The sequence below is a fragment of the Perissodus microlepis genome, chromosome 3 (genome assembly GCF_051167445.1).
Source record: "Perissodus microlepis isolate ML-2025 ecotype Zambia chromosome 3, ASM5116744v1, whole genome shotgun sequence".
Classification (NCBI taxonomy): Eukaryota; Metazoa; Chordata; class Actinopteri; order Cichliformes; family Cichlidae; genus Perissodus; species Perissodus microlepis.
Window position 1 is genome coordinate 15,025,183 of NC_140463.1, and position 72,089 is coordinate 15,097,271.

The 72,089-nt window shown below is 37.7% G+C and overlaps 1 protein-coding gene, 1 long non-coding RNA gene and 1 pseudogene across 4 annotated transcripts; 1 reads left to right on the top strand and 2 right to left on the bottom strand.

The window, feature by feature from the left end:
- Positions 1–2,545: 2,545 nt before the first annotated feature.
- On the bottom strand, positions 2,546–9,250 carry LOC146390110 (high affinity immunoglobulin gamma Fc receptor I-like). Its single transcript, XM_084920532.1, has 5 exons — positions 9,220–9,250; positions 9,016–9,060; positions 8,572–8,832; positions 8,243–8,488; positions 2,546–2,730 (listed from the first exon to the last, which is right to left on the bottom strand). Exons 1-5 carry the CDS (start codon positions 9,248–9,250, stop codon positions 2,546–2,548), a joined length of 768 nt encoding a protein of 255 aa, XP_084776658.1.
- A 3,029-nt stretch (positions 9,251–12,279) lies between these two features.
- LOC146390111 (high affinity immunoglobulin gamma Fc receptor I-like) lies at positions 12,280–56,807 on the bottom strand (annotated as a pseudogene). Its single transcript, XR_014799379.1, has 5 exons — positions 56,720–56,807; positions 56,495–56,539; positions 56,102–56,361; positions 55,778–56,023; positions 12,280–12,557 (listed from the first exon to the last, which is right to left on the bottom strand). The product of XR_014799379.1 is annotated as a high affinity immunoglobulin gamma Fc receptor I-like (transcript).
- On the top strand, positions 28,290–34,912 carry LOC146390112 (uncharacterized). 2 transcript variants are annotated; one of them, XR_014799794.1, is made up of 4 exons: positions 28,290–28,390; positions 28,606–30,887; positions 31,400–31,474; positions 31,644–34,912. It is a non-coding gene; the product is annotated as an uncharacterized LOC146390112 (long non-coding RNA). The 2 variants fall into 2 exon arrangements; XR_014799793.1 differs by having other exon boundaries at positions 28,606–31,474.
- Positions 56,808–72,089: the final 15,282 nt, after the last annotated feature.

A 72,089-nucleotide genomic window follows, 5' to 3' on the forward strand; every position in this document is an offset into this window, starting at 1 on the left:
TGTATTTCTTCCAAAACTGAAATTTTGAAAAGTTTTGGAATATGTTTCTTTTGAGTCTCTCAGGTTTTTAAAGAGCTTAATTATTTTAATTAGTTTCATTCAAATATTAGAGTGAATGTTTCATTCTAAATAATGTGTACATATTTAAGAAAGATGTAGGAAAAACAAGACAAAAAAGGAGACTGTTTCGTTATTTGTTTTCATTTGTTTAAAATGTTTTAATTTATTTATCAATAAATGTATAAATTATAAATGTATTTATTAATCTGGTATTATTACTAAAAAGATTAAAAAAAAAAGATGCCTGGTTAAATATCTTTCCTCTTTCTGTTGTAATATACATTGTTTTTCTTTTTCAAAATAAAACGAGTTTATTACAGAGAAATGGCTCTTTCCAAAATAAAAGCTATACTATACGCTTCTTCTGGGCTATATTCTCAGCAGCATATTAAACATATCAGGTCCCCATAAGGAGAATCATGTGCTAACGGCTGTCTAAATGACTCGGGTAAAGTTTGTAGCATGCCTGCTTGTTGTTTTTGTCTGCTTCCACTTGTCTTTGCACTAGGATGATGTCCGCGTAAATGTGCAGTCATATTCGTTGTGTTCCCACTAGTGCTGTCAGCGTAAATCTCGTTGAAATGACGTTAACGCCACAACACGGCAAGTTAACGAGCTACCGCGGATCGCCCCGTGCATGGGGCTGGACGGCCAACACGTTAACGAGCTAACTGCGCTAACACACTAGCTCCCACCCATGTAATTGAGCATTGCGTGGCACATCCAACATACTGTTTTACTTTAGTCCATGACGCGCTTACCTTCAGGGTCATACATCACATGAAAACCAAAATAATTCGAAACGCCAGATCTGAATGAGGGTGGGGGAGGTTCAATTTGCCATGTTGCAAGGAGAGCTTAACTTCTGTCTCGCTAGCTTGCCCTGCACTCAGTGAATCTGCGTTCGACTACTCCGCCTAGGCTGCACTGTCGAGCGCAGATCCACTGAGTGCTCAACACAGACAGCATCGTCAGAAGGAAAGTTGATAAAATAAATTAAAAAATTTTGTATTGTTCGATACATATGCGTACCGAACCCAAAGCACTGTATTGAACGGTTCAATATCGATACGAGTATCGTTGCACCCCTAATATTTATGTATATAAATGTATATATATAAATACCACCTCCAACTTCTTGAAGGCTTACTGTGCTATTTACATTCACGGACATTTACACTGTATTTATAAACTGTATTTATTATACTATACTATGTATGTATGTACAGATGTGTATGTATAACTTGTATATATCTTTTTGTTAAACACCTGTGTTACTATGTAGGTACTGACATTATTGTGTATTACACACATTCCCTGAGTAGGTACCCTTAAACATATGTCTATGTTTAAGGGTACATACATCTGTCTATTTTAGCTTCTTCTCCTATCCTTAAACAATTTGAATGTAATTCTACATTTATATTTATATTTAAATGAAACTACATTTTTTATTTATGTTTTATTTGTTCATGATTTCACCTTTGGTTGAGTCTTTAACCTTTTAATAACAACTTTAAAAAAAAAACTAACAACGTTTATGCTTTTTAAGTGCTCAATCATTTTTATTAGATTTATTCAAAAATAAGAGTAATATTATTATTAGTGTATTTAATTAAATATTTATGTTAAAATAAAAACGCATATCAGAAGTTGTACTTCATGACATGTAACATTCTAAGCCGTGTGAGGAAATTCACAACCCTCACTGTCACTGTAGATGCAGTATATCTGTATCTGTATATCTGTCTAAAAGAGGTGCTTCAGACTTACACCCTATGTGCTTTTCATTTGCTGCGTAAGTTCACTAAGCTCAAATTATCACTAGCATCTGCACATTTATAAATAACACATACAAACTGATTAAACATTCAGACAGTGCACTTTTTTCTCCTTGTGACTTAATACTGTATAAATAATATTGTGCTAATGTTGTTGAAAAATGCTTAGTAACATACTTTTTTCCTTACAGCAGTACATGTTGCTCTACCTGGATTCACTCTGCTGGCCTCTATGGACATGGAAAAAACACTTTGGTTTCAAAACTTGGACTACTCTAATCAGACATCTCGTGGGCAGAGAATCATCTGCTGGATATTATCATCATAATTATTATTTCAGCTGCTGTAATAAAATAATTTCTTAAATATCGGGCAGACAAAGTATTCGTCATAAACATTACAAATGAACAATAAAAATGAGCAGAAATATTATGACTATATCTCTGTTCTGACCTGTTCGATCCTCAGCGGTGCCCTACCCATCTACCTTTGTTAACTGAGAGAACAAGGCACAAGAAAAATGAACAAGATTGCAAACATTACATGTCAAATGCAATTAATTTGCACATTTTTCCATGTCACAATATTTAAGGTGCAGTGACTCCCGTACTTTGAAAACATGGTAGCTTAACAGCACATGAGTGTGCAGCACAGCAAAACAAAAACTGGGAATCCAAAGTTATGCATGTCACTACACTTTTAAGTCACTCGTCTAGCTTTGAAAATCTGCAGATGTTCATGTTTGTTTTGGGGCTTAGCTTGATGAGATGTCCATCTTTATAGAAATCAGCTGTGAAGGTAAAGAAAGCAATTTTGTTTCTGCAGCTCAGAGTCACAGCTTCTTCCCCTAACACAGGAACAGCAGGACTCTCCAGGATCACAGAACCATCTGAAACAACAAAAATTTGATTTTTTTTATATCAATTTTAATCAAAATGAATCATTAATTCTGTGTGATGCTTTTCATGTCAATATGGAACAAAATCTTTGTGCAATGTTTGTTTGAATTGATAAAGAGGCCAGTAAGTGTTTATGTGTTCAGTATTTTAGCATCTTTTACAGTAATCATTGCATGTCTTCATTGCAGTCAAACTCTGCCATCTGCAGTGCATCATAAGACATTACATGTCTTTAAGGGTTTATGTACCCTTAAACATAAACATATGTCTGTTTAAGGGTACATACATCTGTCTATTTTAGCTTCTTCTCCTATCCTTAAACAATTTGAATGTAAATCTACATGCTGCCAATGGAGAGATGCCAAACTCTGTTTGACAATAAAGATCTGTTCTATTTTATCCAGAAAAAACAATGACTTTTTTGTAAAAAAAAGAAAAAGAAAAAAAGGTTAGTTTGTTGTACTGTGTTTGATTTAATGTAAATCAAACACAGTACAACAAACTAACCTGTTTATCCTGAAGTAAAATGTGCGGAGTAAAAGTAAAAAGCTGGCAGAAAAATATTGCGGAAATCCAAAGATTCTACTGTGGTGAGAAATTTCTTTTCTTATGTATTGATCACTTTAGTAATAGTAATATCACATTCTCACTTAGTTATATACATGTAGAATAGCACCACAAATGGACCTTATGCTCTATCACACATACACACACACACACACACACACACACACACACACACACACACTGGGGCCATTGTAAATTGTAAATTCATGGGAGACATTAAACAGATAGTGAGGCTCCTTCTGCTTATCAGGGAGGGGAAAGAAGGGAGGCAACAGTAAAGTAGAAAACATGGTCGTAATTCTCTCTCTCTCTCGTAATGGAAAGTATAAAGGTTCAGGCTGAGCTTAAGGTATAGACTCATGTAATTTGTTGAGGAATTTTCTTTGTCTGTGAGTTTGGTCAAGGTATAAAAAGATCAGGGCGGCGGCCCATCTTTAGCGACTGCTCAGCTGTTTGAGCAGAGCTTTTCTCCATATTGCAATATGTTATTAAACCCACTTCAAAATGACGCTCACCAGGTGTTTATAGTTTATTTAAAGTATTCTATGACACTACTTCATTACGCTAACAAAGCATTTGTACTTCAATACTTCCCACCTCTGCACTGACTACATGTGCCTGATACTACCACTACTGGCCAGAGGGGCCGATGGCACGATATGGCAGCCTCGCTTCTGTCAGTCTGTCCCAGGGCAGCTGTGGCTACAACTGTGGTTTGCCTCCACCAGCGTGTGAATGTGAGAGTGAATGAATAGTGGAATTGTAAAGTGCTTTGGGTGCCTAGAAAAGCACTATATAAATGCAATTCATTATTATTATTATTATTATTATTATTATTATTATTATTATTATTATTATTACCATTACAACCATTAAAAGACAAATTGATTGTTTGATTGATTCACATATGATTAAAATTATAAAATGATAACCAGTAACATAGAAATAGAGGTTAGTAACATTAGCTTTGAGATGGTGGGCAAGACTTCTTCGAAAACGTCAGAGCACTTTTACAAATATGTGATGTCTTGATAAACCGAGCAGATATTTGAAGTTTACACAGATACATTCACACCTGAAAATATCTTAAAAGTTTATATTGTGACCCAGAAAGAGTAATATTAAAACTAAGTAGCTGCCGCCATTGTTAGAAACAAATTGGCTGGGCTGCGCTATGAATTCTGGGATACATTGGGTCACGAAGGATACACTGACTCGGCCTTCAAATGCAACCTGAGAAGGATGCAGTCGGGATCTCAAAATCTGCAAAATCTCGCAAAAGTTTTGCAAGATTTTGCAAAAGTTCTGTAGTAATAAGAGGCTCTGGGGGGGGGGGCCTCTTAATACTCCTTGTAATTTTGCAAGGCGTGCTGTAATGTCTGCCCTTTGCAATATGGGTTTGTGCATCACTTGTACTCTACCTTTCTCACTGTGTCACGGAAGCATGAAACCTTCACACATTAACATTACATTTCAAAATCATTGTTCATTACATTACATTCAATACATTTTTAAAATTTTAGCTCTTAAAACTTTTACTTGTTTTATTGGGGAACGTAACCTCACATATTCTGATGCAGAGTTCTGAATTCAAAATTATTGCAGAATTGAAAACTGTGTGGCTCATTTATGCTGCTGAAACAACACTTAGTATTTAAAATAGTTTTAATGTTCAGTTTTTTTATCAAAGGGGACAAAGACAAACTTATGCTGCTCTAAATAAATCTTGTAATCATTTAGTATTCATCATTTTCACTATCACTGTGATTTATTAACATACACATAAAAAACATATCATCACGAAGCCCAGAGTAAAGATTTGACTCGTGCAGCAGTCACTACTATTAACAGGTTCAGTAAAAAAAATCAGGTGAGATTAAAGCTAAAAAAAAAAAGAAAAAAGAAAAAAAAACACTATCCAGCAATCTACATAGTGTGTGGATTTTTGTAATATATTTGTAATTAATTGTGAATTTAATTCATTTTTAATTGTGGTATTTATATCTCTAAAAAATAGACACATAATATCTGCACACACTTTTTTACAATATTTACTTCCACATTTCTTATATCGCTATGTAACTTTATTTAAAACAGAGTCATGGCATGAGGAGAGGAAATTTTGCTAAAGCAATTAATGTTAAAAAAAACCTTATTTAGCCTCTCAAAATATAAACTACTGTAACCTACTGAAGCCGAGCCCACAGGAGTTGAGAGCTGCGGTCCTCACTCAGCAACTGACTTCTACTTTTGTTTGCTCAGATGGTGTAAAAGCAGAATTTCAGATCAGGTAGCAGCATGAAACCAGACACCTCATGTCTGGGTACTAGATAACACTTAAACTCAGTTAAAGTCATGCTCAGTATCAAACTTGGCAGTTATATTTTATTTGCTCACCACAAACTCGGTGCGTCTGTTTTGGAAAAAAGTAATGTGACACTTTGACGTTAGCGGTTGACCACAGTGGGGGTCTTTGAAAGCTGCAGCAGCTCTTTTACTGTAATAGCATTCATACATGTGTAAAAATGGAAAGAAGATCGAACAAGGTGATTAAACTTATTTAGAAGTTGATTCAAACTGTATATATACTTGTAACCATGCGGAATGGTAAGCAGCTATTTCTGAACAAACAAAACCATTAACAAGTTACAGACATTGCTGTCTGGGTTTGACGTTGTACATCAAACCCAGACAGCAATGTACAACTTGATTAATAAAAACAAAACAATATGTAATAACATTTGGTCACTTCTTTGTTTTTACTCTCACTCAGATGTGATTATGTTTTCAGTCATCTCTCTCTGCAACCTGTAACACACAAAAAAAAGGTGCAGAAGAAAAAATTAAAAAACAGGTTTGGAAAAAAAATTATTTAATGGTGCATATTATGCACCAATGATGACTTTATAGAATAGTTTCCAAAAAAAAAGAACATTATGTGTAAAACATTAGTTTCCCTGTGTTGTAAAATCAGATTTTTTACATACACAAATCTAGGAGTGAGTGAATGAGTGGTATGTATAAAAAGTATAAATCTTCCATATACTTATAGATCTCTATAATCCATCACAGATTGTGTGAATGCAGCACATAAGGCATCCCTGTCCCCAGTCTTACTTACTTATTGTACTGTAGAATAGAAGGGATCCTCTGCTATGGGTTGGCAGGCACCTGCTGAGGACATCTCTGTGCTTGTTCCTGATTCTGCTTTGACAACCGATGGAATTAAATCAGTTGGCATCCAAAATACTTTACATAATAAAACATTTATTTGTTGAAGATCATTTAAAATTATTTGCTGATGTTTCTGATGTCTCAGTGCCATCATGGAAATTCCTTTGAATCACAACTAGTCTTACCTTGTAGTTGAGTGTCACCATGGCCTAAGCTGTAGTAAATAGGTCTTGAGGGTGATGCAGCTTCATCTTGTACTGGAGAGGGACAATGGGAGTGAGGGGAACAATAATCATGATGATCCCTGTCTGTTATTCAATGTATTCATTAAGCTTAATTTTTAGGAAAATCTGACATTCAGGGTTAGAAAAGAAAATCTGTGTCACTCCTACATCATTATGTAAGGGGTGCTAATCGAACACTGAGCTAACAAAAACCTTAACTTTCCAAATGAGTTTCTGCTGTCTGCCTGATAATTCTGATTTGACTACAAGAATATCAGCTTCTCTTAAGAGCTTCTTAGTATTTTTTTACTATTGTACTAAACTAAGATATTATACTTTACAGTTCTGATCTATATGTTTTACATATACTCTAAAATTTTCAGACACTTTTATGAATGTGTTTTATTCATTCATTTTCAAATTTTTTGACTATGCAATGATATATTTCTTTCCTTTATGGGTGGTCAAATGGTAAAATTCTTGATTGTATTCTGCATTTTTTTCTCCTTCATTTAAATACTTTTTGAGACAATTAATGCTAATTCACTGAATATTATTGTTTAAAAGAGAAACAAATTGTGTTAAATGTAAAGTTAATTTTGAAACTGAACGCATGTGTGAACTTGTACGTCATGTAACTATTTCGAGCTGTCTGAGATACATTACGTGTTTAAAAGAGCTGCTGTAAACTTGTGGTTTTCATTTGAGCTGGACGTTTTGAAAAAATTATCACTCGCATCTATACATTTATGAATATTACATACATGTCTAACCAACCTACAGACAACACCACATGAGTAAACAAAGGCAAAACCTTTTTTCACAGTCTTAATTTTGTGATATTGTTGCTCCATAAACTACCTCCTGTCTTCCTGTTTTTTCTTACAAAAGCATATGTTGCTCCTCCTGCATCCACTGTGCCTGCCTCTAAAAAAACAAATAAAGGAAGAAAAACATGTCAAACAGGCACAGATAGTTTCTCAGTTTAAGCCAGTTAGCTTATAGAGTTCAATATTATTTTTTATTTTTTAAAATGCATCTGCCTGACAGACAATAATTTTGCAGATTTTATGCTACTACTAATAATAATAATTTCCATTACCTCTCTTCCAGTAACCTTTTCCAAAGTGATGTAGTCCCACTGCCACCAACAGAGCACTGACTAAAATGGTGGTAATGATCCAAGGTGTGGCAGCAGAGGAGGAATGAGTCATGTCTGGTTTGAAAGCACAGAAATGTTTAAATGAGACAAGAATGGTAAATCATCAAAGGTTAATTTTAGTTTCTTTGTTATGACATTTAAAAATCTTACTAATCAACTTAAAAGCTTCTAAAACGCGATGGAAATGTTGGCACACCTGTTTTAGTTGTTTAAATCTGCAACTTAGGTTTGAACACTAGAAACTTCTCAGTATTTCACAAATGTTAATACAAAGAGATTTAACAGCTTTGCATAAAGAGCATCAGCTGTCATTCAGATCACCTTATTTTAAAACCTTATTTTAAAACCTTATTTTAAAACATCTCAGTGTCTCACCTGTGACTTTCAGCCAGCTTTCTGGTGATTCTCCAGCTCCTGGGATGCTGCACTTGTAAAGTCCTTCATCTGACTTTGAAACTCTCTGGATGGTCATGTTTCCTGTGGAGCTTTGATAGATCAGACGTCCATCTTTGTAGAAATCAGCTGTTAAGTTGGAGGGTGTAATTTTGTTCCTGCAGCTCAGAGTCACAGTTCCTTCCATTAATACAGGAACAGCAGGACTCTCCAGGATCACAGGACCAGCTAAATGAAATGCATTTGATAATTATATATTACATACAATCAGTTTTTTTTCAGAAAATAATGTTGTTTTGATGAAAATATACCAGTGACGGAGAAGATGATACTGTTGCTTTGTGTCCCTCCTTCAGTCTCATACCAGTACTCTCCGCTGTCGTCTGTATAAACAATTTGAATGGTGCAGGATGATCCTGCTGGTGTCCTCTTGTTAGTTTTACTACATGATTTTACCTTCCCTTTGACGTTATGCACAACTTCACAATAATCGACTCCTTCACAGTGAAATGTTATTGATTTGTATTCAAAGAACTGCAATCTGTTTGGAACAATACGAAGAGAAACTGCATCTGAAACACAGAAAAACAAAAGACTCACTTTAGAGTTTTACTATTAAACCAACATACTACACTCAGTGAATAACAAGTAAATAAATAAAACAATAAAAACATCACAAAAAATCTAATTTTTTCCTATAAATTGCTTGCTTTTCCAAAATTTGAATTAAAGTTGATATATATGATAAAACTCACCAACTTTCTCATCCTGTACGTCCAGCAGAATCATGATGCTTATCACTAAAGAAGATAAAAGAGCTACTTAGTTACTAAAACATGTATAATTACTAAAAGTAATAACCTAAAAATACCACATCTGATATGGAGTCCACAAAAATACAATAGCCTACTTTAATAACCTAAATTTATTAATAATGTAGAACTAGAGAAAGTACTCACACAGTCTGATGCAGAGAGCTCTGATCTCCATGTCGTCTTGATGTAGACGGAAAACCTAACAGTCGTGAGCACAGGTGTCTCTTTGCAACTAAAAGCAATTCAATAATCTAGTTTAACAAAAGCTGTTTCCAAAGAAGCTCAGTGTCTTTTGTGTCAAGTCAAGCCTCACTGTTTCAGTTCACTGTCAGTGGGTGGAACAACAAACCAGTTCAGACTAATGCTGTGTTTGATGCAGCTTGTAGACTGGTTCCTGTTTCCTGTGCTCAGTTTGGTGAACTGTGCAGAAACACATCACAAAAATAGTGAACATTTTAAGCCTCTTTGAGGGTTAGCCCAGGCACTCAGAAAATCACCAAAATCATTGAAGCCACTCAGTCACATGGCATTTAATATTGCTATAGATAAATAAATGCTATTCTGGATCTGTGCATGTTCAATACACATCTGTTTAAGATTTGTTGTTCCTATGGCAATGACCATTGAAAACATCACTTTAATGTAGTATAACTTTTGAACAGACATATTAGCTACAGATCCACAATCCCCAAGTTTGTGGGTTGGAAACCTAAAAAACAAACTAGACTGGTCCCTGAATACAGATGAACTACTTTATAATATCTTTATGGAACAAAAACAACAACAAACACATCAGTACTGGAATTCTCCTCTCTTTCTCTAATTTCAAACAGAGAGACACAGAAAATCATTCGGCCCTGCAGCCATCAGGCTTTTTAGTTCTCATACAAATAGCGGATGAGCTGTATCAGACTTTCCTTTGATAAATAAAGTTCTCTTTCTTCTCCTTAATGTTATTATTATTGTGATGTTTATTCGTCTTTGGGATATTACTCTCCTCTTCCACCACATCTGAAAGGTGTTCTATTGGACTGAGATCTGGCGACTACGAAGACCATTTATATACAGTTAATTCATCTTCATATTGAAGAAACCAGCATGAGATGATTTGAGCTCTTGTAAGAAACCATCACAACATGGGTACACTGTGATCGTAAAGTGGTGGACACCAGCAACAACACTCAGGTAGGCCGTGATTTTTTAAATATTCTCAGTTGGTACTAATGGGGGCAAAGTGTGCATAGAAATGCTCCCCTGCACCATTACACTGGATGGTAAGATCTTTTCAGATCTACCAGGTTCTTCAAAAGTTCTTTCTCTGGCAACCTCAAATAAAAAGATGATGACAATTTCATAAATAATTATTAAGAGCTTTCACAGTTAAAGCACTTGACCATAGATTTAAAAGTTCACTGTTACTCTTAGTTTTTTAACTTTAACTTTACATTTCACGTTTATGTTTGAGTGAACAAATAACTGCAGTCGTGACACCTATAAGTAAAAATAATGAGACTTTTATAACTGTTTGCAAGCATGTGAGAAAGAGGAAGCAGCTCTCCAAATGCAAATAAGTTCTTCAGAGCAGAAAGCATTGTGGGCTTTTGTCTTTCAATGGGCATTTTCATGCTTCAGGTTTGTACCTTTGATCACATATGCTGGTGTATGACATTATAACCGAAGATAAATCACTGAAATACAACAATTGCACTCTCCCTCTGAAAACAGCAAGGTTTGCAGTTTGCTAAAATTTATTGTGAAACATTTACAAATTGTAGTTTGTGGATCAAAATCACTCACAACCTCAACTTGATCTCAAGTTAACTGTACCATTAAAATTACTGCATAACAGCCAATTTAAAAGAATTTAAAAAAAAAAACCACCTGAAAAGCATGTTTTAAAGTTATCTACTGTCCAGCCCAACATGCCTTGCATTACAAAAGCAATTATTTAAGTATATGACCAAATCTTTGTTTAATGTATTTATTATTTTTAGCATATAAAATACAATCAGATAAAAGTGAGACACATATTAGTACATAAAAAGTCATACTTCTCACTTGTGTCCACAAAAACAAACACAAATGAAAGTATCTTACTAGACAAGTAGCAATATTGCAGTAATTTTGCAGATGTTTGTCAGAATTATGGTGGTTGTCTTAAAAATGTTTCTACATATATGACTTCTATTTTGTTTTTTATTGTTTTAACTTCTTAAAGATGTCACAGCACTTACATACACCTGCTGCTAAGAGCTTAAAAATACAGCATGCAAAATTCTTCATTGAGTATTCAGATGAATCATGATGTGATATTAACTCTTTAGCTTTGATGTTTCTATTTTTCATCAGTAGCTGAATCATTTTCTCTTGTGTCACAGTGACATTTATAGTTCGGCAACCATTAGTTAGCTGTAGCTCCGCGTTTCCTAAAGTGAAGAAGTCCCACAAAAAGCAGCAGCAGAGCCACCATCATCAGAGTGAAGACATTTCGTAAGATGAGGTAAATATGACAGCTGGGCTCTGAGGAGTGGTCTGTTAATGTCTCTGTGTGATGGGATGCAGAGATGATAGAAATTACTTTGTGAGACAGTGAACTTTCAATGTGTTAAATGCATTTTGTGTAACAGTTTGGAAACAATATTCAATACACTGTTGCTGAATTGACTGACTGATTGAATATGACTGTCTCTGCTCTGGTTAAATATCCCAAAAGGTTGATTGTGTTTTAAATGGGAGAAATGTTTTGTCACTCATCCAAGTGACTTCTTTCTTCTTCTGGCTAATTATGTACTATCCTCATTTATAATATATCATATATGATATATATGACATATGATTATTTAAACAAAAGACTAGTTAAGGTGGCAGAGACAGCCAAAATCCCAGACTTATTGCTTTACAAGAGTCGTCCATTAACCTTATAGTTAAAATCACAGAATCTGAGACCATCTTTAAAATATAGTCCGTGTAAATGTGTACTGTCTGCTTACATTTTTGCACTATAGCAATTGTTAATCAAATGTAATTATGCAGATTTTGTCACATGAATAAAAATGAATGGTTACAAAATACAATTTGACATCAGTGAACCAAGATTTTCACCCCTGTTTAAAGATAAATTGTTGGTAACATGGTTTTTACCATGAGTTTGTCTGACAGCATCTATAGATCTTGAATTTTTACTGTATTGATGGAATTTTTGTGTCATGTGGACATTAAACATTGCTGTTTGTCACCTGTGACACTGAGCCAGCTCTCCGGTGACTGTCCACCTCCTGAGATGTTGCACTTGTAAAGTCCCTCATCTGACTTTGAAACTTTGTGGATTATCATGTCTCCTGTGGAGCTGCTGTGAACATGAGCTCCATCTTTATAAAAATTAGAGGTGAAGTTGGAGGAAGCAGTTTTGTTTCTGCAGCGAAGAGTCACAGCTTCACCCTCCATCACAGGAACAGCAGGACTCCCCAGGATCACAGATCCAGCTGAATGACAAGAATCTGAGATTTAGTTGCTGTGAAATTTATTTAAACTAAGTTTGAAACAAAGTGTTGTCACGGTGCAAACTTACCAGTAACAGTAATGTTGATGCCGTTGCTTCTGTTTGCTCCTTTAGTCTCACACCAGCGCTCTCCACCGTCATCTGGATACACACTTTTTATTATGCACAATGATCCTGCTTTTCCCTGGTTGTTGTGACTGCATGCGTTTATTTTCCCTTTGGAATTATGCACAACTTCCCAATAAACAGCATCCTCACAGTAAAATATCACTGATTCATATTCAAAGAACTGCAATCTGTTTGGAGCGATACAAAGAGAAACTGCATCTGAGAAAAAGAAAAAAAAGAAAGTTTCAGACTTGTAATAAAAGTACTGTTTGTTAAACAATGAAAAAACATCACTTGAGCAAAATTACATGTTCACTAAAAATACTTTTTTTCCTACTATTCATACATTCATACATTGTGTGCTCCGACAAACACAAAACCATGAACAGTGTTCAGATCAATGAGGAAACTTATGACACTCACCAACTTTTTGATCATGTGCACACAGCAGGATCATGAGGTTAATCACTGAAGAGACCAAAGAGCCACAGGTTACAAATATTCTGTTGAGTCCTACAGCTGCTGATAAATGTATTTTAACATCTTATAAGTTGTACAACAAATTTGTAAAGACAAATTAATTAATAAATCTTTGGCATTTAATAATTGCTATTATTGAATTGTGACTATAATGATTAATAAATAAGCTGAAGCTTATTTTTCATGTGGAAATAGACACTTACACAGTCTGATGCACGGAGCTGTGACATCCATGATGCTGTGCTGCTGACTGTGTAGACAACTGACAGTGAGCATGGGGGGTTCTACTGTGTGGTTTCTTTCTGCAGCTAAAGCGATGCTAAACAAAAATAGTTTTCAAAGAAGCTGCATTGCATTCAAGTTACCCACAGATCAGGAGAAAAATACAGACTGATGCTTTCAGTGCAACTTGCAGTCATGTATAATTTCTCATGGTCACCTTCATACTTTGATGTACTAGCATGTTAACATACATTTAATAACATTAAACTCTTTATCAAAACTGAAAAAAGAAAAAAATGTAATATTGAATTGCTGATGGCTTCATTATTTACTGCAGATCATTTAAAAATATTATTATTAATGTTTACCGATAATTTAATTAAAGATCGGAGAGCTGCCTTTTCAACATTTAATTCTAAGCTGTTATCACGACTGCCTCACCTGCTATCACAGTTTTTCAAATATAGATTGTTAATATTTTGTAGGGAAAAAAACAGCATTGTAACAAGTAGTATTTATCCATCAGAAGGTTGTTCACCTGTTTCTTTGCTTGTAAAATTATTTGACCCAGTGAAACTCTTGACATTTTACCTGCATCTTAGCAGTCTTTCAGTCTGTTGATCCTTCTGTGGTCACCATAATCAAGATTTCATTGATGTGATGTGTAAGAAAGAGGAGGAATGCAGGCACTTACTGAGACATGAGGGAGGTTTATTGTAAATAACAGAAAACAAGGCAGGGATGGCAAAAACATAACTAAAGATAACCTGAACTGGGAAAAACTAAAACTAAACAGCAAACCTGGAGTAAATATCACTAAAGATCTCTCTAAAATATATCATGTAAATTTTAAACCTTTGTGTTATAAAATAAATGAGGATATTAAAAGATGGAACTTAATACCAATTTTTAAATTTCAAAATGAATATTTTGCCTAGGATGATTTATCTGTTCCTAACACTCCCAGTTGAAATAACTGATAAACAATTTCAGGAGTGGGATAAAATAATCTCTAGGTTCATATGGCAGGGGAAAAGACCACGGTTGGCTTATTTGACTATTTTGTTTCGCTTAATGTGCCTTATAATCCAGTGTGCCTTATGGTCCAAAAAATATGGTATTATATCCCAGTTGGACAATTGTAACCCGTTGTCATGGTACTGACTCAGTGGTTTTTGGTTTTGGTTATTATTATCTTATGTTTCAGGTTAATTCTTGTTTACATGTTCTTTGCGGTAGGGTTTTGGTTATATTTTGAGCTCCTTCTGTTCTGTGTCTCTGTGCCTGGCCTGGTCCCATGTCTCTGTGTTTCCCCCGACTCTGTGTCTTTAAGTTCAGTCTGTGCATTTCCTGTTTTACTTTGAAGGTCCGTGTCTCAGGTTAATGTATTCTGTTTTGTTTCGCTCGGTCTCTGTGTCTTTATTGTCTTTTGTATTTAAGGCCCTGTGTTCTCCGTGCTTAGTGTCGTGTCGTCACTGTCTCATCCCTGGAGCTGTGTGATTTTCCCCGTGTTTCCTCGTGTCTCAGTTTATCATTCCCTAGTTTAGTGTGATATTCTGTTTCGCCGTTAGGCCTGCAATAAAGCAGTGATTTTTGAGTTTAGTTATCTTTCCGTGAGTCTGCACTTGGTTCTTTTCTTGCCTCCACATAGCAATTCCATGACACCCTTTATATGTTGGAGTTAGTCAGACCTGCCTTGCAAGACTGCAGTTGGTCCAGAATGCTCGTCTTCTGACACAAACTAAAAGTTGTTAACAAATTTGTTCACATGTAAGGGACATGTAATGTAGGGGACATGGCAAACAGGTGGAAGAAGATGATCTGGTCAGACGAGACCAAAGTTGAACTTTTGGGAGGTAAATATTATATTGGAAAATCTGTTAGTGTATATAAGACTTTTTTTCTGTTTTTTATAAAAAGCTCATATGTCAGCAGAGCCATAGAACTGAAAAAATGTAAGATAAGAACTTCAGATCCTGAAGTGTGTGAGGACAGAGAAGGATCAGCTTTATTTCAGATTTGAAAGATAAACTTTATATTTCAGTTTGTGATGGTTCTCTTCTCTTCGTGATTACAGCAGCTGCCCTCAGATTCAGACCTCAGCACTACTACTACTACCCAGCACTCAGCACTGGTTTATTGCACTTTTTTTTGCACTTTGTGTAATTACTATGCACTTAATGCATACATATTATTAAAATTTGGGCTATAATGGTTGTATTGATGTATAGCAACTTGAAATGCTCCCAAAAATGGCTCTACAGCATGTTAAAATATAATATAAGCTCTGGCAGACTTGGTTCTATGGTAGGTCTTAAAGGGTTAAACACTGAATGTACTCAGCTGCATAAAGAGCACATGAGATTTTCTCTGATACAATTAAATAAAATCTGATGAAGGTCAAAGGTTGTCACTTGTTGAATAAACAATCTGGAATTCTTTCACAAGGTTGTTTTTTTTGTTGTTTTTTTTTGTTTTGTTTTTTTGCCAAATAGTGTGTTATTTACCATAAAGTAATTCAGAGTCATTTATGCCAGTAAATGTAACCAGAGAGTATATGTTTTTTAAATATATAACTTTCTATAGGACCGAATATAATATCTTTATGTACAAGTCCAGAGCCTCTGAGGATTATCTGAGTACAGTACAAAGGTTAAGCTTAAGTTTACTATCAGATTTTTTCGTGTGTTTGATGTAACTGTAAAAACAGAAGACTTAATTATTTGCTTGATGGTTAGGTATTCCCCTACAAATGGCCTGTATTTTTGTATAGCGCTTTACTAGTCCCTAAGGACCCCAAAGCACTTTACACATCCAGTCATCCACCCATTCACACACACATTCACACACTGGTGATGGCAAGCTACAAACTACAAACTAAACTCATCTTTGTAAACTAGTCAAACAAATTTCAACAGTTGCAAGGAAACCACACTCCGAAAACAATCACAATGAACCAGGGAAGAAAGAAGGATGTGGGAAAACAAATAAGTGAAGAATATCGGAGAAAAGTTACAATCACAGAACTAAATGAATGATTCTACAAAGATGGAGGGAAAGACTTTGTACGCTGAGGAATTGAACAAAGGTGCATGCAATCACCAATCAGAAAGGCAAGACTGATAAAAGTCATGCTAAACATGATACAGACTAAACAAAACTACTCAGTCTAAGCCAGGATCAAAACTCCATGTTGCCAGAACTACTGGAACTGTTAATAAAACCACTGAAAGAGAGTATACAATATGTAAAAAAAATATATATATATATATATATATATATATATATATATATATATATATATATATATATATATATATATATATATAAATTTTGTAAAAGCAGTCAGCATGGAACCACAACACAACCTATAACCAACTTTGGGGACAATAAAAGCAATGAGATATGAATAGCCTCCCTGTTTGTAAGTAGCAGAGGAGAAGAAAAAAAAAGAGGAGACGTCCGCAATGTCTGAATATGAACGAAAGTCTTTGCATATCCCAGGAGAGAGAAATAGTCAGGACAATCTAATCACAGGGCTGTCCCGCGGACAAACGTCGAGACCAGATAAGCAGGCTCTCAGGGTGATTCGGTTGTAACGGGCAGGTCGTCCAAGTATCTCCTCACTTCATCAGCCGAATGGAGCCAGCGTCTTGCGCCGTCGGGAGATGTGATGTGAAGTCGTGCAGGACAGCAGAGCGGGCTTGAGACCTCGTTTATACAGCTCGGTCATCACTTCACGGTACTCCGCGCGCTTGCTCAGGACTTCCGGGCAGTAGTCCTCCACCACGCGAATCTGCCAACCATGGTATTCTGGTTTCCCTCCTCGCCGGGCCTCTCGGACAAGAAGGTCCTTTACCTGGTACCGATGAAGGTGTATGATTACGGGGCACGGTCTCTGTCCTGGGGCTGGCTTAGCGGCAGGTATATGGTGGGCTCTGTCGATTTCCGGGTGGGTCGGGAGCCTCTTCTTCCCGAAAACCTCGCAGAGCAAATCTGCAAAGAATTCTGTGGGACGCCCACCTTCAACGCCCTCCTCGAGTCCCAGGATACGCAGGTTTTGGCGCCTACTTCGGCTTTCTAAGTCTGTAACTTTAGCCAGAAGTTTAGTGTTAGATTCGCTGAGGTTGGAACAAACGGCCAATGCCTCCCTGTGCTGCTCCAGAAGGGAGGAGATGGCTGCCATGTTCAGCTTAGGTGCGTCGTCCTCCTTTTCCACCGCTTTAGTGCGTTTTGAGGCCATGTTAGAACGAGCAAAAACCAATTTTGGAACCCATAAAATAAAACATACTGTTTATCTAGGAGTGTTGTGTTTACTGAAACCATCATTATGGGAGCTAAACTCAGTCTAAACTCATCAAATAAGAGAAATTTCCCTCACATGCATTAGTCAGTAGAAATATTTGATATTTATATGTTGTTCTTATGCTAACCGAAATTATTTGTTTTATGATTAGGTGTTGTTTCATCAATAGCCAACTTAGCGAGATCTAGAGATGGAGTGGTCTTAAAATTTAACTTTAAGAGCTGGTAACCAAAACCTGAGCTGTCTTGGCTGCGCATTGAGAGAAAGACCCCCAGCGATTTGTCTCCACAGGTCATGGTTTTCTCTATTCTGTCAACAGTACAGTCATTGTGAAAAAGGGACAAAGCAACAACTACACCTGCAGAGTTCAACAGGAGAACATAAATCAGCGCAGAGAAACACAGATACACATTCCAGATTTACTGATTTTTTTTTCTCATTTACATTACCACTCTGTGTAGATAAATCTTAAGTTTAATTTTACTGTGTTCTTTCCAATAGAACAATACAGAATTGCAATCCTCTGCTCTCTTCATGGCTGAAAGACTAAATACCTTTAGGTTTAATAAGGATTTATTTTATATTTTTTTAGTTTTTCAACAATGGTTGATTTTCATCCAATCAAACACAGTTGTCTTTATAGCATAAACAGATTTACCAAGTTCTGCTATAAAATACTTGTTAGTTCAACTTCAATCTTATTCACATAGCACCAAAGCACAACATTTTACTCAAAGCAAAAAAAGACAAAAAAAACCCCAAAATATAATTAACCCCATTTTTAAAATCAACCTTAAATAAGCATGGTACCCCACTGATTGTCACTTAATTAAAGAAAGAAAAAAAAAAACGGCCATGGAAAAAAAAAAAATTCCACAGGCCATCAAAAAACGCCAGTTTCTTCAAATCCATGGCTTCAAAAAGATAGAAAAGACCTGTCTTTTGAGTTTAATCACCGTGGTGTCATCTGCAAACTTGATGATGGATCCATAGCTAGTTCTGCAGTTGTGGATGAAAAGAGAGAAGAGTAGTAGTAGTGTTGAGTGTGATGGTGGGTAGAGCAGTTATGGCTGACCTAACGTGCTGGGGTCTGTTGGTCAAAAAGTCTATGATCCAGTTACAGAGGGAGTTGCTGATTCGAAGGGCCACAAGCTTAGAGGGAATAACTTTCCCTCTAAGCTGTCAACCAACAGCATTCTTGCATAAGTATTCTTGTTGTCCAGGTGGGAGAGTACCACAGTGAAGTCCTGTGGATAAAGCATCCTTTGTACTCCTAGTGCTTCGGTAGGCCAACAGTGAGGATCCAGCATGGGGGGCAAGCATGTCTTGAGGTGTGCCAGGACCAGTCGCTCAAAGCACTTCATAACTATGGGAGTGAGTGCTACAGGGTGATAGTGGTTCAGGCATGTTGGTGATGAGTGTGGTCTTGAAGCCCGCTGGTGCTACTGCCTGGGCAAGCGACAGGTTTAAGATGTCTGTGAAGACCCCTGCAAGCTGCTCAGCACATGCTCAAAGCACACTTCCAGGAATGCTGTCAGGGCCAGCAGCTTTGCAAGGGTTGATACTGCTCAGTGCGTTATGGACGTGCATTGTGGTGAGAATGACGTTATGGCAGTCATCAAGGGGAGGGTTTAGGCAGACTTTTCCTTGTTGCCCTTGACAAAACGAGTGTAGAAGTCATTTAGCTCATCGAGGAAGGACACATTCATGGCTGTCTATGTGGAATTGCTAGGCTTGTGGCCAGAGATGACCTGGATGCGCAGGCACATGCATCGTGGGTCAGTGTGGACAAAGTGTTCCTCCACCTTCAGCTTGTAGCTGTGCTTGGCCTCTTTGATGCCCCTCTGTAACGTACTGTAGGCCTGAGCGTCTCCGGATCTGAAGGCATTGTTACGTGGATTTTTTAAAAACTTTTTTTCTTTTGATTTGGCGATCATTTTTGCTGTGTTATAGCTTGTGGCACTGATTTTAGTAGGAAATCTTCTTTTCAGTCCAAGTTTTGAAATCTAGGGACTTTCACATGCCATCCATACTCTGTTTTAACACCTTTGTGTATAAAAACGTACATGCATAAAATCTGCCATAAAATCCTCTCTCTCTCTCTCTCCCTCACACACACACACACACACTCACACACACCTTTTCTCATTCAAAGCCTGGATGTTTTCATTTTGGGGCGACCATGGCTCAGGGGATTGGGAAGCTCATCTGTAACCGGACGGTTGCCGGTTTGATCCCCCTGCTCTCTCTGTCCTGGTCGTTGTGTCCTTGGGCAAGACACTTCACCTACCGCCTACTGGTGTTGGCCAGAGGGGCAGATGGCACGATATGGCAGCCTCCCTTCTGTCAGTCTGCCCCAGGGCAGCTGTGGCTACAACTGTAGCTTGCCTCCACCAGTGTGTGAATGTGAGAGTGAATGAATAGTGGAATTGTAAAGCGCTTTGAGGGTCTCGAAAAGCGCTATATGAATGCAATCCATTATTATTATTATTATTTTAAATTTTTCCACATTACATATGTTCAGTGGTGTTATCTTATGTTGTTTAAGTTGTTGGCATTGTTGGAGTTTCCAAAATAAATGTTCTCAATTGGCCTAGAATGGCAAAATGGTTAAATCTGATGAAGTAAAGTAAAAATGTCAAATATCACAACTTTTCTTCAAAATGAAATGCTGACATTAAATAAAGCATGTTTTTATACTACAATGGCAGAGAGATTAAAAAATGTGGTTTTAGTGGAAGTGAATGGGGCATTTTTATACAAGGGAAAGTAGTAGTAGAGAGTATTTGGCACTCCGAAAAAAATAAAAAATTATGTCTAAAACTTTAATCACTTTAATCACTGGTGACCCAATGTTTTGACTTTAGTTTTATTATTATTATTATTAATCTGTGATTTCATCGTGGTTTATGATTACTTGTGTTTTTGTTTCTGTTTTGTATTTCCAGTGCTCTAGTTCTTCTCTACTTTGTAAATACAAGGCTTTGTTCCTGTCTCCTCGTGTTTAGTGTAGGTTTAGTTCAGTCTTTATATTTATTATCTTCTTCCCCAGTCAGTCGTGTTTCAAGCTACTCCTGTCTCTGTGCTCTCTTGTCCCATGTCTGTGTTTATAGTGTTGCGTCTCATTGGTACATCTGATATGTGACGTGATATTTTACAAATGAAGTATCAACATTACATAAATATGGCACATACCACACAGTATTACAAGAAATTATTATGTATTTTTGGCATTCTGTCATAGAGTTATGATTACAGGTACTCCCATTGTGAGAGTGAATTTCTTTATCAACAGTATATCAAGCTGACTGTGTGAACTGTTATGGCTGTGTGCAGCCAGGCAGGAAAAAGAACCCAATATGCAGACTCGTGGAGGCAGAACTTAAACTCTAACTCCACTGCTTTATTGCAGGAATTAGTCAAAAAACAGAATAAAACTACGAGGGCTGGAAACAAAACACACAGGCCAGAACAAGGGTACGACACTGACAAAGAGAAACACAGGGATTAAATACACAGAGGGAGCAATCAGGGAATGACAGACAGGAGGGCAACACAGCTGGGACAAATCCGATCTAACGAGACAAGGGAGCAAAACCAGAAACATTAACATGAGACACGGACATTCAAAGTAAAACAGGAGACACACAGGCACAGAACTAAACCACTACAAAACACTAGAAATCACAAACCACAAAGAAATCATAAAAAAACAATAACAATACACAAAACACTACAGGTCACCAAAACCAGGACCGTGACATGAACCATGTATGCTGGAACAACACTAAAAGTGAATAATGGAGAAATAATAAGTAGGACTTAGCTGTTCAGCCTTTGTAGTCTTTTAAGTTGTTCTATCCCTGAGCAATACATTTATGGTAAATTATAATTGAGAACATATTCTACCATTTTATATCTGTGTCGTGTGATCATCCAATTAAAGCAGGTGTCTCAAACTCTTTCTCTCTTTAGGCCCATGTCACCCCTACTCGCGGCCTGTATGTTGTAGAAATATAATGCAATTTGGTCCTTGAAGTTACTTTTTTTGTTAGGGACGATTTGTTTGTTGATGAGTGCAATGTTAAAATAAGTTCTTTAAAAAGAAAAAAAAAAGAAAAAAATTAATATGAAGGCAATTTGAGCAGAGAGTACAAACATGTTGACAGATTGACTGTGGTGGTTCAGTGAGAGTTATTTTTAAAGAAAACAAAAAAACTACAAGACACATGGTCCTAAATATAACTAAAAAATAAAAAAAGGTTTTACTTATCCTGCAGTCCTACAGCAGTACCTATAATATGGACTTGATTCCAAGTGTATTGTTATAATCCATTGGTTTATGCAAGCATGGCTCTACGGGGCAAGCCAAAAAAGAGGCAAATGTTAGCTAAAGTCACGTTATCCAGGGATAAAATTGAAAGTGCAGACTCCCAATTGGCAGCAGTCTGCCACCTACTGGCTGCCAGCTTGTTGCAGGCTGTTTCTATTTATGCTTATTATACAGAACCTACCACAGGTTTGTCCAGGCAATAATCACACAGTTTTTAAGTTTGCTTTAATAGATTATTAATATGCTATTAAATAGAACTAGACAGTTTTGCATTTTGCAGTTTTTATTGTGCTTATTACACAAACTACCACAGGTAATTGAGTGGTAATAACTTAGAAATTACCACATTATTACGTTCTTGTTTCTTCCTTGTTCCCACTTTATGACAGAGCTCTATTTTCACATTGTTACCCCCAGTTTTGGGACCTTTGTTATCCAATTACATTAATTCCAGCATAATATTACTCAATTGTAACCACTATTGCTACTATGATATTACCTGGATATTACCTGGTTTTTCCTTTGGTAATTGCATAGTAATAAGTAACCACACTCTTACCCTCTTGTTTCCTGCTTGTTACCCTACTATTACCCCTTATTACTGCGCTGTAATAGAAAGTGCTACCATTTTTGGCCAGAGGTTAGGAGCTGTTACAGTGTTAAGGGTATGATGGCTCTGCAGTGATGTTCCTTGCTTGTTTCCTGATCTGAGGTCAGTTCAGCAGCAGTGGTGTTTTCTGCAGACCTCACTGTCTGCTGTTGTCTGTTCTTGTCCTGTTTGGTGATCCAAACAAATAGTGATATCGTAGTGGAGAACAGAAAGGATTACTGCAGAGTGGAAATAGATCACCAGACAGTTTGTTGGTGTCTTAGATGAACTCTGAAAACACTCTCCGTCTGCTTTTTCTTCATGTGGTGACCTCCTCTAATGCTTTGTTACAAAGATTTTCACTATGACATGAAATATGCAGGAGTGTTTGAACATGTGTAGCAGGACTCTTTGACTCTGCCAGAAGGCTCAGTGAATATGTGAATATTTGTGCTTCACCCTGTTCTAAAAACACAGTATTTTATATTTCACCCTTCCTCTCTGTGTCTCAGGTTATCTTCAGGTGATTGGTTCATCTCAGCCAGTCGTGGCCATTCATGGTGATGATGTCATCCTGCCGTGTCACGTGCAGCCTCTCCAGTTGAGGACAAGGAGCTGACAGTGGAATGGTGGAGACTGGTCCTTCCTCCTGACCCCAAAGATGCACAAAGCCAGCACATGTATGTGTACTGTTACCACCAAAACCAGGAGGACGTAAACATGAAGATGTGGAGGTACGCTGGGAGGTCGGAGCTGTTCAAGGCCTGAAAAGCTGCAACGCATCGCTCAAGATCAGGAAGGTGGAGCTCTCAGATGACGGAATATACAGATGTTTCCTCCCAGAGATACAGAGCATGCAGAGATCTGCAGATATCCGGCTGGTTGTTGGTGAGTTCTTCCAGGAAATGTTTAATATCTAACTCACTGTTGATGATGTCGCACTGAGCTATTCTAGCTTTGACTTTAATGAGTAATTTGACATTATATAAAGTTCTTTTAAGCCTTCTTAGAGAAATTATTATTTGATACGTCATGTAGTATTTTTATCTGCCTCTGTTATTAATTAAAAAACTTTTTTTTTCAGAGTCAAACGTTGCTAAAACTGTTGTGATGACAACAGAGCTGCGAACCAGACCTCTGCAAACAGCAGTTGTGAATGAAAAGAACAATGTTAGAGGTAAAAATTATTCTTTACAAAGATCACAACAGTGAAGTGACATATGAACGATGATTTGTGCCCTGAACACACAGAGTTCCAGCTGTGCTGCCTCCTTTTACTTTAACTTCCAGGTTGATCTGTTAAACTTAGGAAGAGGTCAGAGGTCAAATGTGATATGATAGTTTAAATCTTTATACTTTATAAATGTTGACATTATACGGCGCACTTTTAAGCATAGTAGTTTCTAGGTTTTAAGGCTTTTTGTCAATTTTCCACCAACAAATCATAAAGTTGAATTTGGTGGATGTAAGACAGATTTTAATTGAATTGTTATAACATGATCCTGCTCTACAGCCTGCAGAGTTTTATCAGAATACGTTCAAAACTTTTAGAGCTGTTGTGTTTACAGAGAGAATGAAGTGCAAATGCTACCAACAACATGAGCTCCTTATTGAAGGTGATAAGAAACTGCTGAAACTATTTTGAGCTCATCTTTGTTTTACACATGATCTGTACTGATCTGATTGATGAAATATATGCAATTAAAGGCAACTGTCCCTGTGTTCATAGTGCTCAGTGTTTATCTAATAGATAGAAGACTAGAAACTGATCAGACAGGAATGTCAGGTTTGCAGTGACTCATTAGTTCCTGCTTCCTGCTCAGCTTCAGTGACTCATTTCACTTCGACAGTGAAAGTTTGGATCACTGTGTCATAGTCTGGAGTCTTCATCTGTGGTAAGTCGTTCTCTTTTATTTGTTTCTTTGGTTTGTGGGGTTTGTGTGTGTGTGTGTGTGTGTGTGTCTTGTGTGTCTGTTTGTTTTTGAGACAGGGAACAAACAAACAAGAACTTTATAACAAAACACTAAAATTTGTTGTGAAAAACTATGGCATTATTTTTTTGCCACTATTCTGAGCACATGTAAAAAAAAAAATAAAAATGAGAGCACGTAAAAAGAATTTGCAAGTACACGTGTTGCATTTTGAGGAGAAATTTATTTTGAAAGAAGAAAAGCTAAACTTGAGCGAACAAAATTCATTGCTGCATGCAAAAAAATTAATTTCAGTGTTTGCTATTATCCATATACACACACAGTAACAGCCCCTCTCGCTCAGCTTTTGCATTTGCTCTTTCTCAGATCTCTGCAGACCCGCTCGCAATGTGTCGCTCACGCTCTCAACATCTCTGCCCCTGCGTGTTCAGCTCTTTCTGTACACCGTTATATTTGTGCCACAAAACCAACCAATCACAGACTTTGTCTCTAGGGGCCACCGACAAAATATACTTTTATTTATTCACTCCACATAAATAAAACATATAATACAAAAACAAACTATTCACATTTCAGCTTTTAATTATTAAAATTTTCAGCTTTTTCCTTTTAAACAAATTTAAAGCAAAACAACACAAAACACTGCAAATCACAACACAATTAAATGTAAATTAAAATATGAAAATAAAAAGAAGCAGCATATTCTCTGTCATATGGGCATGAATAAACTTTCTAAACTTGCTAATTTGTGGGCACGAAACACTTGACCAATAACTGTGATCCTTCCCAGGCCCTTGCAGTTGGTTGACAATAAAATCTATCCTGGCGTCCAGGTCGTACTTAGGTCTGTAAAGCAACTGGGCTCTCAATATCCCGTTTAAATGTCTCTCCGTAATAATGGTTCCTTGAATTGCCAAGCTTTTCAAAATGCATTTGTAGCTCATTCCCAGCCAAAAATAAAACTCAATCATACTGTCTCTGTCCATGGTGTATAGGTTTAGCCTACTCTTATGCTTATGTCTCTACGCAGCTGCCCATTTCGTGTGCACGTTATACCTATTTCGTGCCCTCTAAATAGTATTTCGTGGCCACAAATAAGTATTTCGTGGGCACAATTTATTTATTTTCAGACCATGTCATCAGAGGGGCTCCGTGGAAATCAAATGGGGTGGAAAAATCAAAGTTGTTTTTTTTCAAATGCAGTAGATATACATGTTTTTCATATAAATTAATTAAACACTTTAGCTATTTAAAAAAAATTTAATTTTGATTTTATGTCTCTATCTACCAAGCTGCGGCTTAGAGGGCCCACCTGAACTTGATGCAGCCATTGAAAGAGGCAAAAAGAGAAAAATGGCAGCATGGTCAGCACGAGCCCCTATAATGTATGCAAATTCATGTGGGTTGGAATCCCTGCCCCCTCAAGCGCGCCTCCGGTCGCCAAAACAGTGCCAGCAGATTGAAACTGAAAAATGGATTAAAACCGAAAAATGGATTGAAGCCGAAAAAAAATGGATTGAAACTGAAAAAACAAAAATTGTAAGCGAAAATTTTTTTTTTCCGCTTACATCATCTGTTTTTTTAATAGTTATTCGACTGTATCCTAAGCACCAGCTGTCTGTTAGAATGTTCAGAGTTTACAAAACTAAAAATAAATGAGGTTAACACGTGATTTTGATTTTTTTATGTTAGTGTTTCGGTCATGTTATTTTTAACTGTTAACTGTCATAGGCTTGTTACAAACTATGAAACACATTGTGCAGACTTCTGGATGTTAGAAGAAAACTAATACTGCTCATGAATGAGACTAAAGGCAGGATGGTGTCCTTTAACCCTTTAAAACCGGTCAGAGAGGGCACGCTCCGTTTTTGCGCAACTACATTTAAATCCCGGTAGCACTGCAACCACGTAAGCTAGCGCAATAATTTTTTTGCATATGAAACTGGAGGAGTTGTACTTACATCTTATGCCATCAGCTTGTCCTCGGTCACGGTTTCCTTCCACATATAGCTTTGCAAAAACTGCATAAAAAGCACTTGCAGCAACAAAAACATAATATTCCAGAAACACGCTTTGCCGATCCGATCAGCTGTTTGTAACACTACCTACGTTGGAATAGACGTCAGCGCGAACTATTGCATGTCCGCCATTACCTGCCCGAAACCGGAAGTGACGTCATTTTGTGGAAATGTAGTTTTTTTTTACCATCAGGGCCTCACGAGCCTATACTGGTGTTTTTAAAAGTTATGTTTGACTTTATGACTTTCTGTGTCGTTTCTGGGATGCTTAGGACTCATATTGCACTGCTGGAAATAGTTTATTTTGATGCATATGCTGCTTTTTTGCAAATTTGCACTATAATATTTATTTTCGTTTTTCCTGCAGTGTATAAAAATTGGTGTATTTCAAAAATAAAACTATGAAGACACTCAAAATAAATTTCCTGTGGTGGGAAACTATTTTGTGCAACTTTTTTGTATTTACAGTTTTGAGGGATAAGCCTCTTAAATTTCTCTAACTAGAAATATATGTTAAAAAAAACAGTAGTTTATTGGTAGTTTATTGCACTTTTTTGCAATTTATGTAATTATTATGCACTTAATGTATACATATTATTAAAATTTAGGCTATAGTGGTTGTATTGATGTATATCAACTTGAAATGCTCCCAAAAATGGCACTACAGCATGTAAAAATATAATATAAGCTCTGGTGGACTTGGTTCTATGGTAGGTCTTAAAGGGTTAAAACTAAACATGTTAATAAGACCTCTCTATTTATATCATAGTTTATGATATAGCACGTGTATTTCAGTAATAGCCTACTTATTTCAGTGTAGTGGTGAACAGTCACACAGCTCACGTGGGCGTTATCTGTGATACTCCTTAACTATAATTTATCCAAGTTAACTTCAGTTAACCATTCAGACAGTTCTTTTGCAATGAAAAACAAAACACTTGATCATATCACCCGTAGGTTTCCGCATTGTCAGCTGTTTAATTCACACAGGGTTCCAGGGGGGAAACAGGGATTAATCCAATACACACTCTCCCCCTCAGTGGGTTCCAAACTCGCTCGCTCGCTCGGGTCCAGGGCAGATGCTGATGGCTCAACAATCCAGTGAAGGATGACACAGGTCCACCATCATAAATAGTGCTCCAAATCAGCTGGGATTGGTTGCAGGTGTGACGGTGAGCACAGGTGCGTGGGCCAGGGAGGGGAGCCCATAATGAGCACTGCTCCGGCAGAGGAGAGAGAGAGCACAAAGGAAAAAAACAAACAAAACACTGAGTCAGCCGGCAAGGCACGGGGACCATGACAAAGAAACAGTGATAATTTTCCAGTTTGTCTTTTAACTGAATATCCATATTTCCTGCAATGCAATTGATCTGTCTTGTAACTGTTAGGAGTACATTTTAAATGATTACCTTTTAAGAATTTTATTTTAAAATAACGACATTTTTTAAGGGCATTTTAGCATGAGAATGGCTTAGTGCAGGGGTGTCGAACTCCAGGCCTCGAGAGCTGGTCTCCTGCAGGTTTTAGATATCACCCTGGGTCAACACACTCGACTCAAATGATTAGTTCATTACCAGGCCCCTGGAGAACTTCAAGACATGTTGAGGAGGTAATTTAGCCATTTAAATAAGCTGTGTTGGATCAAGGACACATCTAAAACCTGCACGACACCAGCTCTCCAGGGCTGGAGTTGGTGTGTGTGTTGTTTTTGCAGATTTGATATATGCCCTTTTTTTTGCAGACATCTAGAATGAGTCGTATAAAGGATAGACATCGCTTGGTTTTGCAACATGTTGTGATCTTCATTTTTTTAACACAATCTTGTGGTGGTAAGTTGCACACCAACATTTAGAAAATCCACAGTTTAAAGTACTTACCTGTAGTTTTTTAACAGAACATGAAAACAAACACTGTAACAGCAACAGTTTATGTTGATTTAGTTAAATAAATCAGTTACATATCTTACTCAGCCTGATCTTGGAAACTCATGAAGTCTTCAGAATTACAAAACTGCAAAATTTGCTTGTGTGCCTAAATTTGTTAGATCAGCATCAGATGATTGGTCCAACTCAGCCAGTAGTGGCCATGATTGGTGATGACATCATTTTGCCATGCCATCTGGAACCTGCTGTGGATGCTGTTGACCTGACTGTGGATTGGTCCAGAACTGACCTCAAACCTAGATCTGTCTATGTGAGGCGAGAGGGTGTGGAGCTTCTGACTGAGCAGAATCCTTTGTACACAGGAAGAACATCACTCTCTGTCAACAAACTGCAGTGTGGAGATGTTTCATTGAAACTCTCCACAGTACAACTCTCTGATGCAGGAACATACAAATGCCTTGTACCTAAATTTAATGCAGAAACTGTGGTGACGCTTGCTGTAGGTAAGTTTCATTTGATTTAGATTAATTTCTTCACTTTGCAATTTAGATGTGAAGAAAGACTTTAAGCAACATAGATATTGAGGGTCAAAGGGCACTCAGAATGACAAGAGGGATGAAGGAACACTTGGGTCAGCTACAATAGAAAGTGGATCACAGACATGTGAGTTGAGAATAGAAGTGCATTCATTTTGGGTAACCAAACCAGCTCTGATTTGGGCTAAAAAATGCTTCTTGAACATATATTTGGACTGAGCATTCCGACACAAACTGACAAGAGGGAATCCCTACTGAATCATTGGCAATCTAGTATTCTGGCCATAGGGGTACACAACCTGACCAGTGTAGCACATGGAACAGCTGGACAAATAAGAGAGGTGCATAACAAAAACCAACAGTATTTATAATTGGAGGGGATTTGGGCACCCACTAAACGGGCGTTTAGCCAACCGAGGGGTAGTTGGCCCCATGATAAAACAACACGTTCTCACTCCCAACTCGTCAAACGTGTGACGCATGGTCAGGCTCCCTCTGCTTCACTTATGGACGCCCAGGGTACCCACCTCGCGTCGGGAATTGACGGGTCCTCCGATTGAAGAGATTGCCGCGGAAGTGCCTGTTGTCGGTATATTTAGACATTTTCCAAATCACATTGTAACGACCTATATGGAACACAATAAATTATATAATGCAGGCAACTATCTGAGAGAAAATTACTGCAGATAAAACTAATTAGAGGCTGTTATTTTTGTATCAGTTCTTGCATTGATGGAGTGAGTGATGTATGCTGGGTAATGGCACAGCTAGCGATTGGGTGAATTTATTGCACCCGTTTTATAAACTGTTCTACAATCCTTTTCATATTTGGAAATCCATTTACATTTTTAACCTGTTGATCATTCTGCTACAGCTGTAACATATCTTCTCCAACTCCTCTGAATACATGCAGTCATTTTACCTTCTGCTTTGGCTAATCACGCTCTTACGTATTAAATAAAATTAAATTAAACAAATAAAAAAGAACAGCTTTTTTTATTAGGCAAAAACATTTTCGGTGCTGTTAAAGAATTCACAGCAACTCACTTGTTTATTTTTGAGAAAGTTTATTTTTTTATCATATTAGATGAGCGGCAGTGACGTCACCGTACTCGATCGTACCACAGGTAAGTACGAATCTGAATCTGTAGATTTTTTTAAATTATTTTTCTTATTTAAAACTAAAAAAAAAACAAAACAAAACAGTGAGCTCACAAAGCTGCTTTTAGCAGTTCTATGGGTTAAGATTAGCAATTTCGTGGAACAGCGAATGACTTAACATTTAATAGCATATATGTTGCCACACCACATGTGCTGTAAGCTAGCTAAATTCATTTCTGTTAGCCAATCAAGTTAAGCTTATCATATATCATCATCCAGGGTACAGTGATAGAGAAGTGTGTGCTGACGTTTGCTGTTGTTGCCACTGTTCTAATAAGGGTCAGTGTTGCCAGATTGGGTTGATGCTCAAATTCAAGATAGACGTTATCTATCAATCTAGCTCTCTCTTTCTGGCTCTCTCTCTCTCTCTCTCTCTCTCGATTAAAAACTTAATAACAGTCTGTCTCTCTGTTTCTGCCTCGCTCCGTTGGTCTCTGTCTTGTGTGATTATTCTGTTTGTGTGTGTGTGCATGCGTGCGTGCGTGTTTGTTTTTTGTTTGTTCTGCTTTCTGCCATGAGTGACTCCGAAATTCAAGATCCTTTAAGGTTTCTAGATAATCTGACTGATCAGCAGGAACAAATTGATGAGCTCCAACACCTCGATGACATGCTTGGTGAGCTGAAGCAAGAGGAAGCTCCAGTACCTGTGAAGCCACCTGAACTAACAGTAAAATGGAAAAAAAGAGACAAAGATGGAAACCAACTCTATGCGAGGCCAAGATCAATCCGGAGTCAATTACATAAGGGTCAGTACTCTTTCATACAAGATAATTTGAAGATATAGATTGTATGGACACAAATCCATAAATTTAACGTATTAATTAATTGAAATATTTGTAAAGAGAAACAGGAAAGTCATTTTTTTGTTTTGACACAAAAGGACATTAAATAAACCACAGAATTATCTCTTAAAACTGAATGCTCCCCCTAGCAAGTATGGCATTCATTACGTTATGTTAGTCCAGTAACAAATTGTGGCTGACAGTTACCTCCTCACAAGGATTTTGGTAAAAGATATTGGTACTTGGCAGCACAGTGGCACAGCAAAAAATGTCCTGATTTCAATTCCACTATCAGATCAGGGTCTTTGCGTGTAGAGTTTGCGTGTTCTTCCCTTGTTTCTCTGCTCGCAGGTTACCTGGTTTACTCCCACAGGCCCGAGATGTGGAGTTTGGCCAATTGGTGATTCTAAATTGTTTCTGTGTTATAAATGTGGATTTGATTTGTGTTTTTGATATACTGTTGATGTTTTATACAGCTGCCCACAGTCAGAAGACCAATTCTACCACTAATAACAGTCACTGTGAGGTGGCATTTGCCCCAGAGACTGTTGGTATGTACTCCACTGTGTCTTCACTAGATCAAAGCAGTATGTTCGTGTGTTTGCAGCAATTGCTAGCATATTTATAGCCATCAAGCTTTACTCTCATAGCTACTCTGTCCATTACACTTTTATAATTTAATCAATTTTAATAGAAAATGTTGTTTTTGTTTTTTAACAGAGCGCTTTCTACAAGAACTCCAGAGCTCACTGAATGATTCTTCAGACGATCACCATGAAGCACCACCACCAAAAGCTCCTCTTTTGGCTTCCTTGAACTGGAGCACAGTGAAGTTTATTTTGAGAATATTTTATGATGATGGTAATTTGACAGAAGTACTGTAATGATTTGTGGGCTGTAGTTTTTGAACTTCAGGAACTTCAGAAACACATTTGGGGTGTAAGACAGGGATGGGCATTCCAGGCCTTATGGGCTGGTGTCCTGCAGGTTTTAGATGCGTCCTTAATCCATCACAGCTGAGTACAATTGCATTATCAACATGTCATGAAGTTCTCCAGAGGCCTGGTTAAAAAATAATCATTTGATTCAGGTGTGTTGACCCAGGGTCATATCTGAAAGCTGCAGGACACTGGCCTTAGAGGCCTGCAGTAGCCCACACCTGGTGTAAGAGGTGAAGAGGTTTGTCTGGGGAAAATACAGAGACTGCATGAATGCAAAATGTTTTATTGTAATATCAGAAGTGTATCTAGCAGAAATGTATAAATTTGTGTGTAAATATATTGTTTTTTTTCTTTCAGAATGGCGTTGATGCAACTTATCAATACTCGTCCTGAGTAGTGATGGGATTTCCGGCTCTTTTTAGAGATCCGGCTCTTTCGGTTCGGCTCACTAAAAAGAGCCGGCTCTTTCGGCTCCGAACCGGCTCTTCAGGTTGTTTTGTTGCTTTAATTAATTTATCATTAACAATAATATAAAATTATGCAGAAAAGGAATTACTAATGTAAAAAAAGTGGTTTTATTTATATATGTTTATATATGGCCCCTAGAGACAAAGCACGTACAAACTCTAAAGCACATACAAACTCCAAAACACATTTCTAGCGTTAACTGAACTTCCAAACCAGAGCTACCCAGATCACTTAAATTACACAATTGAAAGCATGTGTGTATTGTTTGTATATTTATAGACAAGCACTCATATTTATTCAAATAATTAAAAAAAAAAAGTACATTTACCTGTTACTACCACACACCAAATCCGGTTGTTGATACTTGCTGGCTTGTGTAGCCACTAGGTAACAAAAGCTCAACACTTCTGTTGTCTTTTGTACGTGATTCTGAGTTTGTACGTGCTTCTGAGTTTTTACGTGTTTTGGAGTTTGTACATGCTTCGGGGTTTGTAAGTGCGTCTGAGTTTTTACGCGTTTTGGAGTTTTTACGCGTTTTGGAGTTTGCACATGCTTAGGAGTTTGTACGTGTTTTGGGGTTTGTCTCTAAGGGCCACCATAAATATACTTTATTTATTCACTCCACATAAAATGTAATAAATAAATCATATAATACAAAAAACAACTATTTACATTTTAAACTTTTAACTATTTAAATTTTCAGCTTTTTCCTTTTAAACAAATTTAACGTGAAACAACACAAAACACTGCAAACCACAACACAATTAAATATAAATTAAAATATTAAAACAAAAAGAAGATGCACATTCTCTGTCATATGGGCCTGCATGATTTCTGAATCCTTTATCATCTGCAACTGAAAATAGTGGATAATTACTATACCTTTCTAATGTGACGTTGTTGTCCCTCGCTCTTTTTCTCTCTGGCTCTGTTCCTGTGCTACTGCGAGTGTAACTAACGCCCCTCCCCCCTCTGCCCAGCGCAAAGTACAGGCCGCGCGTGCGGAGTTTAGCGGAAAAAAGGGCGAGAGAGAGAGTGAGAGAAGGAAAAAACAAACAAACTGGGAGCCGGCTCGCGTCGTTCACTTCAAAGACCCGGCTCTAAGAGCCATTTCGTTCGAGAACGACCCATCACTAGTCCTGAGACCCCTTATTTCCGTCCACCAGCCTTACATGTGTGTGTGCTTAAAGTTTGTGAACAGGCAAGGGTGATTAAATGGGATGTAAATGAGGGAGCTGCAAAACCTGTCACTACAAAGTGTAACAAGGTGGCAGCCCTCTCTGATGGGAAGACGGTTGTTAAGGTGACTTTGTATGAGGCTTTTGGATCAAAAGTGCAGGAAGGCTTTTCCTATATAATAAAAGGACACGAGCTAAGAGGGACAGCTCCCCCCTATACCATTTATATTAGTGCCTCCACACAATTTTTCAAGTCCTCTGCCCTGTGTGTGTCCGAAGAGCTTTTTTCCAAAGCAGAGGATCTTTTGCATCCCCCGGCTCCTTTGATGCAGCTGAAGATGAGCTCCATAAATGCAGGGCTTGTAAAGGTAGAGGGGGAGGTTGTGGAGGTAAGGATTTGTGTTGTGATCAGCATATAGCTCGAGTTTGTTTTATTTATTTATTTTTTGTTAAGAAGGCTTGAGTGTTTTTCTTTATTTTGAAGTGTAAATAATCATTTTTGGTCTTGTTTTCAAACAAACACTAAATTTGGGAAAGATGTTGGATGAATATTACTTTGTAATTTGCATTACAAACTGTTTGTGGTGTTTATACACCGTCTTTATTATGCTAACATGCATTTTTATTGTATTGGTGAGATTAGAATTAAAGGTTAGTAATTAAATAAGTAAATTGGTAATTGATGTTGTTACTCAAGCATGGGTTAAAACGAAAATTATGAATGTATTATGTATCAGGAATGTTGTAAAAGGTGATTATAGATTGTTTTATTAAAATAACAGAACATAAACAGAGTATTGAAGTAAGCTAGACATGTACACCAGGGTTATACATTCACTGTAACTGACATTATCTTTTAATTGACTTTTCAGTGTTTGGCCATCAGGAAAGTGGTGTCAGGGATGCAAGCAGTTCCCATCAAAAATTTGCAGCTAAAGCAGGTAATGGTGCAACTGAAGTGTGATACTAAAAGTAGGAAAAGTAATGTTTCATATTTGAGATTGGCGGTAGAGGTTTAGATTATATAACGTTGTCTGCTTGAATTTGGTAGTGAGTGGCTGTTTGTATTAGTTATGAATAAGTGTTCTATAATCTTTATGATATCAGGATGCTTGTATCATGAGTGTGTTTGTGGAGGGACGCAGCCATTCATGAGGTTCACGTGGGAGACCACATAAAGGTGTCCCACGTCAAAGTGAAGCAGTCCACTTTTGGATTAGAGCTGCACACGACGGTATTTACAAAAATTGAGGTATGAAGACGCCATGGTTGTATGAACTTGTAATAGCAATGTAATAACAAATTTTACAATTATACGTTTTGAAAAGTAAAAGTCTACTATCTTATAGTAGGTGAAAATATGACAGTGCATATATTCTATAATGCTGCAGATCTATTTTTATAGCTGGATTTGATATCTAGATATCTGGAAGTAGATCTATAAATAAAAATGTTAGTTAACGTATCTCCAAAAGTTTATTCTGTTCATCTGGACGTAGCGTTTTGTGGGAGAAATGTTTTGTCACTCATCCCTGTGACTTCTTCGGTCTCAGCTGACTGCAGGTTTCCCCAAATGTTAGAAACAGTACATTTGCAGGGGAAACCTGCAGTCAGCTGAGACCGAAGAAGTCACACGGATGAATGACAAAACATTTCTCCCACAAAACGCTACGTCCAGATGAACAGAATAAACTTTTGGAGATTTACTTTCCTGGATGATTGAGAATGCATCAAGACGTTAGTTAATATAATGCATTATGTATATGAACTGGGAATTTGGGGCAAATATGGTAAATGGCCTGTATTTGTATAGTGCTTTACTTAGTCCCTAAGGACCCCAAAGCGCTTTACACGTTCAGTCATCCACACATTCACACACACAATTCACACACTGGTGATGGCAAGCTACGTTGTAGCCACAGCCGCCCTGGGGCACACTGACAGTGGCACCATATTTACCATATTAATTGTTTTGGATGAAAGAAGTCAAAGGTTAAAATGCTTACCAGGTGGTTGTTGTGTATTGACAGACAAATGAAGATGAGTGAGCACAGGCTATGGTCGTCGGCGTCACCACTACCAACAGCGCCAATCAGCTTGAGCTCCTTTTGGAAGATGGAGAGACCCCTATACATTGAAGCGGACATGTGGCAGCCATTCGACAAAGACCTCGAAAAGGCCATGGTCTGTGTCAACATCAAACTTAAAGGCAAGAATGTTTCAGAGATTGAAAAATGTCAGTGTAAATAGTTAAAGAAAACTGTTTGTGGTGTTGAAAATGTAAAAATGATGTAAAAAGTGTAATGTTTCAAATATTTGGTGTTCATATGGAAGACAATGGTAATAAAGAGTTGGAAATAAATGAGTCAGTGGTGTATTAATGAAATAGAAAATGAAAAGTATGATTAATACAAATGTGTTAAAGGAGCAGTAATACTCCAGGCTATTGGCAACAGTTCCCATCAGAATTCTGTAACTTGTTATTTTGAGGGTTTTTGAGAAAGATGAAAAAAGTCTGTTAAAAAGAAAATATCGTAAGTTGAAATGACCATGATTTGAGTATTCCATTTTGTAAGTTCAAACATATAATGGATGTTGTATGTTTAAAGGCACCACATTTGTATTATTTCAGTGTTACATTCCTGGTTTTCTAATGGTTTGCACAAAGAGTTATGCAAGGGAGAAATCATGAAGGTATAATTTGAGATGAATGAAAACCACATGCATATTTTATGAAGGCCAGGATTTATAACTGAAGTCAGGGGAAGAATGCCAGGATATCAGTTAGTGTACAATGAATTTCATGTAATATTCTGACCGTGAATTTAAAGAACAAAAACCCAACAAAACATTGAACATTCAAGTGTGAGAATAATCTATTTAGTGATGTGTAAAAGTAGTAACAAATGTGCAGTGAATGTGACCTTAATGTAAAAAGATTTAACAAAACAAAGATGATACTTCACATTACTTGATTAAATGTAATAGTGATGCTTTGTTTATGATTAGGCAATATTTTCTGTCCAAAAAGCTTGGTATCACCTGACACAAATGTCAAAATGGAAATTGTTTTGGGAACATAAGAAAAATCTAGTTATTTCCAGTAAATACAATGTTATAAGAAAACAATAATTGGATTTGGGGCAGTGTTTGCAACAGGAAATGATTATAATAAAGTCAAATGTAAATTTTACAAACTAGATTTACAAGCAAAATTCCAATGTTTTACTAACACTTGTATGGAAAAAGAAAACAAAGCCATGGAAAATTATAAACCGTGAAATACCAAATACATTATGCAATTGGCGTAGGTTGTTTTCACTTGTATATGAATTTGAGCAGAAACATAGGACCTAAATAATGTCTAAATTAAGTCCAGTTTGTGATACACTTTAGACATGGACAGTCACACAGCTGAATAATTGTTGCGCATATTCAGAGAAAGAAAGGTAAAGAACATTAAAGTTGTGAAATCAATTCAATGGGGAAAAAATGACTGCCTTTCTTTAGACAGTAAGTGAATGATTGATTCTAAAGGGTTTTAATAATGGATTGCTTTTATATAGTGCTTTTCTAGGCACCCAAAGTGCTTTACAATTCCACTTTTCATTCACTGTCACATTCACACACTGGTGGAGGCAAACCACAGTTGTAGCCACAGCTGCCCTGGGGCAGAAACGAGGCTGCCATATCACATGCCATTGGACCCTCTGGCCATTACCAGTAGGTGGTAGGGTAAAGTGTCTTGCCCAAGGACACAACGACCAGGACAGAGAAAGCAGGAGGATCAAACCGGCAACCTTCCGGTTACATATAAGCTTCCCAATCCCCTGAGGCACGGTCGCCCATTTCGACATATTGGTGCTATCAGTGTGCCAGAGCTGGGAATGTATTATAAAGTAACTGTAAAGTCATAGACATGAAATTTAAGTTTACATCACAGTGCAACCATAAGTCAGCAGTGTTTCCTCAAAAGAAATGATAAACAGAAATGCATATCAATAGATATGAACTTTATGCATTTTTCATCAGCTACAGGGGATGGTTAATCATGGTCTGACAAGCAGGGGTTCATTTTAAAACAGACTTTAGCATTAAGATCCTGCAATTTGTATGAGCAACTACCTAGATATTAGAATAAGATAAAGAGTGTGGAGAAGCAGTGTTACACAAGTTCTGTATGCATTTACCTATTGACACCCCATGTTAAAGGAAGATTCATACAAACAGTGAGATCTAATGATTTATCCTGTGAAATATGCATTTTTTGTCACATTTCACAGTAGAAAAAGTATGAGAATGGATCAGTACAGTATTTTTTCATTCTCTACAAGAATTACATGATCAATATTGTGTACTCTACAATTCAAGATTGGAAGATTATAAGCTGTTTGTATGAATACAGCCTGCAATTGTTGAGTTAAAAAAAATGTGAATCCACTATTTCCACAAACAAGTTATATAATTTCGGTAAATAGATTACCCAATAGACAGTCAAGACACAATAAAAAATAATCCACATTTGTTGAAAGTTCATTTTCATATGTCTGATATTGTTCGTTAGTTCTGGTGATACAAACTGATTCAAAGATTGGCTGCAGCCCTCTCTCTTCCTGGACCAAGGCAGGGCTCTAGACTAACTTTTTGCCATGGGCGTACCGGTACGCCTAACTTTAAAAAGTTAGGCGCACACAAATTTTATAATAATTTATATAATATAATGTGTTTTTCTGGATACACTGTGCTTTTTCAGCATTCAAAGATTGATGACACCGTGTCAGAGCACTGGCTATGAATTTCAGAAGGATCAGGGCTTAACTTAACAGAAAAGTTAGCAATAGTTCTTTTCCTATTACAGCTACATCCACTTCTGTCTTGCCTAGGCTGCTCACTAGGGCTGGGTATCATCACTGAGTTCTATAATCCATTCGATTCCGGTTTTCAAAGTCCCGATTCGATTCAACTTAGCCTCAGACAGTCAGAAATATTATAATTCTGATCATTTATCAGTACTGACTTCATCAGAATTGTGAACATCACAGCAGATGCCTTTGTGTGAAAGTAACTGAGAATAAAACTGTCACGGCTGCGCAGCAGTCGTGTGGTGAATTGAGAAAAGGATCCAAAATGCAGGCACTGGCTGGGGTGCGAGTGAATGTTTAATTACAGAGGAGATAAGGTGACAAAAACAGGAGGAGCAGAGCGGGGAGTAAACAAACCTAAACTGGGGAAAACTAAAGAACTCAACTTAAACCAAACACGCACGGGAGGAGGAACAAAATGCACAACGAAAGATGGCAGAGTGAGTACCGGGTAACATAGAATAATGCAGACTGACATGGAGTTAAACAGACAACACAACAGAGAGCACAGGAAAACACAGGGCTTAAATACACGGGGAGTAATCAGGGAATGGGCCACAGGAGGGAGACACAGCTGGGAGAAATTAGGCTAACAAGACGGGGGAGTGGTAAAACTGAACACACTGACATGAGACATGAACTTTCAGAATAAAACAGGAAACTAATAGACAGAGAACCAGACAGGACACTGAACTTGACAGGCGGACTCATAAGTAGACACAATAACACCATGGACAGACAGAGGGAACACAGAGAAGTGGGAGCAGGCAGGCAAAGAACAGAAACCTAACAAATGGCAAAATCACAACAGAATACATACTCGGAATGAACAAAAGCATAAGGAAACACAAAACACTGAGTCCTCAGACTCAGGACCATGACAAAAACACAGAAAAACATGAAGGAGATTTTCCTGGTCTGGCTTTTTATAGCAGATAACCTTAAAAATATTCTACAATGTTCTGCATATAAAGTTTAAATTTCAATTAAATTTTCAATTAATTAATTAATTTTCAACAGAAAAAATAGGCTTTCTTGTCCAAGGTGATTTAAGTGAAAAAAAGAAAAAGAAAAGAAAAAGACAGCAGCCGACAGCGCTGTAAACAACGGTAGACTGGTGGGTAATAAGCGAATGAATAATACAGAAAACAGAGATTGGAGACGGGAAACTGTTCTTGAAGTACAGAGAGAGATAGAGAGAGAGCTAGCTGTGCATGGAGTGTGATTTTAACAGTCGTGGAAGCAAAACAGCAAAATTCATGACGACATTGATCAAATGTGAAGCGCAGTTTGCTGCTTCTTTTGCTGCTGGCTCGGTGAATTTTGGTTGGAGAGAGACAAAACCTGCAGCTCAGAATCAGCACAAGAAGACGTAATCACAGCGCGGACCGGACGCATCAGAATCGCTAAGCTCCGACAGCGTGTCCGTCTAAGGGCCGTCGGGTGAGAAAGCCGAGAAAGACAAAGTTGATTCTGATGTGTCGGGTCCGCTCTGTGTTTACATCTTTGTGTGGAATCCGTGTACCTGCTCTCATCTGCTGTTTGGTTGTTGTTGAAATGGTTTTGTGAGCTTTAATCTGAGAATCTGGCGTTTCTGGCAAAACACAGTTATATTTAAAAGTCGATTCAGGATTTAATGAATTGATATCGCTTTATTCAAGCTACTCACCTCCCACTTCCACCTGCACTTTCAACTGGACCATGGCCAATCAGAGAGGTCCCGCCCCTTACTATCTCTGATTGGTTTAGTCCACAATAGGGGCAAAATGTGTCTGTTGTTGACCACAGGGAAGGTTGCAGATTTTTTTTTTTTTTTCGCTACCCGAACAGTTGGTCGCACAGCTGCAACCAAATATTTTTTTTTAGTCGCACCACTTAAAAATTTGGTCGCATTTGCGACCAAATTGGTCGCACTCTAGAGCCCTGTGTTTCCTGTTTTATTTTGAAGGAGTCGTGTGTTCTTTGTTCATTGTATTTAGTTTCACTTCCCTTGTCCTGTCATTAGGCTCATGTCAGTCAGCTGTTCCTCCATGTGTTCCCACTTCCCCTAATCACCTCCTGTGTATTTAAGTCCTCTGTTTTCAGTGTGTTATTGTCAGGTCGTCTGTTGTCCACACCATGTTTCCTATGCCATCCCTCGCCATGCCTCGCCATGCCTCGCCATGCCTCCAAGTTTCTTGTCTAGGTTTTTTTAATTGTTTGTTTAGATTTCCCTGTTTAGGTTTGTGTTAATTTTGCTTCAGTTTGTCTTGCCCTTTGTTTATACCTTTTTTTACCAGCCATATTAAATGGCTCGCTTTTTGTTAACATTTCAAGTTCTGTTCCCTGTTCCTTGGAGTCTGCGTTTTGGGTCCTTTTGTCAACCCCTACAGTCTACCTCGCCAGACTGTGACAGTTATAGCCCATATTTTAATAATATGTATGCATTAAGTCCATAGTAACTACATAAATTGCAAAAAAGTGCAATAAACTACAAAAAAATTGAAAATCATTTTTGTTTTGTTTTTTTTACATATATTTCTACTTGAAGAAATTTAAGAGGTTTATCCCTCAAAACTTTAAATATAAAAAAAGTTGCAAAAAATAGTTTACAACAACAGGAAATTTATTTTGAGTGTCTTCATAGTTTTATTTTTGAGATACACCAATTTTTATAGACTGCAGGAAAAACAATCCTATGATGCAAATTTGCAAAGAAAACAGCACGTGCATCAAAATAAACAATTTTAAGCAGTGCAGTTTGAGTTCTAAGCATCCCAGCAACTATTCAGAAAAGCATAAAGTCAAACATGACTTATAAAAACACCAGTATAGGCTTTTAAGGGCTACAAGTAAAAAACTACATTTTTCGCGAAAATGACGTCACTTCCGGTTTTGGGCAGGTAATGGCGCACATGCGATTGTTTGCACTGAAGTCTGTTTCAATGTGGGAAGTGTTACGAACAGCTGATCGGATCAGCAAAGCCTGTTTCTGGAATATTATGTTTTGGTTCCTGCAAGCGCTTCTTATGCAGTTTTTGCAAAGCTATATGTGGAAGGAAACCGTGACCTAGGACAAGCTGATGGCATAAGATGTAAGCACAACTCCTCCGGTTTCATATGCAAAAAAAATTATTGCGCTAGCTTACGCGGTTCCGGTTCTACAGGGATTTAAAAATAGTTACGCAAAACGGAGCGTGCCGCTCCGACTGGAGCAGTCCTGCTGCAATGCAAATTAGGCACACCGTGGGATGTAAGGAGCTCTCTGATTGGTTGGACAGACACAGGCTGTCTGCCTGGATTTTTCTATCTCATAGCTTCGCCCTGCTAGGAAGTGTGTGTGCTTGTACAAAGGCTGTTCAGCCTCGGGATTTACACTCGGCACGGATATGTGAAGAATGAAGGAACCCTGTAGCGAAACGGAGAGCGCATCCTCTGACTGAGTGCCTGTTTACTCAGTCTGACCACCTGTTGAAGGTAATGTGCTAACATGGCTAACGCTAGCATCACTGCACGTAGCCCCGTTATTTTATGGTCATAGCTTGTGAAAATTTTACGTCACAGCTGTACGAGCTAGCTACGTGTTTTGTATGCTGCTGCGCTCTTCACAAATAAAGCTTGAAGGAGCTCAGACTATTAGAATATAATAATAATAATAATAATAATAATAATAATAATAATAATAATAATAATAATAATAATAATAATAGACTACAGTTCTTGATGTAAATATGTAAAAAAAATTGTGTATGTTTCTGTTCTGTGTCCTGTGTACTGTTTGTTTGTATATGTGTTTTTCTTGCTGCTGTTACAACCAAATTTCACCGTGTGGGACAATTAAAGGATTATTCTATTCTATTCTAGAACCAGCACTAAGCCCTGTTACATTTATACAGTGTTAGAGCAATGGCTGCAACCTACACCTTTTAAACTAGCGGTTAAAATGCAGTCTGTAAACACATCAGTCCAGATGTTACCACATTACTTTATGATATTGAGTAGACTTGTAGTCAAGACCGCCTAAACCAAGACCAGGACAATACCAAGACCAGAGGGTATCGAGACCAAGACAAGACCAAGACAGACTGAGTCAAGACCAAGACAAAGTCGAGACGAGACCAAGACAAAAACATCTTTAACCTGCAGCCAGATGCTGCTTCATTTACGGGTGTCAGGCATATTTATGTGTTTTTGCGATGCACTCGCACAGCCCTCCTCACCGCTGTCTACTGTCTTACTCACTTACTGAGAGGACAGACGCATGCTCCACTTGACTGTTGCGTCTCTCGCCCTCTCTGTTTTTCACATAATGATATTATCCTATATCCTTGCATGTGATTGCCCACAATATGGAGGGATTGGAGCATAGCTGAGCCACTGTGTGAGAGAAAACAGTTTCCAACTGCAAATTAAATATAAATAAATAAATAAGCTAACAAAAATAGAATTTTATCAAGTAAAAAAACCTTACATTTACAGAACTGACATATTTAACATTTTATTAGTGGTTCCAAAAAGACACCATGAGTTTGGCTTTGTTTGTGAGTACTGAGCTCAGTTATGTCACACTTATCCAAACAAACACCCCAGTTAAGTTAATTAAGTGAACACAGTCCTAACAGACTTTATTTGCATGTTTCATTTGTGACAGAGTGCTGTGCAAATATGACTAATGTCATTATAGTTTATTTAGAAAATGTGAAACAGGTGATTCATTGTAATGTGCAAAGATACATGGTCACACAGGATACAAGGCACAGAGAGAGTTTGTGTGTTCTATTTATACTGACTCATTCATATTTAATTTTTTGTTATCATTTACTTTTATTAGTTTGAACATAGAGTTAATTCAGTTTCACCACAACAATGTCTGTAAACGACTGAGAGGAAGAGGATTTGAACTTTACTGTTATTGCAGTTTGTACAGAGACATAATCGAAACAATGCAAGGAGGAAATTTTTAGATGTAAGCAGGAGGATGACAGTGATGCTAATCAGGTGATGAAAGACATGTCACTGCAGCTCAGGGGGCTCTGAGAAACTAGCTCACTCAATGCCTGCTGAACTGCATTCTAGCATTTTTTTCAGTCCGTGTGAATGTGTCAGAGGTGATGAATGTTTCCACATTCAGAGATTCCTCCTGTCAGTCAACCCTCTGGATTTTTAAACGCAATTAATAATGAGAAAAAAAGGCAAGTAAATGTCCATGTTGTTGATCAGAGCAGCCTCACAGGGTTAAAATCAGACCTGAAGAGGGCCCGAAGCTCGAGCACTTTCATTTTATTGAGCCTTTTTATGGCAACAAATGTTTTTTTCCTCCAGCTTTAACACAGAAAACCTGCAGCATTGTTTCTGTTAATCCATCTGAGACATACACAGAGATCTTTATGTCATCTTTATACAAAATCAGTGAATAATTGCTAGAAAATTTCCACCTGACAGACAGAATGCTGTGAATGTTGCTCTTACTCTGAAATTTGAGGGTTTTTTTAAAGTAATATTAGCCTGAAAATACACACAAACGTGCAGGCACATAAAAATCACAGAACAGAGGGGAAAATGAATGGGAATAGAATTCATGCCACACAAATCAAGAGAAAGGCACGTTGGAGAACAAAGTGCTTGGAATTGATGCAAAAGTCTGAGTTTAGAGTCTGAGTGTGTATGTGTGAGTGTGTGGGTGTGTGTGTGTGTCAAAATATGACCCTGTGAAAACTGCTCAGCCAGGCCTAGCAATGGTTTACTATGTTATCTGCAAAGGAATGAAACTCCCAAGTTGACCGGTGCCATTAGCCTCCCAGGAGAATAGTAGGAGTCCTCCTTGCAGCAGCCCAACTAAGACAAAAGACTGTTGTAACTGAAAAGTGTAAGTTCCACCATACCATATATCATCAAACAAGATGTGACCTTCCCATGAACTTAACATGTGTATGAGGTATGCCGAAACAGCAGAACGGAGTGAACATCCTCCCATCTCATGGTGCACAGAGTGCACACAGAACTAGCAGACCTAAATAAGGATGAGATATTTTATCAACATACAAACGATTATATATCTCTAAGCATAAATGATTATATGTTTCTAAGTACAAATGGCAATTTTAAGTTATCACTCTCACAATGTCTGCGTGATCTCTACCAAGATAAAAAAGATCAGAGAGACTGGTGTCACGACACTAGTCAGTCTTTTACCTTTTCACAAAAGGTTAAAAAGTGATTGTCCACAATTTAGACTTTAATTCCAGAATATTTTTTCACAATATTTAATTAAAACAATTTTGCAAGAGCAAAGCAAAATCAAATAATATCAATAACAAAAAATGATCAAATAACATGTATCATATTTATCTACTTAACCTACTCTGAGCTAATGCTGATTTTGTTCTTGTCTTTAGTGGAGAGAGGCTGAAGAAAGGATGAGCATACCTGGATCCATAGATGCACTTATTGATGATAATCACTCAGAAGGAAAGCAGCATTCTCTGGGCATTTTGTAGAAGTATGATGTAACCCAAAATCCTTCTGAATTAACCATCTAACACAGCAAAAATGAGCAGAGAGGAAAGCCAAAAATATACAACCAGTTTGCAGAGGTCGGGTTGGACTGGGTCAATAACTCTACCATCCCTCTTTGAATTTTCAAATGTGAACCTCTTATATCCAATCATCTAAACTGCTCATCTCACAGAAGACAGAGGGGAAGAACCCCAAATGTCTTTTACTGCCCACTTTTATACCACCTCTAACACCTAACCTCACCTCTGGGGACATGTAGTCACATCATTAACATTTAATCACCCGATGTGCACCCACACGTTACCATCCTCTCTCTGACTTACATGATCTAACACACAGTTTAAAGTTTAAAATGACTTCATTATATTTTCTTCATTATTCTAAACACAGAAATTCTAACATAGCTAAACATTCAACAACATATAAATGGTAAATGGCCTGTATTTGTATAGCGCTTTACTAGTCCCTAAGGACCCCAAAGCGCTTTACACGTCCAGTCATCCACCCATTCACGCACACATTCATACACAATTCACACAGTGAATTAAATATAATTCACTTCATGTTTCATTCAATTATTCATTAGATTTGTCTTTAGCAAATTCTCACATGAAAATTTTAACATAATCTCTTTTTAATTGAAGTACACAGGAATATTTTACTTTTTTAAAACGGAGTTTGTCAATCACATCTATTTAATACAAGTTCTTTTTATTAAATCATACATTTTATAAATAAACCATTTTCTGTGATTTGCACTCCGATTATTTTAATCACTTAAAGGTGGATGTTCACCCCCTCTCAGCTGTGACAACAAGGAGTAGCAAAGGGGGACTTCAGTCTCTCTCTACCTCATGTCACCTGACACATCTTGATTGACACTCACTGCTTTACAGGATTGACATTAAGTTTAGAACTATGGATGCACCAACATCGTAAACCATTTATAGCAAAATACAACCAACATCTTGAATATTCTCAGAATTTTAAAGAACCCACCATTAAATCTTAACAACCACCTAAAAACAAATGCACAATCACTCAAAAACACAACCTAACACCCCAGCAAACAGTCTACACTCCATCAATTACAAATATATGAAATAAAACCACTGGATAAGTGCAACTGAAAAGCAATAAATAAAATTAAAGTCTTTCTTCTGATGATGCTGCCTAAGGGAAGCATGCATAATGTAAACAGAAGTGGTGCTAGCATGGACCTTAGTGTGTGAAGAGGACTCTCCATTTACATGAAGAAATCAGAGTCTATTAGATAGATATGATACAAACCACTGCAGCGCAGTACCTGTAATACCTACAGTGTGCTCTAATCGCTCTAATAGGATATTATGGTCAACAGTATTTTTCGAACACTGCACTGAGGTCAAGCAGGACAAGCACAGAGTTAAATCCACTGTCAGAGGCCATGAGAAGCAATGAGCTCTGAAACCTGACTGAAACTCCTCAAATAAACCATTCTAGTACAGTTAGGTGTTTTACGGCTAATGCATTTTATTTACTTTGGCACTGGCAGGTCATCTAACTAGTCAAACACATCAGTTCCTGCTATATGATAAAACCAGTGTAAGCATTACTGAAATTACATACGAGAACATTATATTTTAAAGGAACTACAGCATTTATATTCAAGATCTTTTAAGTTTGCTTAAATCACTATTTTCATTCTTTTTCACTTGCAGCTCAGTTACATTTAGGAACCAAAACTACAAGCACACAATGACAAAACCTCTGCAATTATCTGAAAAACTCAGTACAAACCAACTATGCTGAACAGATTCTGCTTACATGACAGTAAAAGGTGTGAAGACAGGTCCCTTTGTTTTAAAGTATTTTTTTATGAAAACATAAAAGTTCCATTGCAGCAATTGCCCTGACAACTACGATAAATACTCAACTAGAATTCATCAATAGTTTCCTAAAAGAAAAGCAACGTGAATTTTCCTGCTCTGTGTAGATAAAGCAGAGGTAACACCAAACAGCTGTGAAGGTTTAGTCCCTCTACACTTATTTCCACCAAACACTTGACAGTCTTGCTTATTACAGGGATATTGTGCACTGGAACAGAGGCAAGCAGCCCAATGCACCACAACCAGAGCACGGATGATATAACTGTGATGGTGTAGAAGGCTCTTTGCTTTGATTGGTCAACCTGTTTCTTTTCTCCACTTGCCTCCCCTGGCCCTGGACAAATCAGAACACAGAGAACAGCGAGGCTGCAGAAAGATATGACTGTTATGGTTAAAATCAAAACACATAACAATTGTATGGGGAGTTCATTATGCATAACTAGAGCTCCAAAGCTCAGTCCAAAACATAGCAGCCATGCACAGCCAATGCTGATGTTTCTGATCTTGACCCCACGGGCGTTTCTTAGACTCATGTAGATGATGGGATGAACAACAGCCAGGTAACGTTCTACACAGGTCAGGATGTGGAAAATGATCCTCCCATAGAAAGTCATATAATAAACATTTAATCCAAGGTTTGTCAGTGCTGAGTTATTAATATAATTGCTACCAAGAACAAAGAAGCTCCCAAAGATCCAGATCAGTTCCATGGCAGCCATGTGGTAGGTGAAGATGTCAGAGTGACTTGCTGTTTTAAAGGAGTGCTGCTGCCGCCATTGCCTATGACCCAAGTAGAGGACGATAGTGGAGAGAGGGAGGAGGAGGATGATTCTCAAGGTATTGATGGTAATGGTTACGTATCTGTAAACATTGTAGTTGTTGCAATCCAGAACACTTGAGGTGGATGAGGTGTTAACTGACATATCTGCCATATCTCCTGTATATTGTAGTTGTGCTGAAAAAAGGGAATTCAAGAGACAAATAAGGAGACAGAAGGTATAGAGTAGAAAAAGGAAAAAAGAAATTGAAATACTTTTAAGTTATATTTAATCTTGGTAGGGTATTCATGTAATCTCACATTTTCTTAGTAGTTACATTAACGTTACCATATACTATCATAAGAAAATATTTGTTGACAAATATTTCTTAATAAATGAATGGTAATAATAAAAAAACAAGAAAATTACATACACTGACAAAATTCATTTTATACTTTTGTAACAGAATGCATTTTATTCTTGTTATGTGTATACGTTTATCTTTATGCTTGAAGCTATTACTGAAGCTCTGTCACTACAGACCACATTTACTAAGAGTTTCTGCTGGTGCAAAATACTTTTTTATGTTGAACAGCTACCAGGATTTAATAGAGGCACAGTTGTAAATTTTGTAATTGAATGCAGTAAACACAGGAAATTCTGTGGCTGGCCTCACTGCATAGGTATTTATCAGTTCCCAGAGCATGACGTTTTGGGAGGAGAATATTTAACTCATACATGTAAGTCATAAGTCATTACTGAAGTTTCTGACATTCAGTTTAATGCAGATTATTCAATCGATTCTCATATTAAGATATCTGTATTTTAGTAATTTGGGGTGCATTTGTTGTTTATGATTAATAGGAAAGTAACTATGTTATTGGGATTGTTTAAATGATTGGTAGGAACTACTTTTTCTTCAGCCTGTCACAGTGATATGCGAAATATGACTGTATCACAGCTCATGTGTGATGTGTGGCGCTATTTCAGCTCCACAAACAGCCAAGATGCGTTTTGTGACACATGTGGCAAGACCACAAGCCTCGTTTGACAAAAGCAAAAGTAAAATACAACACAGAATCTAATGATGAGTTTATGATGAGGCAAAATGAAGGAGGAGAGGAACAGGTGCTGCTGGGGCGAGACAAACGTTGCTCGTTGAGTCCTTTCCCATTACAAGCTCTCTCCAGGTACAGAGAGAGAAAAGGTGGTGGTATCGGATCTAAAAGGAAATCAGTGTTATTGCACATCAATAGGTAGTTCATCTCTCTGTCTCTGCCATGGTCCTGAGTCCATTGACTCAGGGATTTTGGGTTTGGTGTATTTATTATTATTATTATTATTATTATTATTATTATTATTATTATTATTATTATTATTATTATTTGTGGACTCATGTCCTAGTTTTGGGATGATTTGTGTTTTGGGATTTTCTGGTTCTGGGATTTTGGTTTGGTGCTCCCTGTGTTGGTCCCTGGTGTTTCCTTTGTCTCGTCAGGTTAATCAGGTCCAGCTGTTTCTCCCACCTGTGTGTGATTTCCCAGTGTCCCTCTGGGTGTATTTATGTTGAGTGAATTGGTGTGCTGGTTACTGGACCGTCTGTGTTCGTCTCCTGGAAACTGTCTGTGAACCTCTTTGTGAATCCACTGCTGTTCCCCTCCGTGTTCAGGTTTTCCGTTCAATAGTTTAGTTTCTCCCAGTTTAGATTATCCTAAGTTCTGTTTTTGCCATCCCCACTTTGTGTTCTTTCATTTATAATAAATCTCCCTCGCATCTCACTAAGTGCCTGCATGCGAGTCCTTTTCCCACACACCACAAGACTGTTGCCCCAGCCGTGACAGTCTCATTTAAAAAAAAAAATGCTGGAATTGCACCCACTAGTTCACAGATTAGAAATCCAATCGGTTACATTTGTAGAACATTTATTACCAAAGATGTTTATTCAAATCAAACTTAATTTCTGGACTATAACCTGCTCTGCCATCGTGTTTTATGAATTATGCAATTTTAAGTCACAAATAAGTATTTAATCTTAATAAAAACTGCAATATCATCAGCAGTTAAAGTTGGTTTTTTTTGGTTGATTTTAATTTTGGGTGTCAAATTGGGATTTTTTTTTATCCTATTTTCCAATTGTAGCTCTAATAGTGATCATTTCTTAGCACAGGTAACAATCATTTTCCATTTCTTATTGACTTTCAGGGACATCTGTTTTGATCATAGTGTGCTGCTGTTATATCACCTTTTACTTGTTGTCATTCTGCACCTTTTGCAAAAGGTGCAGAATGACAACAAGTAAAAGGTGATATAATGGGGCCTAAATGCATATCATAATTCAGTCTTAGTAGAAGGCTGCTGAGTTTAAGTTCAGCATGGCCAAAATATTACAGTACATTTTGGACACACATAACAGCGTGTGTGTGTTTTTTCCACAGCTTTTATAGTGTATTTAAATTGTCTGGGTATCATTTATTTGGTTTCCAATGCAATATCAATAATTTTAATACATTATATGGCCATTAAACTAATCAAGTCCCATTTCCCAGTCAGGTATAAATACTATTTTTAATTCATGATCATCAAACGTTTTACTAACAGAGAGCTGCAATGTATTTTTTCTCTTTAAAGTGTTTAATAAGAAGCAATGAAAGTGTAATTGTTTTTTAAACAAAGGTAACTGCAGATTTTTAATTTTCTACAAAGACATAGAATGCAAACTTTTCTGCATAATATGGATTATAATAAAGAACAAGTACCTCGTCTGTCGTCTCGTTGTTGTTAATCTCAGGCGTCCAAACTGAGTGATTGCTGTTCACTGCAAATGTCCTCTGAAGCTTCTGGCTTGATTGTGCTCACCACCACAGCAGCAGGACTGTCTGAGTTGTTTGGAGCAGAGTGTTCTCTGACTCAGTTACTGTGAACTATATCAGGCAAAAAAAAAATTCTCAACTTCTTCTGTGCATGGAGAAAATACAATCTTGCTCTAGGGCCCATTCTAATGACCATGGACCCTTTATGTGGCAAATAATAAATAATAGAAATTCAAACATGCAGTAAATAAACACCAACTCAGAGTTGAATTAGTTCAGACTTTACAACAAAGTAAAGTTGAAACTGTTAATGAAGTCTGAAAAAACAGTAAGCCCTATTTCATTATACTGACTCATTTCTATATGACTTGTTGTGCTTGAGGCTACCAGTCCATTACCTTTGACAGGATTCAAATGTACTGCAAAGAAAAAACAGGTGTTAATTCAAATGAGGCATAATCTTGCGTGTACAGGGAGCACATTCTCATTTGCATGATTCATGATTCTAGTAGTCATGAGCGCAGAAGGAGTTGTTTGTTTTATGTGCTGGATTGTCTGTGAAGGTTCTCAGTCATCCAGGTCATCGTAGTCAAAGGAGCTTGCAAAGAAAAGCGTCTGGACTTCTTTAAGTTACTTGAAGACGTTTCACCTCTCATCCGAGAAGCTTCTTCAGTTCTAAGGTCAAATGGTGGAGAGTCCCAGATATAAACCTAAAAGTTGGTGTCGTAAACCCCCGCCTCTGTTTACGACACCAACTCTCTGCCATCTATAATCCAGTTTTGAGATCCCTTCCCAGACGCCTTAACGCCCACTCACACCCTGAGCCATCTGACCTCAGGAATTCGCATGATAAGGTGGAGCCAGGTTTCACAATGAACACACCCGAAACTCTGGCTGATTGGGACCCACACCCAGTTTCACACCTTGGCTCAGGCGATTAGAGGATCATCAGGGGGTCCTTTTGTCCCTCTGTGGGGGGATACTCCCACTAGGTTTATATCTGGGACTCTCCACCATTTGACCTTAGAACTGAAGAAGCTTCTCGGATGAGAGGTGAAACGTCTTCAAGTAACTTAAAGAAGTCCAGACGCTTTTCTTTGCAAGCTCCTTTGACTATGTGCTGGATTCAATTTCCATGAGTTAAAACAACTGCATTCACAAATTGTTGAACAATTACAGAATAAGTCTTCTCAACGCAAAATTTTGAAGACTACTGCCATCATCAACAGTTCATAATATCATCAAAATAAACCATCAATCTAAAGAAATCTCAACAGGAATCCCTACAGGAAAACATTACATAATAGAGAGTAGTTATAGCTTCTCTGCTTTGATGACCTTTGGAAACTATAGGACAAGGACTGGAATTTCATCAATTTAGGACTCGAAATAACAAAAATAAACAATGGAACAATATTACATGTAACTGGTTTTTCTGTCTCTTTGTCTCATGTCCTCCAGGTGTAGGGCATCCACTTATTGACTCATTTAAACTTGGTATACCCATATTGGCTGCTCTAAGCATAGGCGACCAACCCCTCACCTCCTGCAAAAGGAGCAGCTTTCACATATATTGTTCAAGGTTGGCTGGAGCAACACAAATAAATAGCATAGAATAAAATAATCCTTTAATCGTCCCACAAGGGGAAATTTGGTTGTAACAGCAGCCAGAAAGACACATATACAAACAAACAGTACACAGGACAGAAACATACACAATTTTTAATAAAGAGCACACACTTCTTTTTCCAAAGTGAAATGGTTATACAACATCCATCCATCTTCATCCGCTTTATCCGAGGCCGGGTCGCGGGGGCAACAGCCTAAGCAGAGAGGCCCAGACCTCCCTCTCCCCAGCCACCTCCTCCAGCTTATCCGGGGGAACACCAAGGCGTTCCCAGGCCAGCTGAGAGATATAATCTCTCCAGCATGTCCTGGGTCTGCCCCGGGGCCTCCTCCCGGTGGGGCATGTCCAGAACACCAGAGGTGAAGGGAGCCATCAGGCTGAAGAAGGAGTCCTATCGGGCTTGGTTAGCCTGTGGGACTCCGGAGGCAGCCGACAGGTATCGACAGGCCAAGCAGAATGCGGCTCGGGCAGTGGCTGAAGCAAAAACTCGGGTGTGGCTTAAAGCAGGCTTAAAGGAGATGTACAGGGAGTGCAGAATTATTAGGCAAATGAGTATTTTGTCCACTTCATCCTCTTCATGCATGTTGTCTTACTCCAAGCTGTATAGGCTCGAAAGCCTACTACCAATTAAGCATATTAGGTGATGTGCATCGCTGTAATGAGAAGGGGTGTGGTCTAATGACATCAACACCCTATATCAGGTGTGCATAATTATTAGGCAACTTCCTTTCCTTTGGCAAAATGGGTCAAAAGAAGGACTTGACTGGCTCAGAAAAGTCAAAAATAGTGAGATATCTTGCAGAGGGATGCAGCAGTCTCAAAATTGCAAAGCTTCTGAAGCGTGATCATCGAACAATCAAGCGTTTCATTCAAAATAGTCAACAGGGTCGCAAGAAGCGTGTGGAAAAACCAAGGCGCAAAATAACTGCCCATAAACTGAGAAAAGTCAAGCGTGCAGCTGCCAAGATGCCACTTGGCACCAGTTTGGCCATATTTCAGAGCTGCAACATCACTGGAGTGCCCAAAAGCACAAGGTGTGCAATACTCAGAGACATGGCCAAGGTAAGAAAGGCTGAAAGACGACCACCACTGAACAAGACACACAAGCTGAAACGTCAAGACTGGACCAAGAAATATCTCAAGACTGATTTTTCTAAGGTTTTATGGACTGATGAAATGAGAGTGAGTCTTGATGGGCCAGATGGATGGGCCCGTGGCTGGATTGGTAAAGGGCAGAGAGCTCCAGTCCGACTCAGACGCCAGCAAGGTGGAGGTGGAGTACTGGTTTGGGCTGGTATCATCAAAGATGAGCTTGTGGGGCCTTTTCGGGTTGAGGATGGAGTCAAGCTCAACTCCCAGTCCTACTGCCAGTTTCTGGAAGACACCTTCTTCAAGCAGTGGTACAGGAAGAAGTCTGCATCCTTCAAGAAAAACATGATTTTCATGCAGGACAATGCTCCATCACACGCGTCCAAGTACTCCACAGCGTGGCTGGCAAGAAAGGGTATAAAAGAAGAAAAACTAATGACATGGCCTCCTTGTTCACCTGATCTGAACCCCATTGAGAACCTGTGGTCCATCATCAAATGTGAGATTTACAAGGAGGGAAAACAGTACACCTCTCTGAACAGTGTCTGGGAGGCTGTGGTTGCTGCTGCACGCAATGTTGATGGTGAACAGATCAAAACACTGACAGAATCCATGGATGACAGGCTTTTGAGTGTCCTTGCAAAGAAAGGTGGCTATATTGGTCGCTGATTTGTTTTTGTTTTGTTTTTGAATGTCAGAAATGTATATTTGTGAATGTGGAGATGTTATATTGGTTTCACTGGTAAAAATAAATAATTGAAATGGGTATATATTTGTTTTTTGTTAAGTTGCCTAATAATTATGCACAGTAATAGTCACCTGCACACACAGATATCCCCCTAAAATAGCTAAAACTAAAACCAAACTAAAAACTACTTCCAAAAACATTCAGCTTTGCTATTAATGAGTTTTTTGGGTTCATTGAGAACATGGTTGTTGTTCAATAATAAAATTATTCCTCAAAAATACAACTTGCCTAATAATTCTGCACTCCCTGTATAACTGAATATCATCTGCATAGCAGTGATAAGAAATGTCCTTAAAAGGGCTCAATACATGCTGAAGAGGCAGTATATACAACAGGAACAATAAAGCTAAAGAAAAAAAACTGAATATAGCTACACACCTGCAATGAAGCTCTTTGTGGTTACCAGTGAATACACTCATTTTAAACTGAAGACAAGAATAACAACACAACTTTTTGCGGTGATGTGAGTTCATGAAACAGAGGTACAAATGCAAACCAATACTTCAGAGCACGGAGCAGTCTTAAATGTTTACTTGCAGTGAACATTTTTACACATGTTTACTTCTTTTCAAACTTTTACTGTCCTACGGATAGTGATTTTTTACAGGAGACAAATAGCAGGAAATTTAAGAGATGAATAGCTTTGCAGTCTGTGATTATTTAATAATAATATTTACAACACATATCATGCTCACCACAACAGGAAATTTGTAAGAAATAAATTATAATAAAAAAATACACTTGATGTTTGAAAGAAATATTTCAATACAATTAAGTTGCAGGTCACCTACAACCACACATGCAATACAAAGTGGTGGAATTTGCAGGTGTTTGCAGATATTTACAATATTTTTTTCCTTCAAATACATCACAGTCTTTTATACAGAAAAGCAGTGTTGTGGGTACTTCAGAGATGTTTATCAGCATTATGGTGGGATTTTACAGGCATTTTTTTCCAAAATGTCTATTTTTTAAAACTATTGTTTATTTGTGCTACACAAAAGCTGTGGGTCCCACACCCAGTTTCACACCTTGGCTCAGGCGATTAGGCGATCATCAGGGGGTCCTTTTGTCCCTCTGTGGGGGGATACTCCCACTAGGTTTAAATCTGGGACTCTCCACCATTTGACCTTAGAACTGAAGAAGCTTCTCGGATGAGAGGTGAAACGTCTTCAAGTAACTTAAAGAAGTCCAGACGCTTTTCTTTGCAAGCTCCTTTGACTACGATGACCTGGATGACTGAGAACCTTCACAGACATGCTGCACAGTTTCCAGTATCGTGAAAGTTACATTTACATCTGGGTTAACAATTAGTTGCTCAGATTTTCCCACAGTGAAGAACTCCCACGAGCAGCAGTAGAAGAGCCACCATCATGATGGTGAACACGGTCCGTAAGATAAGGTTAATATGACATCCAGCCTCTGAGGAGGGGTCTGTCTCAGTTTCTGTGTGATTGCCTGCATAGATGATAAAAATTAATTAGCTGTGTTCATTGGTTAATTACTTAATTCATTAATATCTACATTTCATACAGGCAAAGGCCTCAACAATTGCCAGAACCTGCAGTTCCTCTATTGCCCACTTGAGTTGTTCAAAAGTGAATAAACCCCCATAGACTGTGAAACTGTTAAAATGCCCAACGATTGGCCAACTAAAGAAATATGTTTATGGACTTGAATAAAAATGTTGTTTCTAGATCTTTCTTCTTTTTTTTTTTTAGCTTTTCCTTCTCTTTATGATATTAACTCTGGTTATTTTATATATTTTCATAACTGAATCCACAAGTCAGAGGGGGATGTAATCATGTTGTTAGCCTGTTTGATGTTTACTATCCATGACAGAATTGGGGTGTTTTGGGTGGTTTTTGCCATCTGATGTGAAGAGAAAATTGTGTGAATGAGAAAAATATAGTGAATTATTTTGCAATGAAAGAGTGTGTTTAGTGATGCAGCTTTAATACTCCTGGCATTAAAAAAGGGGGGAAAGTGTTGATTTCCTCAGTGTCTCACCTGTGACATTCAGCCAGCTCACTGGTGACTCTCCAGCTCCTGAAATGCTGCATTTGTAAAGTCCTTCATGAGAATATAAAACTCTGCCGATGGTCATGTATCCTGTGGAGCTGTTCCTGATGAGAATTCCATCTTTGTAGAAATCAGCTGTGAAGTTGGAGGAAGTTGTCTTGTTCCTGCAGCTCAGAGTCACAGTTTCTCCCTCCATCACAGGAACAGCAGGACTCTCCAGGATCAGAGGACCAGCTGAAAACCAACATGTATAAATCTATTCAATGATGTGTTTGATTATGACAACGTAATGCTTACTAAATGGAAACTTACCAGTAACAGTGATGTTGATAATGTTGCTTTTCTCCCCTCCTCCAGTCTCACATAAGAACTCTCCACTGTCTTCTGTATAAAATTTTTTATAGAGCAGGACAATCCTGTTGCTGTTTTCTCATTAGTGTAGCTGCATGATTTCATTTTCCCTCTCAACTTATGTACAATATTATAATGAGAGACGCCCTCACAGTAAAAGGTTACTGGCTCATATTCAAAGAACTGTGATCTGTTTGGAACAACACGAAGAAAAACTGCATCTGAGAAAAAACAAAATTTCACATTAGTTTTACTTTTTTAATAACTGAAATGTGGGAGCACAGGGTAAAATAAAATATCTCAAACTGATATAACTGATAAATGTTAATGTCAGTTTAACTAGCCAATACTTACCAACTCTCTGATCATGTGCACAAAACGGGATCATCACACTCATTACTGAAAAGACAAAAAGGGCTAAACCTGTAAACCTACTGATAAATGTATTTGTTGTTTGGCAGTTTGTTATGGTTCCTCAACATGAAACTTTTAAAACAACACAGTAGTTTAACAATGTTACTATCTTAAACAGATTCCTTATATTTTAGTTTTAATGCGGGAATGAAAAAAAGTACTCACTGAGTTTGATGCAGAGGGCTCTGACCTCCATAACGTCTTGCTGATTGTGAACAACAGTCTGTTCCTGTGTGGCTCATTTCTGCTGCTGAAACAATATTTAGCATTTAAAAATAGCTTTCAAAGGAGCAGCGACGCTGCTGTTGTTGTCACGCCTCAGTGTTTCAGTTCACATTCACTGCGGGGAAAAAAAAGCTAATGCTTCGCTAAACCCAGAGTGACACCACTGTCTGAACACTGGAAAAAAAATTGCACTGCTATTGGGTTCATTGTATATGATGAAGGTGCTTGCACTTATCAGTGAATTAACCTGTTTTAAACTGAAGCTAAGATTTGCAAGTATGAGATTGTGAGTACATCAAACAGAGATACAAATGTAAACCAGAACTTTATAGCAGAATACATTCTGGACTTTAATTTCAAATAACGATTTCTATGCAGATTTACCCCTTATTATGAAACCCTGACGATATACACTTAGGTGGATATATGTTTTGACACAGATACAAGTTGTTTTTTTGTTTTTTAACCTGTTCACTTAAACATATTCCAGTCATAGTTATATAATAGACATAGACATAATGTGTAGACTCTCAGCTTTCATTTGAATATGATATCCCCATTCAAACTGGATGAAGGGTTTAGCAGTTTCAGCTCCTTAACATGTGCCACCCTCTTTTTAATGGGATCAAAAGTAATCGACCTGCTTACTCAAAGGCTATTTCATGGGCAGGTGTGAACAGTTCCTTCATTACGTCATTTTCTTTTAAGCTGATGAAAGGCCTGGAGTTGATTTGAGGTGTAGTCCTTGCATTTCGAAGATTTGGCTGTGAACCGAAAATATGCGGAGCTCTCCATGCAGGTGAAATAAGTCATCCTTAAGCTGTGAAACAGAAAAAAAATCCATCTGAAAAATGCTACAGTATCAGGAGTGGCAAAATCTACAGTTAGGTACATCCTGAGGAAGTAAGCACTGGTGAACTTAATAAGAGAAAAAGACCTCACAGTAGGTCTAATCACAGAATAATTTCCATGGTGCAGAGAAACCCCTTTTCAAGGGCGAACCAAGTGAACAACACTCTCCAGGAGGCGTACTGATATCCAAGTGGACAATAAAGAGAAGACTACATGAAGATAAATGTAAAGGATTCACTGCGAGGTGCAAGCCACAGAAACGATTAACCTAGATGTAAATGTGTTTGTAGTGTCTCTTTAAACGTTTGTTTTCATGTTGGTTTGAAATAAAATATTGACCATTGCTGGTATTGCACCTTACTAACAAAATGTGACAACACTACGTAGGGAAGGTTTCAAGGATGAGCTGAAGGTATAGACCCACGTGATTTGCTGTAAAATATTGTCTTGTCTCTGTGTTTTGTCAGCTCGTATATAAGACATGAGCAAACAGCGCCCATCTTCACAGAAAGTGGCATGGGCATCTGACTCAGCTGCTTTCTCTGAATGGGATTAAACCACTTCAAAAAAGGTTCATTGAGGGTTTGCCGTTTATTTAAAACTTCCACAACAATATAAATGACAGACTGCCACAGACTGCAGTTTCTCTAGTGTCCACTAGAGGGTAACTCCAGAAATGAGCCAGTGTAAATCATTGTTTGTCTTCTGTTAAGTCTCTCACCAGTGACCCATGAATCATTCAAGCATCAAAAACCAGATAATTCAAGGAATTATCCAGTTCTGTGGAGACATAATAGACAGCTTAGTAAGAAAAAAAACCACACATTGTAGTTATGTTTTGTTAGCACTTGATACTAGCATCCCGTCACAATACCACATAATTTATTCCCATTTGTTTAGTTTCATTTATCCGTTTAATCTTCACCACAGTTTTATACCTGTTCACTCTTTCTCCACCCTCTCAGACTGAATGTTACATCTTCTGAGATGATAGCTGACATCATCTCTTGTAGTATCCAATCGTGCTGTTAATATCTAATCTTCATGTACTGTATAAATTGAACAGTCACTGTATTGTAAACATTTATTGTCCCAGTCAGTCCCTTTGCATTGATGGCAGCATGTGTTCATTTCAATCCAACTCTGGCACCTGCAGTGTCTCATGAACATTGCAGCATTTATTTTCATCAGCCCAAAAAACAATACATGTTTGTTGATGTTGAGTACATGAGTGTACTACTGCCATTAAAACCATTAAATTGTGGATTTACTCATAATTTTTGTCACATGATTAAATTAATAATGTTCTAAAATACAATTTGAATTTTATTAGGTAATGAAATCCATTTATTTACAAATTTTCAGCTGCCTGATAGAGAAACTGGGGAGACTGTGTAAGACTGTGTATACTCAAGAAAAATTATAATTTTAACATACAGTCTTAATCCTCTTAACTGATATTTTTACAGCCACATGCTGACTGTAGGTTTGTTTTAATAGGTTGTGTTGTTGTCTGACTCTTTATTGTACCTTTTTGGAAGTGCATTAAAAGACTGAACTATATATTCAATATTCAGTAATGCAACATAATAATACAATTTAATAAAATAATTTCAATGTAAACTACATAAGATATTGACTACAAGTCATATAATAAATATGTTTTAATAATCGATTTGTTCTTCCTTATAGCAAAGTGTATGATCTCGGTGGTCTTTCAGTGTTCAAACAAACATACAGCCTCTTTTCACAGAGCTTTATAGAGATTTTGGTTATGCTGCAGTCTTAAAAAAAGACCTAACCAACAATAGCAATAGAAATACTGAGAGATGGTTTAGAAACCAAACAGATATCTTACTTGAATTCACGGTACATGACAGATAGTTTTATTGTACTTTTTTTGTACTTTTTTTTTTCTCAATGTGCAGAACCACGGAAACACACATGCAGAAAAGGACAAAAGACATGCTGTGGAAGAGAGCCAGAGGTTAATAAGAAGTGTGATTCAATGCAGAGAGGTTTATTAATACATACTGAGCGAGAAAGGTGACTGAAGAAGAAAATCTCCCAGCAGCCTACAACTATTTCAATGTAACTAAGGGAGGATTCAGGGTCACCTGGTCCAGCCCTAACTATATGCTTTAGCAAAAAGGAAAGTTTTAAGCCTAATCTTGAAAGTAGAGCTAGTGTCTGTCTCCCGAATCCAAACTGGAAGCTGGTTCCACAGAAGAGGGGCCTGAAAACTGAAGGCTCTGCCTCCCATTCTACTTTTAAATACTCTAGGAACAACAAGTAGGCCTGCAGTGCGAGAGCGAAGTGCTCTAATAGGGTGATATGGTACTACAAGGTCATTAAGATAAGATGGGGCCTGATTATTTAAGACCTTGTATGTGAGGAGCAGGATTTTGGCTTCAATTCTGGATTTAACAGGAAGCCAATGAAGGGAAGCCAAAACAGGAGAAATATGCTCTCTCTTTCTAGTCCCTGTCAGTACTCTTGCTGCAGCATTTTGGATTAACTGAAGGCTTTTCAGCGAGTTTTTAGGACATCCTGATAATAATGAATTACAGTAGTCCAGCCTGGAAGTAATAAATGCATGAACTAGTTTTTCAGCGTCACTCTGAGACAGGATATTTCTAATTTTAGAGATTTGTTTGACAACTACTCTTTCAAGAATTTTTGATATGAAAGGAAGGTTGGAGATTGGCCTATAATTAGCTAAGTCTGCTGGGTCTAGAGATGGCTTAACTACAGACAGCTTGAAGGCCTGTGGTACATAGCCGATTATTAGAGATATGTTGATCATATTTAAGATCGAAGAATTAATCAATGGCAGGACTTCTTTGAGCAGTTTTGTAGGAATGGGGTCTAAAAGACACGTTGATGGTTTGGAGGAAGTAATTATTGACGTTAACTCAGAAAGATCAATTGGAGAAAAAGAGTCTAACTTAACATCAATGGTACTGAAAGTAGCTGTAGATAATATTACATCTGTGGGATGATTATTGGTAATTGTTTCTCTAATGATAAAAATTTTATTTGTGAAGAAGTTCATGAAGTCATTACTAGTTAACGTTAAAGGGATGGTTGGCTCAAAAGAGCTCTGACTGTTTGTCAGCCTGGCTACAGTGCTGAAGAGAAACCTGGGGTTGTTCTTATTTTCTTCAATCAGTGATGAATAGTAAGATATTCAGGCTTTGCGGAGGGCTTTCTTATAAAGCAGCAAACTATTTCTCCAGGCTAAATGATGATCCTCTAAATTTGTGACACGCCATTTCCTCTCCAGCTTACGAGTCATCTGCTTTAGGCTACGTGTTAGAGAATTATACCACGGAGTCAGGTACTTCTGATTAGAGACCTTAGTTTTCACAAGAGCTACAGTATCCAGAGTCGTACGTAGTGAGGAGGTAAAATTATTAACAAGATAATCGACCTCTGTTGGAGTAGTATTCAGATAGCTGCTCTGCTCTATGTTGGTACAGGGCATTGAAGATGATAACAGTGGGTGGAACTGAACCCACTGTTCCACTGAACAGTGGGTTCAGTGGAAACAGTGGAACATTTTTCGGTTAACCAACACGTTAACCGAAAAAAATGGATTGAAACTGAAAAAAAAAATTGTAAGCGAAAACAAAAAAATTACAGTTTCAATTAATTGTTTTTCACTATCAATTTTTTTTTTCTGTTTCAATACAAGATTTTTCAGTACATTTATTTCAGTTACAATTTTTTTTTTCAGTTACAATATTTTTTTTTGGTTTCAATATTTTTTTCGGTCTCGTTTCAAGGTGGCATCGTTCTGATTCCATAGTTTTGTGATGTGGTTAAAACGATAATGATTACAAAATAGTGCTTGACATTAATGGCCATAGTTAAAGTCCCATATTCACATTTTTTCATTTGTCTGACAGAAAAAGGGAAATTGTGTAAATTCACTAAATTAATTTCAAATTAATTTCAGTTTCCCCCTTTTTGTACAAATAATTGTTGTGATGCAGTGGAACAGTAAACTTTCTGTCTGAAAGGTGATGTAAGAACTGAATGGAATTTTTAAATCACTTCATGACTCAACCTGTAACCCATAAAAAATTAAATTGTGTTTTTTTTCCTTTTAATGTTTTTCCAACTCTTAATCCTGCTGACAGACATTGAATATATTGGCGGTGCCCAGTGCTAACCTTCACTCTCCTAGTACCTATGGTAAGGATTTGAAAAGCCTACATCGCTTCTTTCTCATGTTATTTAGCTCACAAGATTTTCAGGAAACATGTCCTCTGACTTTGACCTTGAAGCCAAACTTGTCTGAAATATTAAAAAAAAATACACTTATGGTATCAATTGAAAAGCCTAGGTGACATCTGTCTAGGTCACTGAGATTTGGACAAATTCAAATCTCAGTGACCTCGACCTCAAGGTCAGAGGTCACTGAGATTTGAACTTGTACAATTTTTTTAGTAGATGTGCCTATGATATCAATTTGAAAATCCTACATCGGCTCATTCTCAATAATGTTCATAAACTTGAGTGTCCATGCTCTCTGCCAGTCCTGCCTGGTGACAGCAATAGTCCATCAACCTTTTTCACTGAGGGTGAAAACTATTCACATTCACAAATGCCAGTTTTGCCTTTCTCCAAAATACTTGTGAAGTGAAAGTGTTTAAAATCGTTGAAGTAAATTCAAAATAAGTATTATTTGTGAACTAAATTCAAAATAAGTATTAATTGTTTACCTGTCAAGGTACACAACATACAGTAGTGTATTTTTTCATGTTTACTCAGCTTCGAGTTAAATGATACTTTTAGTGTAAGTAATTTTAGGTAGGTATTTAATGTTAAGCTGAAGGATGCTTTGAGAGGATTTTCAATAATAAATCTTTCTCATTATTTCTCTAGTGTCCCATTAATGTCCAGTGGACATCATTGTAACTCACTGGGGCAACAGCAGAATACAGGTAAAACACTGATGTGTAGGGCTTTCATATATAAAAAATAAACATGTTTGAAAATGACATCAATTACATACACTCTCCCTGATGAAACATTTGTAGGCATTTAAGGCAGTGGCTCCTTTCTGTCTAAAATCAAAGCATCATCAGACCCTCTGTACGGAGCCCAAGGTCTGGCTCTTACGACAGATGGACATGTTGCAGTGGATGACCGGCAATCATTGCTTTAAAGTTTACTGCTACCTGCAATGACGGAGGCTTAAATGACGATGGGGGGTGGTGACGTGGAGGCAGTAGAGTGGTGAATAACAGAGCAGTGGTTAAATTGAAGTTATACAGTGAGAACCGTCAAATAATATGACAACTTTGTGAGCCTCTATTGGTGCCTGTAAATTTGGAAAAGGGGATAAATAGCAGAGATAAACAAGCCAGTGAAAAAGTTCCGATGATAAGAGACCACATTTGGGAAGTAGATAGTGTAGATATTTTTGATTATTTTAATTTGGTAACAGCATAAAAAAAAAATCAAAAGATGGATACCAGACAACTCTCAGTAGTGTTTAAGATAGGCTCATGTGAGGTGCAATGGAAAATCTCAATAATTTGCAGCCTTCCTACAGATATTACTTAATGGGATGCAGGTGTGATGCCTGGAAAGACAAAACTCATGACACATTGGTTCAGAGATGTCAAATTTAAGAGATCCACTGTCTACCACCTTACATCTACCAGCTCTGTCAACAGAAGTCTATTTACAATATTTACTGTAAATACAAAAAACAACTAGCCACAGAATCTTCATCACATACAGTACAGAGCTAAACACAATTTGCTTTGAAGCTGGAATTAGGCAAAGCTTTCATTAGTAAGCATTAGCATGGGTAATAATTTATAGCCAGGCCCATTTTCTAACAATATGCTTTCCTACAACCCTCAATAACAATAACTACATAATTAGAAACTTCCCCTATGGATTTGAGTTTCATTCTGCCATTTGGACGCAGACATTAGCTACCAGTTCCCAGAACTAGCAAATGAGCTTTTGGAAAAAAGCATTGACGAATAAGATGCATTAAATTATTTTTTTATTTTTAGTCTCTGTCTTTCATGATTTCAGCTGGTTACTTATTTTCAGAAAAGTATTCTACACTGCAGTACTGTTTAAAATACAAACATATATACAGTATATTACACTATAATTAATTTCTTAGAACATGTGCTGGTAAAAACCTGCCTTAAACAGCCCTATCTAGGGAATTTGGTACAATCATGTGTTTTCAACAATATACTAATTGGGAAGAGAATGTTCTGTCATATTTCAGGCCCGCAAGTTTCCAGGCTTATGAATGATTTCTACATGGCAGGCCTTATGCGAGTACACAGTTCAATAAGATCACATCAACGTGTGTGGTTAAAGCTTAATTTCACTTCTCGGCAAGTTATATAATAAATCATATAAGCAAACACAAAGTACCAACAAGCACTGTACAAACAATAAAGATGATTTGTGCTGTCATTTACATAGAGAGCAGCCATTATTCTGTATGTGACATGTGTACTTTTGGAAGACAAATCATTGATTTTCTTTTGCATTTTTCCCCATTCAAACAAAGAATTAAATCAATATGGCTAACCTGTTCCATCAACCCAGAACCTTCTTCAAAGTTTTAACATAATTATGTCAATGATGCCACACTTTATAATGACACATGATCAACCCAGTATGTACCTTATAATCACTTTCTTTTGTATGCAGCTGATGAAATATGGCTTTTCTTCCCAAAAATTAGATTAAGATGGAAGTTTCCCTTCTTTAAAAAGCAGCCTAAAACACACTGATATAAACACATTACACCACACACACCACACACTATGACTGTGGTTGTCTTTACTTGTTGGTATAACTACAACATGAGAGTTTTCCTGCCCTATGCAGATATAACAGAGGTAACACCAAACTGCTGGGCAAGTTAAACCAAACCATGTACATCAACATTGAACACTTGCCAGTGCTGCTCAGCAGAAGTGACTGCTTGAGAGAATTTGATACAAGAAAACCAACAACCCATAGCCACACAGCGCAGGTTATAGCCAGGAGGGTGTAGAAAACTCTCAGCTTTGATTGGTCCAACGTCTCCCTTTCCCTAGCCGCTTCCCCTGGCCCTGGGCGAATCAGAACACAGAGTGCAGAGAGGCTGCAGAAAGATATGACTATTATGGAGGGAACCAAAATGCAGAACAGTGGGGCAGTTTGGTAATTAGGAGGTAATAAAACTTTAACACATGTCAGTCCAAAGCTCAGCACCCAAACACAGCCAATGCAGCTGTTTCTGATCCTGACCCCACGGGCATTTTTTAGACTCATGTAGGTGATGGGGTGAACAACAGCCAGGTAACGCTCTACACAGGTCAGGATGTGGAAAAATATCTCTCCGTAATAAGCAATACGAGAAGCGTGTGATCCTACAGTCTCACTCATTAAGTGATTAGAGTATGTGCCATAATAGATGAGGAAGCACCCCAAGACCCAGATTAGCTCCATGGCAGCCACGTGGTAGGTGAAGATGTCAGAGTGGCTTGCTGTTTTAAAGGAGCGCTGCCTTCGCCATCTTTGATGACCCACATAAAAAACAAGAACAGAAATAGTGAGTAGGAGGATGAATCTCACTGCATAGAACGGAATGAATTTTGGTGAGTTGTAGGAGCAAAAATAGTCCAGAAAATTGTTTGAGGTGGAGTTAAGTGACATATCTCCTGTATGTTGTAGGTCTGAAAAGAAAAAAAATGATTAGAGAGACAGACAGGCGACGGATTGAAAGTTCAGTTATGATGCATCGTATTAAGGAACTGTACTTTAAGGCAGTCATGGACCAGTTAGTATAGCAAATATATAAAGCAAGATATATGGAATTATGTAGCAAAGAAAAATAGAGACATATCACCAAATGTTTTATATTTTAGATTCCTCAAAGTAGCCACACTTTGCTTTGTTGACACCACTGCAAACCCTTGGCCTTCTCTCAATGAGCTTCATTATGTAGTCACCTGTAATGGTTTGCATAAGATGTGGCCTACTTCATATAGTGAATCATATAAGGCTTATATGATTTACTCATGAAAGTGGCCACTTTTTCATTACTTTCATATATTGTTTTAGTAAGTATCCAAAACATACAAGTTTTATTTATATAATTTTTCAAGGGATCTTATATCTGTTTTCACTCTTGTATGCTTTTCATACAAGTTTCACACAAGACAGATACAAACTTTATAAGATTTATATATATCTTTTCCATATGGGTATGGTCAACTACCTGCTAAGAAACCACTACTTAGGAAAAGCAGAAGAGATTTGTTTGGGCCAAGAAACACAAGGAACGGACTTTAGACCAGTGGAAATCTGTGCTTTGGTCTGATGAGTCCAAATTTGAGATCTGTGGTTCCTCACATTGTGCTTTAGTGTGATACAGAAAAGGTGAACAGATAGTTTCTACATGCATGGTTCCCACCATGAAGCATGGAGGAGGAGGTGTGTAAGGGCTACTTGTCCAATAAGTATAGTGATGGAGTGCTGCACCAGATGGCCTGGCCTCCACAGTCACCTGACCTAAATGATGATTTAGGGTGAGATGAACTGCAGAGTGAAGGCAAAAGGGCCAACAAGTGCTCAGCGTCTCTGGGAACTCATTAAAGGCTGTTGGAAAATAAGGTGCCTACCTTGTGAAGCTCATTGAGAGAATCCCAAGAGTGTGCAAAGCAGTAAGCAAAGAAAAGGGTGGTCATTTTTAAGAATACAAAATATAAAACATGTTTTGAGTTATGTAGTTAACAAAAAAATTATGAAATAAATTCATGTTTTCATTCATAGTTTTCATGCTTTCAGTGAAGATCTACAATGTAAAATAAAGAAAAACCATTAAATGAGAAGATGTCTCCAAACTTGACTGGTAGTATATGTTCCAATACAAAACACATTGTGTCCCTTATCCATGATATAATATAATTATATAATCCCAGTCAAAGTTCTTACATCTACCTAATCAACAAGCAAGTATTAACAAGATGTGTGATCTAATCACAGATAAAGCAGCACAAAAACATCTGTCCAGTGGATAACATTTATAAAAAATTTAAGTAATTTATAGTTAACACAGAATAATTTATGGAAGAGCATCCTTTGTCTGTGCTGCTGTCAGAAGGAATCATCTAAAATTCCCCCAAATCTTCAAGACTCATCTGCTTTTATGCCAGTGCATTAGTTTAAAAAGATACACAACAGCTGTATATATAAATATGTATGAAAAAGAAGGCATTAAAAAATTAAGTTGTCACTATAATAAAAGATATTAAAGAGCACCTTTTGGTTGAATTGTTTCCTCTAGTTCACGTCTCCAAACTGACTGACTGCTATTTACCCTAAACGTGCGCTGATACTTCTGCTAGTGTTCAGGGTGCTCACAGTTGACACAGCAGTAGAACTATGTGAGCTTTTTGCATGAATCATTAGGTGGCACTTAATGTAAATTACAGCAGCAAATTGTACTTCACAATTTGGGTCACAGAGCAGTGTAGTAGGTACATCTGCATTTTCGAACCATGTGGAGACTTTATGTAGTGAAAATAGAATTCTTATTTTCACCCAAACCAAAACTAACAAGCAGTTTGTTTAATTGATGCAACTGGTTTAGATTCAGTTTTTAAATGTGACATATAGTAACATGTACTTTGGACTGTCAACAATGTGGAAAAAGTAGTGTTAGAGATTTTTAATATCTATGTTTCATTCACTTCATTAGATCTGACAGTGTTAAAAGGGCCTGTAATTAAAAGCAGCTGTTTATTCAAATCAGGCAGTGTCATGCCACCTGTCTGTACATAGAGAAGATTTATGGGATCTCATTTCCATTCTTTATGGAAGCGTAGAGCTGCCACCCAGGCCAAAGAAAAAAAGAGCTATATCGCATTATAATGAGAAAATGTTTTTGTTCGAACAATATGCTTTTCATGTTTGTACAATACACTGTCATGATTGTACAATATATTTTTCACATTCAACAACAAAATATCACGTTATTACAATATACATACTTATCATGTTATAAAAAAAACGTTCATGCTCTTACAATATAAATATTATATTGTATGAATGTGATCATATACTGTACAAACATAAAAAAGATTCGATTATTATTTTTTATTGCAAGAACATAAAACGTGTTGTGTTCAGAAATCCAAATGCATGGTAGGTGTGGAGAGCCCACGCTCTTGAGAACTGGCAGTGGCAACTTGCAATGTGCTGCTTTCAACTTGGACACAAACCGGAATAGCCCACTTCCAAGATTTCTTCGGGAATCACGATGTACCTGAGGTATGTCTCTTGTAAATGCTACAAGAACACAGAACTACTCTCTCTATGGGTAAATTTGTAAAACTCACTTTATGCGAAGTTGATGCATCTAAAAATTTGACATATTGCTAAGTTAGCAATCATAGCAGTTTTACAACTTCTGTCTCTTACTGCTTAAGGACGTAATGGTAGGCTGCACTGCATCTGCATCAGCCTGTATAAGATGGATAATGTAAAACAGGGAAACCAGCTATAGAAAACTGGGCTGTTGTTATGACAAGAGTTATTAAATGTTGCTACTTAATCTATTAGCTGTATGTAGGGTCCAGGTTTATTGAATAGGTCACTACATTATTTGATGGCTTTACCAATAAAGCACAATGTTTCCTTGCTTATCTAAAAATAACTGAATTAAACTGTGTTTATATTGATATTTGGCTTCAATTTAAAGCAAGGATAAGAATAAATGCTAAAGACTGATGGCTGACACTAAAATAATAACAGATTTCATAGAATGACATAATAAACAATTATCAAAACACATGTGAAAAGTATATACATTTTTATTCTGATGTACCATTAATATATGTAATAACATGTGACGTGAAAGCAGTAATTTGTATTTCTGTACAGTAATAAATATCTCTGTTATTACAGATTGATGCCACAATGAAAACCCTGTCTGGTTACATCCCAGCATATGTTGATCAGAGAGCTGCCAGATGGTTCGGCTTGGAAAACAATGGCACAAGTAAGTAAAGTTTATTTATTAAGTGCCTTTAACTTTTAAGCGCCAGTAACTAAAGAATTAAGAACAAAACTCTTTGCCTAAAAAATTGATGGAAAAGATGCACATTAATGAAAATGAGAAGAAACCTGATCATGAGGAGTTATTTGCTTCTAAGAAAAAAAGAACATATGCGATTTTCCACTGATGAAGATGATGGTGAAGTTTATGATAGAGGGAAAACACATGTGAACGATGCTACACAACTGACTGACTCACATCAAGGAGATGAGAAAGCTTCTCAAACTGTCATGATCGCATCATCAGATTTTAGGAATGCTGATGAAGATGTATTGGACTCATCTGAGGTTAATGATTGGACTGTACCTTGTAGTGCCTCAGGGTTGTCATTTTGATGACACTGTAATACATGAACCATGCCTCCAGTTTGGAGAACATGATCTGGTCATCAAATCCATTACATTTCCTCTAACAAACACAGCAGTCAGTACTCTAGATACATCTATAAGCGATGAAGCAGCGGGTTCTGCATCATATGATGTTGTCTGTGTCACCATCGAATTTCACAGGACTAATATTCTGGAGGAGAAGATCAGCCAGTTGAAAGATCCAGCACTCGTCATACACCCACTAAAACACAAATATATTGATGAAAAAGGAAGTGATGCAGACAGTTTATGAAGAGATGTGTATCCTGCAGAGTTTGCAGACAACACAGCTGAAGGAGTATTCTCTACAAACGTTAAATTCCCTAGAAACATATACATATGAAACCCTCTCAAGGTTATCCACTGCAGTTCAAACCAGTTTTAATGTTTAATGCAGTATCAATTATATCCAAAAGAGGGCAGTGATGGTGCTAAAGTTGTCCTGCACTGCGTTATGCGGCAAGAAGAAGAACTGCAGCAGAGCAGATAGCCAGCAAGGCAGAGCACTGAGTGCATGGAGTACCGGAGGGAATAAGAACTTTTTTCCTAAGTGTGAAGGTTTTCACAGTTACAGACTTGTTGGGATTTGCTTACCTTACATCCCATTCTCCAGTTGTGTTTTTACTTTGTTGGGACATAATGCGAGAGACAGCTGGATACTTAAACGACGTTTGGAAGGTAAATCCAGTGGGTTTGTTTTTCCAGAGACGTATCGCTCCACCCAGGAAGGTGGCGAACGAGGATTCTACTCATCTTTGCAGATGAGTGTGTGTGGTATAGCTATATATGTATATACATATATATACATACATATTAGGGGTGCAACAATACTCGTATCGATATTGAACCGTTCGATACAGTGCTTTGGGTTCGGTACGCATATGTATCGAACAATACAAAATTTTTAATTTATTTTATCAAATTTTCTTCTGACGATGCTGTCTGTGTTGAGCGCTCAGTGGATCTGCGCTCAACAGTGCAGCCTAGGCGGAGTAGTCGAACGCAGATTCACTGAGCGCAGGGCAAGCTAGCGAGACAGAAGTTAAGCTCTCCTTGCAACATGGCAAATTGAACCTCCCCCACCCTCATTCAGATCTGGCGTTTGGAACTATTTTGGTTTTCATGTGAAGTATGACCCTGAAGGTAAGCGCGTCATGGACAAAAGTAAAACAGTATGTCGGATGTGCCACGCAATGATCAATTACATGGGTGGGAACTACTGCGTTAGCGCAGTTAGCTTGTTAACGTGTTGACGCCGTCCAGCCCCACGCAGGGGGCGATCCGCGGTAGCTCGTTAACAGAGATTTGCCGTGTTGTGGCGTTCACGTCATTTCAACGAGATTAACGCTGACAGCACTAGTGGGAACACAACGAATATGACTGCACAATAACTCCGACATCATCCTAGTGCAAAGACAAGTGGAAGCAGACAAAAACAACAAGCACGCATGCTACAAACTTTACCCGAGTCATTTAGACAGCCGTTAGCACATGATTCTCCTTATGGGGACCTGATATGTTTAATATGCTGCTGAGAATATAGCCCAGAAGAAGCGTATAGTATAGCTTTTATTTTGGAAAGAGCCATTTCTCTGTAATAAACTCTCTTTTTCAAAGATGAGTGATTTCTCGGTCAGATAGATTTATTTTTTTATTACTTTGTTGTTTCAGCAACATTAAATTTAAACACTGTACTTTTGAGTTAAAATATATATTTATAATTTTAATAAATGACAAATTAAAAAGGCATGAACATTTTTTTTGTATCGAAAAAAATATCGAATGGGCTTCCTCCGAAGGGTGGCTGGCCTCTCCCTTATAGATAGGGTGAGAAGTCCAGCCATTTGGGAGGGGCTCAGAGTAGAGCCGCTGCTCCTCCACATCGAAAGGAGCCAGTTGAGATGGTTCGGGCATCTGACAAGGATGCCTCTTGGGCGCCTCCTGGGTGAGGTTTTACGGGCGTCTCCCACCGGGAGGAGGCCCCGGGCAGACCCAGGACATGCTGGAGAGATTATATCTCTCTGCTGGCCTGGGAACGCCTTGGTGTTTCCCCGGATAAGCTGGAAGAGGTGGCGGGGAGAGGGAGGCCTGGGCTTCTCAGCTTGGGCTGCTCCCCCCCACTCCATCCTCGGATAAAGCGGATGAAGATGGATGGATGGATGGTGATTGTATTATATCTGAGTCTGTGTCCACAGGAAGCTGTTTTTCCTTTTAATAGCTCCTCTCTCAAACACTTATTGATGCCAGCTGCCTGTTAGCATCAGCTTATACTCCTTCACTTCGCTGCTCCCGATGCCGGATAAAGCGGAAGAAAATGGGTGGATAGATGGATGGCAATAGAGAGAGAGAGCGGAGAAGCGAGTGAGAGAGAGTATTGAGATGTGGGAGATTTCTGACGTTTAGCGTGTTTGGAGTGTGTAGTTAATGTGTTGTCTTGTGTAGTTTAGTGTAGTGATTGGTTTTGTGTTGTGTGTCAGAACAATGAGGCGACTGCTGAATGTCACAGTTGCTGCCAAAAAGCCACCAAAGGCAGATTACAATGTCTCCAGGTAGAAAACAGGAGGAGTGTCTACCTCATGACGCAAGCCTGATACCTGTTGTCAGGCCTGCAGGTATCAGGCTTGTGATGTTCTCCTTTATAGTGGACAGAAATTATTATTTTTTATAGTGGCACAAATAATTTGTGTGGCATCTTATTTAATGTAGAACATCTGATTGTTCTGTAAATAGTTTAAAATGGTTATAAAGAAAAGGTAAATGGCTGCAAATAACTTTGTTTGCAAAACTTGTGCATAGATTTTAAAATTTACCATTTATATTTGCATTTAAAGTTATGAAATGTGATTCATTAAACGTGTGTGGTTGTTACAGTAAAAATATAACTTTTTCTACTCGGATGTTAGGTTTTTGGTCTGATTTTAGATCAGTTGTGTTAATACAGTATGTCAAAATGAAAACATAACTGTAAATTCAGACATGTGAGGTTGTG

What these genes read in the sequence shown, in the direction of transcription:
- LOC146390110 (XM_084920532.1), bottom strand. Translation starts at nt 9,250, where the DNA reads ATGGAGATCAGAGCTCTCTGCATCAGACTGT. An exon ending in CGTACAGGATGAGAAAGTTG is followed by an intron (nt 8,833 to 9,015) that starts GTGAGTTTTATC and finishes TCTGTGTTTCAG; the next exon opens with ATGCAGTTTCTCTTCGTATT. An exon ending in TATCATCTTCTCCGTCACTG is followed by an intron (nt 8,489 to 8,571) that starts GTATATTTTCAT and finishes CATTTCATTTAG; the next exon opens with CTGGTCCTGTGATCCTGGAG.